Source organism: Arachis hypogaea, chromosome 19 (assembly GCF_003086295.3).
Source record: "Arachis hypogaea cultivar Tifrunner chromosome 19, arahy.Tifrunner.gnm2.J5K5, whole genome shotgun sequence".
Lineage (NCBI taxonomy): Eukaryota > Viridiplantae > Streptophyta > Magnoliopsida > Fabales > Fabaceae > Arachis > Arachis hypogaea.
Window position 1 is genome coordinate 124045318 of NC_092054.1, and position 72089 is coordinate 124117406.

Genomic DNA, 72089 nt, shown 5'->3' on the forward strand with positions numbered 1-72089 from the left:
CACACAGGAACACCACAGACACATATCTTAAGATCAAAACCATTGGTGCCTAGCCTTATTGCTTACTCTTTTTCTTTAGTTTTTCCACTTTCATTATTCTTTTCTCTTTCTCTTATTAGGATCTTGTCATATACTTAGTCTCATGAGTATATTCAAAGCAAAGTATTCAGGCCAGATAGTTGTCATCCCACCTTATGGTTGAACCAACTTAGCTAACTTATGATCATACCACAAACTCATGAATGTACTCCATAGTGTGAACTCCACTCTGGTCTTTTGAAACATAAACATTCTCTCTTCATTTGATTAAAAGGGACAAGCATACAAGTAAGTAAAGTAAGGATGCAGTGACATAAAGACTAGCACACAGAGACTTTCTTCAATACCAAAAACTTAAAAGACATAATTGAAAAAGGTTTAAACATAACATGGAAGCAAGTTCTATTTCATACAAGATCTTCCTTATTTAAAGCATAGAAAACATGGACCAAAAAGAACTCCACCACCTGTCATTCATGTGGATGCCCATGCTCCCATCCTTACTTGTCCTCATTGTGTCTCTCTTGAGTGCTTGTACTTCCACTTCCCTTGCCTTTTCCAAGCAGCTTCTTCCAGAAACCACCATCTTCCATCTTCTTCTTGAGTGTCTCCTTTTGCTGTTTCACTTTCCTCTCTTCTTGTTCTACAAAATCTTTTTGGACCTCATGATATGTAGGGATGGCATAGTGTAGCTGATGCATATTACTGGTCATGTAGTTCAACTTGGCTTGAGTGTTCACATAGAACTCCTCCTTATGTAGTTGCCTTCCTTCATTGAGTACACTGAACTCATTGAAAGTTTTCATTTGGGCTATCTGCCGCTGGTTGAGTTCTTGCAAGTGCTTCTCTTGAAGCTCTTGCCTCTCATTCACTTGGTTGATGGCTTGAGTGAGCCGGGAGTAGTGTTCCTGCTGCTGCTCCTTTTGTTGTTTTTGCCATGCTTCCTGTTGGCTCAGCCAGTTGGTTTGAAGGTTCAGTATTTGCTCTTGTCCTTCCATATGTCTCATCCCCAGATCCTCAATGGCTCTTAGAAGGTGATTCATGTTCAGGTTAGCTGGATCATAATACTCTCCTTGTTGATATTCCTCCTGATGAGGTTCCTCTTGGTGAACTCTTTCTTTTGCTTTTGGTTTCCCTATTTGTGGCCTTCTTTGTTGCTGAGCAGGTGTAGTATAAACCAATCGCTCGAGTGTAACTGGCCTCCCTGGGTTCACCCAGTCTGGGTTGCTGTCCTCAAATACTACCTTGGCCTTGTTGCATAAGCGGAGAATGGTGCTGGGGTACTAAAGCCTGGCACCTGAATCAACCTTCTCAGCCGAATCTTGAATCCCCTCGGCGATGAGCTCATTCACATTGATTTCCCCACCTTGTATTAAGCAATGCACCATAGTAGCTCGATTGATGTTTACCTCTGAATTATTTGCAGCTGGTAGAATGGACCTCCTTACGAGTTCAAACCACCCCTTGGCTTCAGGGCTCAGGTCTCCCCTCTTGATGAACTTGGGTCTCCCATCTGTGTACCTCTCCCAGTCAGCTGCTATAACACAGATGTCTGACACTATCTCTGAGAGCTCATCATTATCAGGGCTTCTATTTATCCTTGCCTGATAACTGTCCTCATCAAAATGAGGTGATTTCAGGTGAAGAACTCTTGTTATGGCATTTGGGCTGAAGTCTACCTCCTTTCCTCTCACGTAACTTTTGAAGATTGGGGCCTTGGTTTTATCTTCTCTTACTACATTTGCATAAAATTCTTTGATGAGGTTTCCATTGATCTTCCCCTCTGGACTTGTGAGCAATTGCCACCCCCTCTGTTCGATTTTCTCCAGAATTTGTGGTGACTCATTTGCATTGATTTGGAAGATTAACTCTGGCAATATCTTTCTGGCCCTTATCCGTTCGAATTCACGTTCATGAAAGGCAGTTTTGAATTTCTTCTCATCGAAAGGAACACTCTCCATGGGTTCCTTCCTCTTTTGCCTCTTTGAGCTTGATGATGCCATAAATTGAGTTGCTGTTTTGAGGGGGGGTTGGAGGATACAGATAGATGAGGAATAGGTTGGCTAGGACAGAGTGTGATGAAGGGGGTTGAGCAAGCTGAAAGTATGAAGTGTGGAGAGTGGGAGTTTGAGTGTGAGGAATGATCATGCACTAAGGTTCACTTATATAGGGAGATCATGAGTGGATGGAAGGTGTGGATTGCAAGGATTTTTGCTTGATGGACGGTCGGTGTTGTGTATGAAGGAAGGACAAGGATCATCACTTAATGAGAGTGTTTGGTTCGGTCTTCAAGGATCTTCCTTCTCCAATGTTGCATGGCAACGTTTCCCCATGCGTTCCCTCTTGAGACATGTGTGTAGTGCTCTTCATTAAGTGGCGGAATCTCCCCCCATTTAATTGTCCAATCAATCCCTTTTTATGCTTCTTTTCTTTTCCTATAAAGATTTAAAATAAGGAAATTAATATCATAAAAATCAAACTCTACGGCTAGAATAATAAAGAGAAGAAAAAGAGTTTGTTTATTTATGAATTTCAACTAACTAACTACTTGTGTATCCTTATGCATTTTGGTGGCACCATGGGGTGACACCAAACTTAGTTTGAAGCAATGTGATGAAAAGTTTTGTTCAAAGCTCCCAAGACTAGCATGCATCTTGGTTTGCTTTGAACACCAAACTTGTTCTTCACTGTATACTGCATGATAAAGATTTCACCAAGTGTTTGTCAAGTTTGGGTTGAAATTCATAAACATTGATTTATTCATTATTTTAAAAACATATAAAACATAGGTTGCCTCCCATGAAGCGCTTCTTTAGCATTACTAGCTTGACGTTTTTCCCTCATCAGGGTGGTTGGTAGTGCTTAAAGTCCTCCCCTCTTGCTGTGGACTTATATCCATTGATTGGATCAATGATCTCCACATGTTCCAGGGAAAGAACTCTGTTCATAGTGAAGACCTTGGGTAACTGAGATGGTACAGTAGGGAGATTAGGGGGAATATCTGGGAAGTAAGCTGAGACAACTCTATCCCCTGGAGAGAAGTCTTCCGTAGGAATCTTCTTGTTCCTCCACCTCCTTGGTACCTTCTTCTTTGTTTCTTTTGAGGTTGCCTTCCCCTTGGTGACCTCTTTTTCTAAAGGGGTTGTGATGCTCTCTTTACCTGCCTCTAGAGGTTTAGGTTCCTCCAATTTTTCCTTGAGCTGTGGCAATTGCTGTTTTTCTTGTTTATCAATTAAGGGAATCTCAGAATGAACTGGCTGTGCTTCAGTGCTTGTCTCCTCCTTCAGTGTCTCATTATCATTTGTACTTAGTTCCTTGTCCTCTTGATCTGTTTCTTGTGATAGTTTGAAAACATTGAAGCTGAGTCGTTCATCATGGATTCTCAATATTAGCTTCCCTTTCTCTACATCGATAAGTGCTCTGGCCGTAGCTAGGAATGGTCTTCCCAATATGATTGGGTGAGTGTGACTCTCTTCCATGTCCAGGATGACAAAGTCTGTTGGGAGGAAGTATTTCCCAACCTTTAGCAACACATTTTCCACCACTCCTATTGCTTGCTTTTGAGTTTTGTCAGCCAGTCTGATGATTACATCTGTGGGCATTATCTCATTGATCTGCAGCCTCTTAACCAGGGATAAGGGCAGTAAGTTGATGCTGACCCCCAAATCACATAGTGCTCTATCGAACATAGTTTCACCTATGGCACAAGGGATGTGAAAACTCCCTGGGTCTCTTCTTTTTGTAGGCAACTCAGGTTGAATAAGGGCACTACATTCCTTGTTCATCACTATAGTCTGGCCTCCTTTGAGTGAGCTTTTCCTGGGAAGAAGTTCCTTCATATACTTGATGAATGCAGGCATTTGTTGAATTGCCTTGATGAATGGTATGTTTACATGCAGAGATGCAAACAAGTCTAGGAACCTTGAGTATATTCTCTTTCCCACAGCACCATTGAGCAGTTGAGGGAAGGGTGCATAGAGCTTCAGCAGCTCTTGTTGTGAGATTTCTGGTTCTTGGTGATCTCTATCCTCCTCCTTTGTTGAGTTATCTTCAGGTTGTTCGAAAAGTTTACCTTGCTTGTCTTCAGTCTCTTGATCACTTGTAGTGACCATTTTGCAATCTTCCCATCTTACTTTCTTTGCTTCTCCTTTGGGGTTTTTCTCCGTGTCACTTGGGAAGCTGTCAGTAGGTTTGGGAATCTTCTCAGATAAATATCCCACCTGGAATTCCAGCTTCCTAATGGTCTCTCCTTGGTTCTTAATATTGGCTCGCACCTCCTCTTTGAACACCTTATTTTCTTGAATCTCTTGGCATATTCCTTCAAGTAAGGCTTCAATCTTAGAGAGCTTGTCATCAATTGATGGGTGATTCGGAGCAGATGTGCTGTTTTGGTTTTGATAAGCGTGTGGAAAAGTGTTGTTGTGGGGGTGTTGAGATGTCCTCTGTGTGAATTGCTAGTGAGCTGCATTATTGTTGGAGTTGTAATGTCTCTGGTCTTGGTTTTGATCTTGCTCACTTCCCCCACCCAAAGTTTGGGTGGTTTCTCCACCCAGGGTTGTAGGTCTTGGAGTATGGATCATAGTTTTTCCTTGGTGAATTCCCAATGTAGTTGGCTTGCTCCTGACTACCCTCTGCTTCTTCATTCACTCCTTCTTGGGTTGTTGATGAAGTTGAGATTGCTGCTACTTAGTTCATCTCCATCTTCTTGGTGAGGTCAGCCAGCTGCTGGGTAATGAGCTTGTTTTGGGCCAACAGAGCATCTACATTGTTTAGCTCCATTACTCCTCTTGTGTTCCCTCTTTCGGAAGCATAGAAGTAGTCGTTCTCTACTACTGTTTCAATAACATCTATGGCTTCCTCAATAGTCTTCTTCTTGTTCAAAGATCCTCCGGATGAATGGTCTACGGCCTTCTTTGACTTATAAGAGAGCCCTTCATAGAAAATGTGCAGCTGCACCCATTCGTTGAACATATCTGGTGGGCACCTCCTTGTTGGGTCTTTAAACCTCTCCCGTGCTTCATATAGAGTCTCACCATCTTGTTGCCTGAAAGTTTGGACCTCAGCTCTCAGCCTATTGATTCGTTGAGGAAGGTAGAATCTTGCTAAGAATTTGTTCACCACGTCTTCCCAAGTTGTCAAGCTTTCCCTTGGGAAAGATTCCAGCCACTTGGCTGTTTTGTCCCTAAGTGAGAATGGAAACAAGAGCAGTCTATAGGTGTCAGGATGAACACCATTAGACTTCACTGTGTCACATATTCTCAGGAAGGTGGTCAAATGTTGATTGGGGTCTTCTTGAACACCTCCTCCAAACGAACAGTTGTTCTGAACAAGGGTGATGAGCTGTGGTTTAAGTTCAAAGTTGTTGGCATGGATTGTTGGCTTTTGGATGCTACTTCCACAATTGCCTGGGTTTGGATTGATGTAAGAGCCCAAAATGCTTCTATCCTCCCCAGCATGATTTGCTCTACCTCCTCCCCCATGGTTGTGATCCTCTTCTTCATGATGGTTTTCCATGTTGTCTTCCATGTTTGGTTCAAAGAATTCCTCTTCTTCCTCAGCACCAACCACTTTCTTTCCTCTTGCCTCCCTCCTTAATCTAAGGAAGGTCCTCTCAGGTTCAGAATCGAAGGAAGTTGAAGCCCCGCTTCTTCTCCCTGTCATACAACCATCAAGTGCAAGCAAGAAAAGATAGGTGCAGAAAGTATTTGTGTCAGAATTACTGTTAGTTGTGGGTGATGCAATATATCAAACAGTTAGTGGGTTAGCAAACAAAATTGAAAATAACAAAGAAAAACAAAAGAGTAGACGGGGAAGGGAAGAAGTTTAGCTAAAACAGAAAGTAAATCACTCAAACTAAAAATGAAATTCACAAAATAAAAATGCTCAATCTAGTGATCTTCCAATTTGATCATTGTTGATGCACAATAAATCCCCGGCAACGGTGCCATAAACTTGATGCGGGTGGAAACTGTCTCTCAACAAATTTCCTTCGGCAAGTGTACCGATTTTGTCGTCAAGTAAAAACTCACAATAGAGTGAGGTCGAATCCCATAGGGATTGATTGATCAAACAACTTTAATTAGAAGAATGTTTTAGTTGAGCGAATCCAGAATTTGGGTTGAAAATTGCAGAAAATAAAATAGCGGGAATGTAAATAACAGAAAAGTAAATGCTAGAATTAAAGGACTGGAAGTAAATGACTGAAAATAAATTGCAGAATTGTAAATGGGAATGGGGGATTTGCTCATAAAAGTAAATGGCAGAAATTAAAGAGAATGGGAAAGATCAGAGATGGGGAGTTCATTGGGCTTAGGAGATGTTGCAATTCTCCGGATCAAGTTCATTTTCATCTCTTCCTCAATCAATGCACTTATTGATCTCCTTGGCAATCTTAATTGATTGAATTACAATTTCTTGCAATTCAATCTCTCAAATCTTGATCAATAGCCAATTCCTTGTTCAATTGCTCATGAGAAGAGATGAAGTATGGTCACTGATTATACCACATGCATTTCCCAAATCAAGTATTGAAAGGGTTATAGTCACATACCCATCCAAACCCAATTTGGTCCAGCATGAGAAAGCATTTCTAGCTTGATCTCTTCATTCCTCTTTCAAGGTTCAGAAGAGATCCAAGTTTGAATAGCTTCTTTTCCAAGATAACTACTCAATTGGATGAAGATCGAAAGCTTTCAAGTAAAATCAAGAGAAAAGATAGAAGAAGAATAATGAAAATTAGTATTGATCCATCAAATTACAACAGAGCTCCCTAACCCAATGAAAGGGGTTTAGTTGTTCATAGCTCTAGAAAATGAAAACAAAGATGGAGAATACATCATAGAACTAGAAATTACAGAGAATACAGAGAGTAGTTCTCTTTTTCCCCCTCTTTTTCAGAACTCCTCAACAATTCAAAGCTACTCCTATATATACTACTTCTCTCAGCTTCTAGTTGGCTCTTCAAGTCTTGGGCCTTTGGATCTTGAGTTTGAAGCAGTTCTCTTCTTCATTTGGGCTTGGCTTTACTTGCAGAGAGAAAATGTGAAGTGGGCAGAGACTTTAGCTCAGGACGTTAGGGGTGTTAACGTTTAGTGAAAATATAAGTTCGAGAACGTTAGTGACAATCAACTTTCTCACTAACGTTACTAAGTAAAAGCCACGTTAACTTCAACATTAGTGGCATAAACGTTGCCACTAACGTTGCCTCTAAGTCCTTCGAGAACGTTAGTGACACTCAACATTGTCACTAACGTTCCAAGGTGCCCCTATGCCTCACGTTAGAGTCCACGTTAACTAGGTTAACGTGGCTTCTAACGTGGCCATGCTTAGCCATCCCCAACGTTAGTGACAATGTTGAGTGTCACTAACGTTGGCCATTCTTTCACTCATCAACATTAGCTTCCACGTTAACTAAGTTAACGTGGAAGTTAACGTGGCTCCTTGGGGGGTTGTGTGGTTGCTTACAACGTTAGTGACAATGTTGGGTGTCACTAACGTTGTCGACCATGCTTGCTTCTTACGTTAGCTCCCACGTTAACCAAGTTAACGTGGGAGTTAACGTGGTATGTTGCTCCTTAGGCCAACGTTAGTGACAATGTTGAATGTCACTAACGCTGGCGTTTCTCCCCCTTTCTAACGTTAGAGGCCACGTTAACTAGTTAACGTGGACTCTAACGTGGCCACTTATGAGCATTTGCCAACGTTAGTGACAATGTTAAGCGTCACTAACGTTGGCTCAACTTCCCCTCTCCACGTTAGAGTTCATATTAACTTAGTTAACGTGACTCTTAACGTGGTCAATGATGGCTTTGAGAGCGTTATTGGCAATCACTTTTCTCATTAACTTTGCAAGTTACCTCCAATTCCTTGCTTCCTTTGGTCCTGAAATCAAGCAATAGAGCGCATCAAAGTTCTAGTCCAAGTCATGGGCAATGCAACATACAATTTTGTCACTAAACTTATGCAAAATCCTCATGAAATAATGTAAAATGCATAATGTATGCTTGAATCAAGGTGTAAGTGAATATCTACCCAAAACTAGCTTATTTCCTAAGGAAATGCATGAAACTAACCTAAAAACAGTAAAGAAAAGGTCAGTGAAACTGGCCAAGATGCCCTGGCATCACCACAGCAAAAGCTGTGCTTGATGTTGACAGAGGAGAGTTGGTCTTTCAAGTGAATGAGGACTACCTTGTGTTTAATGCTCAAGGATCTCCCTCTGTAACCATGGAGAGGAAGCATGAAAAGCTTCTCTCAAAGCAGAGTCAAATAGAGCCCCCACATTCAAACTCTAAGTTTGGTGTTGGGAGCCCATCATCATGCTCTGAGTATCTGTGAGGCTCCATGAGAGCCCACTGTCAAGCTATTGACATTAAAGAAGCGCTTATTGGGAGGCAACCCAATTTTATTCAATTATATCTATTTATTTTGCATTGTTATTTTATATTTTCTTTAGGTTGATGATCATATGAAGTTACAAAAACAACTGAAAAAGTAAAAATATAATGAAAAATAGCATTAAAAATAGCACACCCTGTAGGAGGAGCTTACTGGCGTTTAAACGCCAGTAAGGGTAGCAGAATGGGCGTTAAACGCCCAGTCTGGCACCATTCTGGGCGTTTAATGCCAGAAAAGGGCACCAGACTGGCGTTTAATGCCAGAGAAGGGCAACAAGTTGGCGTTTAACGCCAGAAAGGGAAGAAAAGCTGGCGTTAAACGCCAGAAATGGGCAGCAACGTGGCATTTAACGCCAGGATTGGCACTCAAAGGGGCGTTTACACGCCAACATGGTGCAGGGATGAGAAATTCTTGACACCTCAGGATCTGTAGACCCCACAGGATCTCCACCTACCTCAACTCTCTCCATCTCTTCTTCAAACCTTTCCATAACACCCTTTTTCAAATATCCGTCACCAATCACCTCCACCCACTCTTCCCCAAAAAAAAAAAAAAACCCACCAACCTCATAATTCAAATTCAAATACTTTCCCCGCCCACCACCTTCATTTTCACACATCATACACACTTCTCTCCAACTTGGCCAAACCTACACCAATCCTCCATCTCCTCCATTTTCTTCTTCTTCTACTCAATTCTTTCCTCTTTTGCTCGAGGACGAGCAAACCTTTTAAGTTTGGTGTGGTAAAAGTGTCGCTTTTTGTTTTTCCATAACCATTTATGGCACATAAGGCCAGAGAAACCTCTAGAAAGAGGAAAGAGAAGGCAAAAGCTTCCACCTCTGAGTCATGGAAGATGGAGAGATTCATCTCAAAGGTCCATCAAGACCACTTCTATGAAGTTGTGGTCAAGAAGGTGATCCCTGAAGTCCCTTTCAAGCTCAAAAAGAGTGAATATCTGGAGATCCGACATGAGATTCGAAGAAGAGGTTGGGAAATTCTCACCAACCCCTTTCAACAAGTCGGGATCTTAATGGTTCAAGAGTTCTATGCTAATGCATGGATCACCAAAAACCATGATCAAAGAGTGAACCCAGATCCAAAGAATTGGCTTACAATGGTCCAGGGGAAATACTTGGATTTCAGTATGGAAAATGTAAGATTGGCATTCAACTTGCCAATGATGCAAGGAGATGCACGGCCCTACACTAGAAGGGTCAACTTTGATCAGAGGTTGGACCAAGTCCTTATGGACATTTGTGTGGAAGGCGCTCATTGGAAGAGAGATTCAAGAGGGAAGCCGGTTCAACTAAGAAGGCTTGACCTCAAGCCAGTGGCTAGGGGATGGTTGGAGTTCATCCAACGTTCAATCATTCCCACTAGCAACCGGTCTGAAGTTACTATAGACCGGGCTATCATGATCCATAGTATCATGAATGGAGATGAAGTAGAAGTTCATGAGGTTATATCCCTAGAACACTACAAGGTGGCGGACAAGTCCTCTACTTTGGCAAGGTTAGCCTTCCCTCATCTAATTTGTCACCTCTGCAATTCAGCTGGAATTGACATAGAGGAAGACATCCTCATTGATGAGGACAAGCCCATCACTAAGAAAAAGATGGAGCAAGCAAGAGAGCCCACTCATGGACCTCAACAAGAGCATGAGGAAATTCTTCATCATGAAATCCCTAAGATGCCTCAAGGGATGCACTCTCCTCCACAAAACTATTGGGAGCAAATCAATACCTTCCTAGGAGAATTGAGTTCCAACATGGGACAACTAAGGATGGAAGACCAAGAGCATTCCATCCTCCTTCATGAAATTAGAGAAGACCAAAGAGCCATGAGGAAGGAGCAACAAAGGCAAGGAAGAGACATAGAGGAGCTCAAGTGTTCCATTGGATCTTCAAGAGGAAGAACTAGCTGCCATCACTAAGGTGGACCCGTTCTTTAATCTCCTTGCTCTTATTTTTCTATTTTTCGAAAATTATGCTTTATGTTCTATCTATGTTTGTGTCTTTATTACATGATCATTAGTGTCTAGTGTCTATGCCTTAAAGCTATGAATGTCTAATGAATCCATCACCTTTCTTAAACGAAAAATGTTTTTAATTGCAAAAGAAAAAGAAGTACATGAATTTCGAATTTTAAAATAGTTTAATTATTTTGATGTGGTGGCAATACTTTTTGTTTTTCTGAATGAATGCTTGAACAATGCATATTTTTGATATTGTTGTTTATGAATGTTAAAATTGTTGGCTCTTGAAAGAATGATGGAAAAGGAGAAATGTTATTGATAATCTGAAAAATCATAAAATTGATTCTTGAAGCAAGAAAAAGCAGTGAAAAGCTTGTGAAAAAAATGGCGAAAAATAAAAGAAAAAGAAAGAAAAAGAAAAAGCAAGCAGAAAAAGCCAATAGCCCTTTAAACCAAAAGGCAAGGGTAAAATAAAAAGGATCCAAGGCTTTGAGCATCAGTGGATAGGAGGGCCCAAAGAAATAAAAATCTGGCCTAAGCGGCTAAACCAAGTTGTCCCTAACCATGTGCTTGTGGCGTGAAGGTGTCAAGTGAAAAGCTTGAGACTGAGCGGTTAAAGTCATGGTCCAAAGCAAAAGAGTGTGCTTAAGAGCTCTAGACACCTCTAATTGGGGACTCTAGCAAATTTGAGTCACAATCTGAAAAGGTTCACCCAGTTATGTGTCTGTGGCATTTATGTATCCGGTGGTAATACTGGAAAACAAAATGCTTAGGGTCACGGCCAAGACTCATAATGTAACTGTGTTCAAGAATCAACATACTGAACTAGGAGAATCAATAACACTATCTGAATTCTGAGTTCCTATAGAAGCCAATCATTCTGAACTTCAAAGGATAAAGTGAGATGCCAAACTATTCAGAAGCAAAAAGCTAAGAGCCCCACTCATCTAATTAAGACTGATCTTCAGAGATGTTTTCGGAATTTATTATATATTCTCTTCTTTTTATCCTACTTTGTTTTTAGTTCCTTGGGGACAAGCAACAATTTAAGTTTGGTGTTGTGATGAGCGGATAATTTATACGCTTTTTGGCATTGTTTTTAGGTAGTTTTCAGTATGTTTTAGTTACTTTTTATTATATTTTTATTAGTTTTTAAATAAAAATCACATTTCTGGACTTTACTATGAGTTTGTGTGTTTTTCTATGATTATAGGTATTTTCTGGCTAAAATTGAGGGACCTGAGCAAAAATCTGATTCAGAGGCTGAAAAAGGACTGCAGATGCTGTTGGATTCTGACTTCCCTACACTCGAAGTGGATTTTCTGGAGCTACAGAAACCCAATTGGCACGCTCTCAATTGCGTTGGAAAGTAGACATCCTGGGCTTTCCAGAAATATATAATAGTCCATACTTTGCCCGAGATTTGATAACGCAAACTGGCGTTTAAACGCCAACTTTCTACCCTATTCTGGCATTAAACGCCAGAACTGGCATAAAAGCTGGAGTTAAACGCCCAAACTGGCACCAAAGCTGGTGTTTAACTCCAAGAAAAGTCTCTACATGTCAAAGCTTCAATGCTCAGCCCAAGCACATACCAAGTGGGCCCGGAAGTGGATTTTTGCATTAATTACTTATTTCTGTAAACCCTAGGTTACTAGTTTATTATAAATAGGACCTATTCACTATTGAATTTTCATCTTCGAATTATCTCTGGAACACGTTATGTAGTTTTTATGTTCTGAGACCTCCATGGGAGGCTGGCCACTCGGCTATGTCTACCCTATTTTCACTTATGTATTTTCAACGGTGGAGTTTCTATACCCCATAGATTAAGGTGTGGAGCTCTGCTGTTCTTCATGAATTAATGCAATTACTATTGTTTTTCTATTCAATTCATGCCTACTTCTTCTCTAAGATATCCATTCGCACTTCAACATGATGAATGTGATGAACTAGTGACACTTATTACCATTCTCACCTATGAACGCGTGCCTGACAATCACTTCCGTTCTACCTAAAAATGAGCTTGAATGCATATCTCTTGGGTTTCTAATCTAAGATTAAAACCTTCGTGGTATAGGCTAGAATTATTGGCGGCCATTCCTAAGATCCGGAAAGTCTAAACCTTGTCTGTGGTATTCTAAGTAGGATTTGGAAAGGGATGACTATGACGAGCTTCAAACTCGCGAGTGTTGGGTGTAGTGACAGACGCAAAAGGATCAATGGATCTTATTCCAATATGAGTGAGAACCGACAGATGATTAGTCGTGCGGTGACAGTGCATTTGGACTATCTTCACTGAGAGGACGGACGGTAGCCATTGACAACGGTGATCCCCCAACATACAACTTGCCATGGAAGGGAGTATGAATGATTAGATGAAGGCAAAAGGAAAGCAGAGGTTCAGAAGGAACAAAGCATCTTCATACGCTTATCTGAAATCCCACCAATGAATTACATAAGTGCTTCTATCTTATTTTCTGTTTTAATTATATTTCAATTATCAAAATCCCATAACCATTTGAATATGCCTGACTGAGATTTACAAGGATGACCATAGCTTGCTTCAAGCCGACAATCTCCATGGGATCGACCCTTACTCACTTAAGGTTTTACTTGGACGACCCAGTGCACTTGCTAGTCAGCTGCACGGAGTTGTGTGAAAAGTGTGCGATCACGATTCCATGTACCAGGCACCAAAAACTTAATGAGTGGACTATTGTCGATCTAGAATTAATCAATATATATATATATATATATATATATATATATATATATATATAGGTTCGTTGCAAGTATAGCCTAGACCAACAAAGAATCCTCTCAATCAAAGTTTAGTATTTTCACATTCAAAGCATATAAACCGAGAGTAGTTAAACCTCGGGTCGTTCTCCCTAGGATGCAATTGGAAGTGTTACGCTTTCGGTTGTGGAGGAAAAAAGGGTTTTGCAATCAAAGAACAAAAGATTAAAAGAACTAAGAAATCAAAGAACTAAGCAATGATCAAAATTGGGAATTAATGCAAGTAAAGAGAAAACAAGATCAAAACTAGTGAAAATGCTATAAATGCAATGAAATCCTTGACTTGGGAATGAGAGTCTAAGAATCCTATCATTGCCATAACCACAACTATGGTAATTATGATGAGTCAATCTCGCCTGGTTAACCCCAAACATCGAGGAGTAAGTCAAGCAAGCATAATTGACCTTAATCCATAAGTCCTAGCCAACTTACCAAACTAGTTGATAAAAGGCTAGCGTCAATGGAAACAAGAGTCAATTTACTACCCAAGAATTACCACTAAATGTCAAACATTATGACTCTAGTATCCTAGGAACTCAAATCCCAAGCCAAGGTGTGAAAATCTACTTAAAATCTAAAGTTGGCATTTTCACAAACACCTTGTGTGCATAAAAGTAAAACATGGAAAATTACAAAGTAAAATGGAAAACTACAACCAACTATCAACACAACCAAACATAAACAAGCAATCAAACATAAAGGAAGCATGAAACATAAAATTCATCAACCAAAACTTCAAGAAACTCAAAATTGCAAATATGAACAAAGTAACTTGAACCAAAGGAAATTGAAAATAAAGACATTGTAATTAAAGAGGAATTAAAGAGTAATTACAATTAAAGAAGCAAAATCCAAAATCAAAGCTTGCTATAAAATGCTACATTGAAGATGAAGTAAACCCTAAGAGAGAATTGTACTATCTACACTACTCATACTCCTAATTACTATGCTAAAAAAATGTAAAAATGTGGCCTCTACTCTAATGCCTTCATATGGCTTCAATCCCCCTTGATATAGCACTCCAATTCATCATTCAAGCCTTCCAAAATGGGCCAAGAGGCCTCAAAATTCGAGAAGCATGTGCTTCATTAATGAAATCACGTGCAAGGACCTGTGCGGACGCACAGATGTATGCGTCCGCACACTTGGCTGAATGTTGACCTCTGTGTACGCACAAGTACTTGTGCGCACGCACACTTTGCTGTGTGTGCTTTTCCTTGTTTTCTTCATATTTTTTCCCTTGTACATGCTTTCTTCCACTTTTGTCTATCCATTCTTGCCTCCAAAGTCTGAAATCACTTAGCAAATATGTCATGGCATCAAATGGGATAAAATTGGAATTAAATTGCTAATTTCAAGCACAAAATTGCATGTTTTCACATTTAGGATCAATTTGAGGACAAAACACAAAAGTATGCTATTTTTGTGCTTAAGTGTGAGTTCATGTGCTAGAATCCATCCAAATTGAGTCAAATATACCATCAAATATGGACTCATCAGTATCTGTGTTCTTATGCGGCGTTCTGTCCTCCAAACCAGAGTTATGATCATTGTCAAGGTTGTCCTCCATGATGATGGGATGACTTCCAGGTTCCCCGGCAACGACGCCAATGTTCCAAGTGTTACTTGAAACTGAAGGTCGATCTCGGAGGAGATCTGCTGTTGTGGCTAGAGCTGTCATGTCCGACTTGCTAAACCTTGAGATGTTGCTGATCCTTGATGACCAAAGGGTAGTGGTCCGATGCTTAAGTTAGCACCGGCTTTGAGTAGGTTTTTTGTGTAGAATTAGAGTATGAATTATACCTGGGTGCTCCAGTGTATTTATAGTAGTAGGGAGTGACCTTCCTTGAGATAAGTTTGTTATCTTATCTAATCTTTTTGTGGAGGATGTCTTTATCTTTTGCCAGCCGCCTTTAGGTGGGCTGTTGTCTTCTGCTTTGGGCCTATTTGGGCCCTTATAGCAATTTGGCCGAGCTCTTTGGGAGAGGTCGGTGTCAACCAATATTTATAAGAGGTCGTTCGTTTTGGTCTTTGTCTAACCCGGGTCGCTGATGAACGGATTTTTGCTAGTAAAGAATTCACAATAAATTCTCGTTGTTAGTATAGTTTCTAAACCAACAAAGAATCCTTTCATACAAAAACTTGTTTGTCACTAAAGCAAACCCAATAAAATAGACCGAAGTATTTAAACCTTGGGTCGTCTCTCAAGGAATTGCAAGGAGGTATGCTACTTATAATTGGTTATAGAAAAGTATCTTTTTGGGTTTTTGAAAGATTGAACAAGGAATGTAAATGACAAGAAAAATAAACTAACAATTAAGAAAAGTCTTAACAAGTATTGAGAATTGGAATTCCTATCCTTATTATCATCATCAATTATGATAATAATTGTCTTTTGCTCCCACTTAGTCAACCTCTAACTATGAAGGAAAGTCAAGTGGATAAATCAATTTGATTCCTCAAGTCCTAGTCAACTCTCAAGGGAAGACTAGAGTTAGTGGAATTCAAATCAACTAGCAAGTCTCAAATACCAATCAATAAAAGACCTTTGATAATTCAAGAGTCTCCAATTAATCAATCCAAGTTAAGAATAGAAAAATCTAACTTAAAATCCTCCCAAGCATTTTATCAAACACTTGGAAGGTACAACATAAACGCATAGAAAAGCAATAAGAGATAATAAATCTAAAACCAATAATTGCAAGCATCAATGATTAACAAATAAAGGAAGAAGCAATAAATATGAAATACCTCAACTTGCATTAATAAGGGAAATCAAATCTAACATGTGAATTCATGAACCAAATTATCAACATAAAGTAATCAACAAGGAAAATAAATAAACTAGAATTATAGAAAAAATAAAAGTAGAAGAGAACTAAATTAAAGGAACATTACAACTGGAATTGAGAAGAAATAAAGCTAAAACTAAGAGAAATCCTAAAACCTAGAGAGAGGAGAGAGCCTCTCTCTCTAGAAACTACATCTAAAACCTAAAATTTTGAATGAATATTGTATGAATGAATGGATGCACTCCCCCATTCTGTAGCCTCTAATCTGTATTTTCTGGGCCGAAAATTGGGTCTAAACTCAGCCCAAAATTGCTGATGAGCGGATAACTTATACGCTTTTTGGCATTATTTTTACATAGTTTTTAGTATGATTTAGTTAGTTTTTAATATATTTTTATTAGTTTTTAAATAAAAATCACATTTCTAGACTTTACTATTAGTTTTTAAATAAAAATCACATTTCTGACCCCCTGCACTCAAAGTGGATTTTCTGGAGCTACAGAAACCCAATTGGCGCGCTCTCAATTGCGTTGGAAAGTAGACATCCAGGGCTTTCCAGAAATATATAATAGTCCATACTTTGATCGAGTTTTAATGATGCAAACTGGCATTCAAATGCTAACTCCCTGCCCTATTCTGGAGTTAAATGCCAGAAATAGGTTGCAAATCAGAGTTAAACGCCAGAAACAGGCTACAACCTGGCGTTTAACTCCAAAAAGAATCTCTAAACATGAAAGCTCAATGCTCAGCCCAAGCACACACCAAGTGGGCCCGGAAGTGGATTTCTGCATCATTTACTTAATTCTGTAACCCTAGTAACTAGTTTAGTATAAATAGAACTTTTTACTATTGTACTAGGGGTCTTTTTCCCTATTTTCGAATTCATATGCCATTTGGGGAGGCTGGCCATTCGGCCATGTCTAGACCTTGTTCTTATATATTTTCAATGGTAGAGTTTCTCCACACCATAGATTAAGGTGTGGAGCTCTACTGTTCCTCATGAATTAATGCAAAGTACTATTATTTTTCTATTCAACTCAAGCCTATTTCTTCTCTAAGATATTCATTTGCACAGAAGAACATGATGAATGTGATGATTATGTGATGCTCATCACCATTTTCACTTATGAACGCATGCCTGACAAACACGTCCGCTCTACATGAAAGCAAGCTTGAATGCATATCTCATAGCCTCCTGATTTACGATCAGAGTCTTCGTGGTATAGGCTAGAATTATTGGCGGCCATTCTTGAGATCCGAAAAGTCTAAACCTTGTCTGTGGTATTCCGAGTAGGATCTGGGAAGGGATGGCTATGACGAGCTTCAAACTCGCGAGTGCTGGGCGTAGTGACAGACGCAAAAAGATCACTGGATCCTATTCCAACATGATCGAGAACTGACAGATGATTAGCCGTGCGGTGACAGCGCATTTGGACCATTTTCACTGAGAGGATGGAATGTAGCCATTGACAACGGTGATGCCCAACATACAGCTTGCCATGGAAAGGAGTATGAATGATTGGATGAAGACAGTAGGAAAGCAGAGGTTCAGAAGGAACAAAAGCATCTCCATACGCTTATCTGAAATTCTCACCAATGAATTGCATAAGTATCTCTATCCCATTTTATATTTAAATTATATTTTAACTATCAATTCACCATAACCATTTGAATCCGCCTGACTGAGATTTGCAAGATAACCATAGCTTGCTGCAAGCCGACAATCTCCGTGGGATCGACCCTTACTCACTAAGGTTTATTACTTGGACGACCTAGTGCACTTGCTGGTTAGTTGTGCAAAGTTGTGAAAAAAAAACTAAGATTATGAACGTGCGTATTAAGTTTTTGGCGCCGTTACCAAGGAATGAACAATCACGATTTCGTGCACCAATTGTCCTCAACGTTTTCTGCATTTTCTACACGTGGCGCATGTCACGTGTACGATCGGTCACGCGTGCGCGTCATTTGGCAAAATTCCTTGTCACGCGTACGCGTCAGTCACGCGCACGCGTCGATGGTCCTTTTCGCGTTCCACGCGTACGCGTCAGGTACGTGCACGCATCGTTCCTCGCTGGTTAGCTCCTTAGTTTCTTACGTTCCTTCCATTTTTTCAAGCTTCCTTTTCATCTTTTAAGCCATTCCTACCCTATGAAGCCTGAAAATACTTAACACATGGATCACGGCATTGAATGGTATAAAAGAGAGGACTAAACATAGCAAATTTAAGGCCAAAGAAGCATGTTTTCAATCAAAGCACAAAATTAGGAAGGAAAATATAAAACATGCGAATTCTATGAATAAGTGTGAGAATATTCGATAAAATCCACTCAATTAAGCACAAGATGTACCATGAAATAGTGGTGCATCAAATCTCCCCACATTTAAATATTAGCATGTCCTCATGCTAAACTCAAGGAGATCAAAAGAATAAATGGGAAAAAGTAAGACTCATGAAATGCAACCTATATATGAATGCAACTATTTGCTAAGATGTTTCTACCTACTTGGTTAAAAGTAAATAAGTTCTTCAAGACAAGCATAAATCTGATTTTATTAATTCAAATTACAAAATAAAAGACAAGTAAACTTGTAAAAAGATAGCTCATGAAAGCAGGGAACAAAGAATCAAGCATTGAACCCTCACTGGTAGTATATATGCACTCTAATATCTCAAGTGTCTAGGGTTAATCACTCTACTCTTCTCTAGTCATGCTTTCTAAAACTTTGTTCTTCATCTAACCAATCAACAAATATTTAGTATACCAATGCAAACATCATGAGGTCTTTTCAAGGTTGTAATGGGGCTAAGGTAAGGGTGAGGATACATGTATGGCTAAGTGAGCTACAATATGAATCTTCGACTAACTTAAGCTCTCACCTAACACAAACACACTCTATGTAATTCTAAAACCATGCCTAGCTACCCAAAATTCCCACTTTTACAACACATACTCATGTATCAAATTTTTCTTTAATTCCACCACATATGCATTGACCTTCTATTAAACTTAACATTGGGGTGATTTTGTCCCCTATTTATTTATTTATTTATGCTGTAAAATAACTTCTTTTAGTTTTTTTTTTGAAAGCAAATATAACATATCAATGCACATAGGTATTTGATTTTTTTGGTTTCACATGAGTAGGTGTCCAAATTCCCAATATTCACATAAAGTAGAAACATAACACATTCCCATTAACCCAGATTTCCACAGTTCCCTACACTTAATTAATACACAATCTCTATCTTAAGCTAACCAAAGATTCAATTGGGGTAATTAATTATTTTTTCGCTTAAGGCTAGTGATGTGGTAAAATATAGAACAAAGGGGATAAAAAGGCTCAAAGTGGCTAACAAAGGTAAATGGAATGGTAGGCTATTTGGGATAAGTGAGCTAATAACAATTGATGGCCTCAATCTTATGCATGCATGCAAATACACTAAACAGTAGACATATAGAATGGAACAAAATATAGATTACAATCATAGAGAAGGAAACACACAAGAATAAAATATTATGGTTAAATAATGTAACCATGTAATTAAGCTCAAAATCTCACAAGTTGTGTGTTCTTAGCTATAAACCATGTTCCAAATTACAATCTTCAATCAAGTTTAACACAAAAGTTTTAATTTAAATTAGTAAAATGCTATAAAACATGGACTTGAAAAGAATTTATCACTCCAACCAAGTAGTGGTAAAATATGCACAAAATCAAGCAACATGCAATCAAACATGCAAATGCAACAACTAATTTAACAAGGAAAATTAAACATTGGTGTTGAAATAGGAAATGACTAACCCACGGAAGCCGGTATCGACCTCCCCACACTTAAAGATTGCACCATCCTCGGTGCATACTAAGATGTGCAAGTGGACGGATTGCTACAACTGATGCTTTTCCCTAGAGATTGTGCAGATGGACTTGTCCGTTGCCTCATGTAACGTCTTCTAGTTCCCTTCCTGGTGGCCATCCTGAAAGAAGAAAAAAGGAAAGAAAAGTAACCCAACAACAAAGATAGAAAACAATTAAAATATGGTTGGGTTAATGCCAAATAATGATGGTCTCAATTACATGGTAGCTACAACATGTAAGTGAGAGAACAGTAGAAGCAAATGGCATATCAATAGTGCAAAAAGTGCAACAATGGGGAAAGAGATAGTGGGTAATGAAAGACAATATAAATTCATGTCAATGCAAAAGGAGTACAAGTATCGTAAGAGATTAGCATTGACTTAAATAATATAACCCAAAAATGTAAAACAAATCATGAAGCGCTAAAATAATGCAAGAAAAGATACAACAGTTGAATAAGAACATTTAACACCAACGAAGAAAATAGGAAACGTAGAAAAGAATATAAAAACATGAGCAAAATTAAAACGCAAGGAAGAATAGTATGAAAATGGAATAAGGAAAATAGAATAAAAGAGAATAAGGATGAGAAGTTAAAGAAATGAAGAAGAAGAATGTAAGAAAGGATGAAGAAAGAAGGATAAAGGAGAGAAGAAAGAAGGAAGAATTTGAAAAACAGGGCACGACGCGCGCACGTGTATCATGCGTACGCGTGAAAACTGAGTTAGCCAATCGACGCGTAAGCGTCGCCCATGCGTACGCGTGGGTGGTCTGAAAGCGAAATTATGCGCACGCATCAGGGACGCATACACGTGGGGTGATTTTGTGCCTCTAGCATAGTTCTAGCGCGAAGGCAGCACAACTCTCGGGTCAAACACCCATTTACGCTAATTGCCATGTCCACACGTGCGCATGCTTGACGCGTACACGTGGATTTCCCAAGTTTCATGTGACGCGCACGCGTCCTAGACGCGTATGTGTGGGTCGAAGTGTGCGCAGAGCACACCAACTGCACGATTCCATCAAAACTTTCTGTTCGTTGGATGGGATAGCAAAATTGGGAATTGACGCCCACGCGTGGCCTACGCGCGCGCGTGGGTTGCCCCTTTTTTTAATGCAAAATGCAGAATGCAGATGATTATGCAGAAATAATGAATGAACACTAACAAAAATAAAATAAAATAAAACTAAGAATAAAAATGAAAGATTATACCAAGGTGGGTTGTCTCCCACCTAGCACTTTTAGTTAAAGTCCTTAAGTTGGACATTTGGTGAGAACCTTGTCATGGTGGCTTGTGCTTGAACTCATCTAGGAATCTCCACCAATGTTTGCAATTCCAATAGCCTCCGGGGTCCCAGACTAGTGATGAGCGGATAATTTATACGCTTTTTGACATGGTTTTTAGTATGTTTTTAGTAGGATCTAGTTACTTTTAGGGATGTTTTCATTAGTTTTTATGTTAAATTCACATTTCTGGACTTTACTACGAGTTTGTGTGTTTTTCTGTGATTTCAGGTATTTTCTGGTTGAAATTGAGGGACTTGAGCAAAAATCAGATTCAGAGGTTGAAGAAGGACTGCTGATGTTGTTGGATTCTGACCTCCCTGCACTCAAAGTAGAGTTTCTGGAATGGCGCGCTTCCAATTGCGTTGGAAAGTAGACATCTAGAGCTTTCCAGCAATGTATAATTGTCTATACTTTGCCTAAGTTTAGATGACGCAAACTGGCGTTCAACGCCAGCTCTCTGCCCAATTCTGGAGTTCAGCGCCAGAAAGGGATAAAAAACCAGAGTTGAACGCCAGAAATGGATCAAAACCTGGCGTTCAACTCCACAAATGGCCTCTGCACGTGGAAAGTTAAAGCTCAGCCCAAGCACACACCAAGTGGGCCCCGGAAGTGGATTTATGCATCAATTACTTACTTCTGTAAACCCTAGTAGCTAGTTTACTATAAATAGAACCTTTTACTATTGTATTAGACATCTTTGAATCTTTGGATTATCTTTTGATCCTTTGATCATCTTTGGACGCCTAGTTCTTAGATCAGAGGGGCTGGCCATTCGGCCATGCCTGGACCTTTCACTTATGTATTTTTAACGGTAGAGTTTCTACACTCCATAAATTAAGGTGTGGAGCTCTGCTGTTCCTCAAAGATTAATGCAAAGTACTACTGTTTTTTATTCAATTCATCTTATTTCGCTTCCAAGTTATTCATTCGCACTTCAACCTGAATGTGATGAACGTGACAATCATCATCATTCCCCACGAACGCGTGCCTGACAACCACTTCCGTTCTACTTTCGATTGAATGAGTGTCTCTTAGATCTCTTAATCAGAATCTTCGTGGTGTAAGCTAGAATGATGGCGGCATTCAAGAGAATCCGGAAGGTCTAAACCTTGTCTGTGGTATTCCGAGTAGGATTCAATGATTGAATGATTGTGACGAGCTTCAAACTCGCAATTGCCGGGCCTAGTGACAGACGCAAAAGGATAGTAAATGCTATTCCAGCATGATCGAGAACCGACAGATGAATAGCCGTGACGTGACAGGGTGCGTTGACCATTTTCACTGAGAGGATAGGATGAAACCATTGACAAGGGTGATGCCTCCAGACGATTAGCCGTGCCGTGATAGGGCATTTGGATCATTTTCCCGAGAAAAGACCGAAAGTAGCCATTGACAGTGGTGATGTATCACATAAAGCCAGCCATGGAAAGGAGTAAGACTGATTGGATGAAGATACCAGGAAAGCAGAGGTTCAGAGGAACGAAAGCATCTCTATTCGCTTATCTGAAATTCTCACCAATGATTTACATAAGTATTTCTATCCTTCTTTTATTAATTAATTTTGAAAACCACATTACTATTTTATATCCGCTTGACTGAGATTTACAAGGTGACCATAGCTTGCTTCAGACCAACAATCTCCGTGGGATTCGACCCTTACTCACGTAAGGTATTACTTGGACGACCCAGTGCAATTGCTGGTTAGTTGTGCGAAGTTGTGAACCATGGTATTGGCATCATGTGTTTGGCGCCATTACCAGGGAAAGAAAGAGCAATGAATTTTACATAATCAAAGTGTAATCACAATTTCTGTGCACCAAGTTTTTGGCACCGTTGCCGGGGATTGTTCGAGTTTGGACAACTGACGGTTCATCCTGTTGCTCAGATTAGGTAATTTTCTTTTTGTTTTGTTTTCAAAAAGTTTTCAAAAAAACTCTTTCAAAAATTTTTCTTTTGTTTTCGAAAAAATAAAAATGTTTTCAAAAAAAAATTTTTAGATTCAAAATTCTTAAGAATGAATTCTAGTGTTTCATGAAGCATGTGAAGCCTGGCTGGCTGCAAAGCCATGTCTAAATTCTTTTGGACTGAGGCTTCCAAACCATTAGCATAGAGGCAAGTTACATATTTGACAAGTAATGAGCAGTATATTCTGATATCTTGCTGAAGCTTGGCTGGCCATTGGCCATGTCTAGTGTTTTGGACCGGAGCTTTCATTGAAAGCTTGGCTGGCTAGTGAGCCATGTCTAATTCCTGGACTGAAGCTTTAGACTAAGAATGCAAGATTCCTGGAATTCATATTAAAAATTTTGGAATCCTTATTTTTCTTTTTCAATTAATTTTTCGAAAAATCCAAAAAAAAATTTTAGAAAATCATAAAAATCAAAAATATTTTTCTGTTTCTTGTTTGAGTCATGTGTCATGTTATAAGTTTGGTGTCAATTGCATATGCATCTTGCATTTTTTCGAAAATTCTCATGCATTCATAGTGTTCTTCATGATCTTCAAGTTGTTCTTGGTAAGTCTTCTTGTTTGATCTTTGCATTTGCATGTTTTGTGTCTTTTCTTGTTTTTCATATGCATTCTTGAATTCTTAGTGTCTAAGCATTAAAGAATTCTAAGTTTGGTGTCTTGCATGTTTTCTCTGCATTAAAAATTTTTCAAAAATATGTTCTTGATGTTCATCATGATCTTCATAGTGTTCTTGGTGTTCATGTTGACATTCATAGCATTCTTGCATGCATCACATGTTTTGATCTAAAATTCTCATGCATTGCATAATTTTCATATTTTTCTCTCTCATCATTAAAAATTCAAAAAAATCAAAAAAATATCTCTCCCTTTTTCTCTCTCATCAAATTCGAAAATTTGGATTGACTTTTTCAAAAATTTTTAAAATCAAGTTGTTTCTTATGAGTCAAATCAAATTTTCAATTTGAAAATCTTATCTTTTTCAAAATCTTTTTCAAAAATCAAATCTTTTTCAAATTTCTTAGTTATTTTCGAAAATTCCAAAAATATTTTTCAAAAATCTTTTTCTTATTTTTATATCAAATTTTCGAAAATAACAATAACAATTAATGTTTTGATTCAAAAATTTCAAGTTTGTTACTTGCTTGTTAAGAAAGATTCAAACTTTAAGTTTTAGAATCATATCTTGTGATTTCTTGTGAATCAAGTCATTAATTGTATTTTTAAAAATCAAATCTTTTTTTCAAAAACTAATTTCTATCATATCTTTTCAAAAATATCTTCTTATCTCACCTTTTCCAAAAAATTTGATTTCAAAATATCTTTTCTAACTTCCTACCTTCTTATCTTTTCAAAATTTTTTTTTTCAACTAACTAACTAACTTTTTGTTTGTTTCTTATCTTTTTCAAAACCACCTAACTAACTCTCTCTCTCTAATTTTCGAAAATATCTTCCCCCTTTTTCAAAAATTTCTTTTTAATTAACTAAAATTTTAATTTTTTCATTTTAATTTTCGAAAAACCACTAACCTTTTTCAAAAACTATTTTCAAAAATCAACTAACTCTTTTTCAAAAAAATTATTTTCGAAAATCCTCTCTCTCTCTCATCTTATTCTATTTATTTATTCATCTACTAACATCTCTTCCTCACATCACTCACCAAATTCGAACCCCCTCTTCTATCTGTGTTCGAATTTCTTCTTCTTTTCTTCTACTCACATAAGGGAACATCTATACTGTGGTAAAAAGGATCCCTATTATTATTATTTTTCTGTGCCCTCTTCTTTGTCATATGAGCAGGAGCAAGGACAAGAACATTCTTGTGGAAGCAGATCCAGAACCTGAAAGGACTCTGAAAAGGAAACTAAGAGAAGCTAAAATACAACAATCCAGAGATAACCTTTCAGAAATTTTCGAACAGGAAGAGGAGATGGCAGCTGAAAATAATAATAATGAAAGGAGGATGCTTGGTGACTTTACTGCACCTAATTCCAATTTACATGGAAGAAGCATCTCCATTCCTACCATTGGAGCAAACAACTTTGAGCTGAAACCTCAATTAGTTTCTCTGATGCAGCAAAACTGCAAGTTTCATGGACTTCCATCTGAAGATCCTTTTCAGTTCTTAACTGAATTCTTGCAGATATGTGATACTGTTAAGACTAATGGAGTAGATCCTGAAGTCTACAGGATCATGCTTTTCCCTTTCGCTGTAAAAGACAGAGCTAGAATATGGTTGGATTCTCAACCTAAAGACAGCCTGAACTCTTGGGATAAGCTGGTCAAGGCTTTCTTAGCCAAGTTCTTTCCTCCTCAAAATCTGATTAAGCTTAGAGTGGATGTTCAAAACTTCAGATAGAAGGAAGGTGAATCCCTCTATGAAGTTTGGGAGAGATACAAAGGACTGACCAAAAAGTGTCCTTCTGATATGCTTTCAGAATGGACCATCCTGAACATATTCTATGATGGTCTGTCTGACTTAGCTAAGATGTCATTGGATACCTCTGCAGGTGGATCCATTCACCTAAAGAAAATGCTTGCAGAAGCTCAAGAACTCATTGACATGGTTGCTAATAACTAGTTCATGTACACTTCTGAAAGGAATCCTGTGAATAGTGGGACGCCTATGAAGAAGGGAGTTCTTGAAGTTGATACTCTGAATGCCATATTGGCTCAGAATAAAATATTGACTCAGCAAGTCAATATGATTTCTCAGAGTCTGAATGGAATGCAAGCTGCATCCAACAGTACTCAAGAGGCTTCTCCTGAAGAAGAAGCTTATGATCCTGAGAACCCTGCAATAGCAAAGGTAAATTACATGGGTGAACCTTATGGAAACACCTATAATCCATCATGGAGAAATCATCCAAATTTCTCATGGAAGGATCAAAAGCCTCAACAAGGCTTTAATAATGGTGGAAGAAACAGGTTTAGCAATAGCAAGCCTTTTCCATCATCCACTCAGCAACAGACAGAGAATTTTGAGCAGAATCCATCTAGCTTAGCAAATCTAGTCTCTGATCTATCTAAGGCCACTGTGAGTTTCATGAATGAAACAAGATCCTCCATTAGAAATTTGGAAGTACAAGTGGGCCAGCTGAGTAAAAGGATCACTGAAATCCCTCTTAGTACTCTCACAAGCAATACAGAAGAAAATCCAAAAGGAGAGTGCAAGGCCATTGACATAACCAAAATGGCCGAACCCAAAGAGGGAGAGGAGGACGTGAATCCCAAGGAGGAAGACCTCCTGGGACGTCCAGTGATCAATAAGGAGCTTCCCTATGAGGAACCAAAGGACTCTGAGGCTCATCTAGAGACCATAGAGATTCCATTGAACCTCCTTATGCCCTTCATGAGCTCTGATGAGTATTCCTCTTCTGAAGAGAATGAGGATGTTACTGAAGAGCAAACTGCCAAGTTTCTTGGTGCAATCATGAAGCTGAATGCCAAATTATTTGGTATTGAGACTTGGGAAGATGAACCTCCCTTGTTCACCAATAAACTAAGTGATCTGGATCAACTGACATTGCCTCAGAAGAAACAGGATCCTGGAAAGTTCATAATACCTTGTACCATAGGCACCATGATCTTTAAGGCTCTGTGTAACCTTGGTTCAGGAATAAACCTCATGCCACTCTCTGTAATAGAGAAATTGGGAATCTATGGGGTGCATGCTGCTAAAATCTCATTAGAGATGGCAGATAATTCAAGAAAACAGGCTTATGGACAAGTAGAGGACGTGTTAGTAAAGGTTGAAGGCCTTTACATCCCTGCTGATTTCATAGTCCTGGATACTGGAAAGGAAGAGGATGAATCCATCATCCTAGGAAGACCTTTCCTAGCCACAGCAAGAGCTGTGATTGATGTGGAAAAATGAGAATTAATCCTTCAATTGAATGAGGACAACCTTGTGTTTACAACTCAAGGATCTCTTTTTGCATCCATGGAGAGGAAGCATAAAAAGCTTCTCTCAAAGCAAAGTCAAACAAAGCCCCCACAGTCAAACTCTAAGTTTGGTGTTGGGAGGCCACAACCAAACTCTAAGTTTGGTGGTGAACTCCCATATCCAAACTCTAAGTTTGGTGTTGGAGAGTTTCAACAATGCTCTGAACATCTGTGAGGCTCCATGAGAGCCCACTGTCAAGCTATTGACATTAAAGAAGCGCTTGTTGGGAGGCAACCCAATTTTTATTTATCTAACTATATTTTTCTTAGTTATATGTCTTTATAGGTTCATGATCATGTGGAGTCACAAAATAAACAAAAAAATTAAAAATGGAATAAAAAACAGCAGAAGAAAAATCACACCCTGGAGGAGCATCTGTCTGGCATTCAACGCCAGAACAGAGCATGGTTCTGGCGCTGAACGCCCAAAATGGGCAGTATCTGGGCGCTGAACGCCCAGAACAAGCATGGTTCTGGCGTTCAACGCCAGAAATGGCCAGTAAATGGGCGTTGAATGCCCAAAATGGGCACCAACCTGGCGCTGAACGCCCAGAGTTGCGTGCAAGGGCATTTTGCATGCCTAAATTGGTGCAAGGGTGTAAATCCTTGAACACCTCAGGATCTGTGGACCCCACAGGATCATCTCAGGATCTGTGGACCCCACAGGATCATCTCAGGATCTGTGGACCCCACACGATCATCTCAGGATCTGTGGACCCCACAGGATCCCCACCTACCTCCACTCACTTCTTCTCACCTCTCTTTCATACAATCCCATAAACACCCTTCCCCAAAAATCCTTCACCAATCACCTCAATCTCTCTTCCCCATCACCTCTTCACCACTCACATCCATTCACTCTTCCCCATAAACCTACCTCATAAACTCCACCTACCTTCAAAATTCAAAACCAATTTTCCACCCAAACCCACCCATATAGCCGAAACCTTCCCCCCCTCCCTCCCCTATATATAGCCCTCCATTCTTCCTCATTTTCACACAACACAACCCTCTCCTCTCTACTTGGCCGAAACACACTTTACCCCTCTTCTCCATATTTTTTTCTTCTTCTTCCTCTATTCTTTCTTTTATTGCTCGAGGGCGAGCAATATTCTAAGTTTGGTGTGGTAAAAGCATAAGCTTTTTGTTTTTCCATTACCATTGATGGCACCTAAGACCGGAGAATCCTCTAAGAAAGGAAAAGGGAAGACAAAAGCTTCCACCTCCGAGTCATGGGAGACGGAAAGGTTCATCTCTAAAGCCCATCAAGACCACTTCTATGATGTTGTGGCCAAGAAGAAGGTGATCCCTGAGGTCCCTTTCAAACTCAAAAGAAATGAGTATCCAGAGATCCAACATGAAATTCAAAGAAGAGGTTGGGAAGTTCTAACAAATCCCATCCAACAAGTCGGCATCCTAATGGTTCAAGAATTCTATGCTAATGCATGGATCACCAAGAACCATGATCAAAGTAAGAACCCGGATCCAAAGAACTACGTTACAATGGTTCGGGGGAAATACTTAGATTTTAGTCCGGAGAATGTGAGGTTGGCGTTCAACTTGCCCATGATGCAAGGAGATGAATGCCCCTACACTAGAAGGGTCAACTTTAATCAAAGGTTGGATCAAGTCCTTATGGACATATGTGTGGAAGGAGCTCAATGGAAGATTGACTCCAAGGGCAAGCCGGTTCAACTAAGAAGATTGGACCTCAAGCCTGTGGCTAGAGGATGGTTGGAGTTCATTCAATGCTCCATTATTCCCACTAGCAACCGATCTGAAGTTACTGTGGATCGGGCCATCATGATTCATAGCATCATGATTGGAGACGAAATAGAAGTTCATGAAGTCATCTCTAATGAACTCTACAAAATAGCCGAAAAGTCATCCCCCATGGCAAGGCTAGCTTTTTCTCATCTTATTTGCCATCTATGTTACTCAGCTGGAGCTTTCATAGAAGGAGACATTCCCATTAAGGAAGAGAAGCCCATCACTAAGAAGAAGATGGAGTAAGCAAGAGAGTCCATTCATGGAGCTCAAGAGGTGCAAGAAGCTCATCACCATGAGATCCCGGAGATGCCTCAAATGCAATTTCCTCCACAAAACTATTGGGAGTAAATCAGCACCTCCCTAGGAGAATTAAGTGCCAACATGGGACAATTAAGGGTGGAACATCAAGAGCACTCCATCATGCTTCATGAAATAAGAGAAGATCAAAAAGCAAGGAGGGAGGAGCAACAAAGACAAGGAAGAGACATAGAAGAGCTCAAGGACATCATTGGTTCCTCAAGAAGGAAACGCCACCATCACTAAGGTGGATTCATTCCTTGTTCTTATTTCTTCTGTTTTTCGTTTTCTATGTTATGTGCTTATCTGTGTTTGTGTCTTCATTACATGATCATTAGTAGTTAGTAACTTTGTCTTAAAGTTATGAATGTCCTATGAATCCATCACCTCTCTTAAATGAAAAATGTTTTTAATTCAAAAGAACAAGAAGTACATGAGTTTCGAATTTATCCTTGAACTTAGCTTAATTATATTGATGTGGTGACAATGCTTCTTGTTTTCTGAATGAATGCTTGAACAGTGCATATGTCTTTTGAAGTTGTTGTTTTAAGAATGTTAAATATGTTAGCTCTTGAAAGAATGATGACTAGGAAACATGTTATTTGATAATCTGAAAAATCATAAAAATGATTCTTGAAGCAAGAAAAAGCAGCAAAGAACAAAGCTTGCAGAAAAAAAAATATAGGCGAAAAAAAATAGAAAGAAAAAGAAAAAGCAAGCAGAAAAAGCCAAAAGCTCTTAAAACCAAGAGGCAAGAGCAAAAAGCCAATAACCCTTAAAACCAAAAGGAAAGGGAAATAAAAAGGATCCCAAGGCTTTGAGCATCAGTGGATAGGAGGGCCTAAAGGAATAAAATCCTGGTCTATGCGGCTAAACCAAGCTGTCCCTAACCATGTGCTTGTGGCGTGTAGGTGTCAAGTGAAAACTTGAGACTGAGCGGTTAAAGTCAAGGTCCAAAGCAAAAGAAGAGTGTGCTTAAGAACCCTGGACACCTCTAATTGGGGACTTTAGCAAAGCTGAATCACAATCTGAAAAGGTTCACCCAATTATGTGTCTGTGGCATTTATGTATCCGGTGGTAATACTGGAAAACAAAGTGCTTAGGGCCACGGCCAAGACTCATAAAGAAGTTGTGTTCAAGAATCCTCATACTGAACTAGGAGAATCAATAACACTATCTGAACTCTGAGTTCCTATAGATGCCAATCATTCTGAACCTCAATGGATAAAGTGAGATGCCAAAACTATTCAAGAGGCAAAAAGCTATAAGTCCCGCTCATGTGATTGGAGTTATGTTTCATTGATAGTTTGGAATTTATAGTATATTCTCTTCTTTTTATCCTATTTGATTTTCAGTTGCTTGGGGACAAGCAACAATTTAAGTTTGGTGTTGTGATGAGCGGATAATTTATACACTTTTTGACATGGTTTTTAGTATGTTTTTAGTAGGATCTAGTTACTTTTAGGGATGTTTTCATTAGTTTTTATGTTAAATTCACATTTCTGGACTTTACTATGAGTTTGTGTGTTTTTCTGTGATTTCAAGTATTTTCTGGCTGAAATTGAGGGACTTGAGCAAAAATCAGATTCAGAGGTTGAAGAAGGACTGCTGATGCTATTGGATTCTGACCTCCCTGCACTCAAAGTGGATTTTCTGGAGATACAGAACTCAAAATGGCACGCTTCCAATTGCGTTGGAAATTAGACATCCAGGGATTTCCAGCAATGTATAATAGTCCATACTTTGCCCAAATTTAGACGACGCAAACTGGCGTTCAACACCAGCCCTTTGCCCAATTCTGGAGTTCAGCGCCAGAAAGGGATCAAAAACCAGAGTTGAACGCCAGAAATGGATCAAAACCTGGCGTTCAACTCCACAAATGGCCTCTGCACGTGGAAAGTTAAAGCTCAGCCCAAGCACACACCAAGTGGGCCCCGGAAGTGGATTTATGCATCAATTACTTACTTCTGTAAACCCTAGTAGCTAGTTTACTATAAATAGGACCTTTTACTATTGTATTAGACATCTTTGAATCTTTGGACGCCTGGTTCTTAGATCAGAGGGGCTGGCCATTCGGCCATGCCTGGACCTTTCACTTATATATTTTTAACGGTAGAGTTTCTACACTCCATAGATTAAGGTGTGGAGCTCTGCTGTTCCTCAAAGATTAATGCAAAGTACTACTGTTTTCTATTCAATTCATCTTATTTCGCTTCCAAGTTATTCATTCGCACTTCAACCTGAATGTGATGAACGTGACAATCATCATCATTCCCCATGAACGCGTGCTTGACACCCACTTCTATTCTACTTTCGATTGAATGAGTGTCTCTTAGATCTCTTAATCAGAATCTTCGTGGTGTAAGATAGAATGATGGCGGCATTCAAGAGAATCTGGAAGGTCTAAACCTTGTCTGTGGTATTCCGAGTAGGATTCAATAATTGAATGACTGTGACGAGCTTCAAACTCGCGATTGCCGGGCGTAGTGACAGACGTAAAAGGATAGTAAATCCTATTCCAGCATGATCGAGAACCGACAGATGAATAGCCATGCCGTGACAGGGTGCGTTGACCATTTTCACTGAGAGGATAGGATGAAACCATTGACAAGGGTGATGCCTCCAGACGATTAGCCGTGCCGTGACAGGGCATTTGGATCATTTTCCCGAGAGAAGACCGAAAGTAGCCATTGACAATGGTGATGTATCACATAAAGCCAGCCATGGAAAGGAGTAAGACTGATTGGATGAAGATACCAGGAAAGCAGAGGTTCAGAGGAACGAAAGCATCTCTATTCTCTTATCTGAAATTCTCACCAATGATTTACATAAGTATTTCTATCCTTCTTTTATTAATTAATTTCGAAAACCACATTACTATTTTATATCCGCCTGACTGAGATTTACAAGGTGACCATAGCTTGCTTCATACCAACAATCTCCGTGGGATTCGACCCTTACTCACGTAAGGTATTACTTGGACGACCCAGTGCACTTGCTGGTTAGTTGTGCGAAGTTGTGAACCATGGTATTGGCATCATGTGTTTGGCGCCATTACCAGGGAAAGAAAGAGCAATGAATTTTACATAATCAAAGTGTAATCACAATTTCTGCGCACCAACTAGGCACATAAAGCCTTCGAGTAAGTTAAAGCAAGTGACAAGGCCCCAAGAGTGTTGATTGCTAGATCGAATTCCGGGGTCCCAAACCTTGCTTTTGCACCCGTCTTCTTGTTGGTTATCATTTTTTCAACCAGGTGGCAAGCAATCTGAATTCTCAATGAAGTACCCAAACGACTTCCTAGACCCATTCAATCGAGCTCTACACCAATCCTTGCAGGACAACTCCTACCACTAACCATCTCCCTCTTACTCTTAAAGCCACAGAGAGCACTAAGTTGACCATCCGTCTCGAGTAGACCATATTCAAGTGGGGGAGTAAAGGTTAAGGATAAGAATTTTACCCACTTAAAAGTTGTATTGGATGATAATGGCTTTGGGAGAGGTGTTTCCAATGGGCTTGCAAGCTCAACTCCCTTGTGCTCTTCTTTGAATTCTTCTACCTCTTTGCAAACTTTCTTAGTTTCAATCATTTGTTCATCAAATTCATCTAACTCTTTTCCATCACTTAAGTCATAAATGGGAGGATGAAAGAGATCTACCTCTGCATCACTTTCTATCTCATCAGGAGAGGATTCTTCAAGGTCAAAGGATTCACCACCGAAAAGGTTTGATGCATGATCTTCATCACCAAGGGGGCTTGGTGTGCGAAATCGTGATCTTTACTTCCTTGGTAACGGTGCTAAAAACTACATGCGCACGTTCATGTTCTTAATTCTGTTTCACAACTTCGTACAACTAACCAGCAAGTGCACTGGGTCGTCCAAGTAATAAACCTTACGTGAGTAAGGGTCGATCCCACGGAGATTGTCGGTATGAAGCAAGCTATGGTCACCTTGTAAATCTCAGTCAGGCGGATTCAACTGATTTTATGAACTGATAAGTAAAAGATAAATAAAATATAAAATAGGATAGTGGTACTTATGTAATTCATTGGTGAGAATTTCAGATAAGCGTAGAAAGATGCTTTCGTTCCTCTGAACCTCTGCTTTCCTGCTGTCTTTATCCAATCAATCCTACTCCTTTCCATGGCAAGCAGTATATTGGGCATCACCGTTGTCAGTGGCTACATCCCGTCCTCTCTGTGAAAATGGTCCGATGCGCTGTCACTGCATGGCTAATCATCTGGAGGTTATCGATCATACTGGAATAGGATTCACCATCCTTTTGCGTCTGTCACTACGCCCAGCACTCGCGAGTTTGAAGCTCGTCACAGCCATCCCTTCCCGGATCCTACTCTGAATACCACAGATAAGGTTTAGACTTTCTGGATCTCAAGAATGGCCATCCATGGGTTCTAACTTATACCACGAAGATTCTGATTAAGAAATCCAAGAGATACTCATTCAATCGAAGGTAGAACGAAAGTGGTTGTCAGGCACATGTTCATAGGGAATGATGATGAGTGTCACGATCATCACATTCATGTTGAAGTGCGAATGAATATCTTAGAAGCGGAATAAGTTGAATTGAATAGAAAAATAGTAGTACTTTGTATTAATTCGTGAGGAACAGTAGAGCTCCACACCTTAATCTATGGTGTGTAAAAACTCTACCGTTGAAAATACATAAGTGATGAGGGTCAGGCATGGCCGAATGGCCAGCCCCCAAACGTGATCTAAAGATGAAACTAAAGATGTAAATACAATAGTAAAAAGTCCTATTTATACTAAACTAGTTACTAGGGTTTACAGAAATCCACTTCTAGGGCCCACTTGGTGTGTGCTTGGGCTGAGTTTAAAGTTTACAGGTGGAGAGGTCATTCTTGGAGTTGAACGCCAGTTTGTGACGTGTTTTTGGCATTGAACTCCACTTTGCAACTTGTTTCTGGCGCTGAACGCCAGACTACAACATGGAACTGGCATTCAACGCCAGTTTGCGTTATCTAAACTCGGAAAAGTATAAAGTATTATATATTGCTGGAAAGCCCTGAATGTCTACTTTCCAACGCAATTAGAAGCGCGCCATTTGGATTTCTGTAGCTCCAGAAAATCTACTTTGAGTGCAGGGAGGTCAGAATCCAACAGCATCTGCAATCCTTCTTCAACCTCTGAATCTGATTTTTGCTCAGGTCCCTCAATTTCAGCCAGAAAATACCGAAAATCACAGAAAAACACACAAACTCATAGTAAAGTTCAGAAATGTGATTTTTAATTAAAAACTAATAAAAATATACTAAAAACTAACTAAATCATACTGAAAACTATGTAAAAACAATGCCAAAAAGCGTATAAATTATCCGCTCATCACAACACCAAACTTAAATTGTTGCTTGTTCCCAAGCAACTGAAAATCAAATAGGATAAAAAGAAGAGAATATACTATAAATTCTAAACTATCAATGAAACATAGCTCCAATCAGATGAGCGGGACTTGTAGCTTTTTGCCTCTTGAATAGTTTTGGCATCTCACTTTATCCATTGAAGTTCAGAATGATTGGCATCTATAGGAACTCAGAGTTCAGATAGTGTTATTGATTCTCCTAGTTCAGTATGTTGATTCTTGAACACAGCTACTTTATGAGTCTTGGCCGTGGCCCTAAGCACGTTGTTTTCCAGTATTACCACCGGATACATAAATGCCACAGACATATAACTGGGTGAACCTTTTCAGATTGTGACTCAGCTTTGCTAAAGTCCCCAATTAGAGGTGTCCAGGGTTCTTAAGCACACTCTGCTTTTGCTTTGGACCTTGACTTTAACCGCTCAGTCTCAAGTTTTCACTTGACACCTTCACGCCATAAGCACATGGTTAGGGACAACTTAGTTTAGCCGCTTAGGCCAGGATTTTATTCCTTTAGGCCCTCCTATCCACTGATGCTCAAAGCTTTGGATCCTTTTTATTTACCCTTGCTTTTTGGTTTTAAGGGCTACTGGCTTTTTGCTCTTGCCTTTTGGTTTTAAGAGCTTTTTGCTTTTTCTGCTTGCTTGTTCTTTTTCTCTTTTTTTTTCGCTATATTTTTTTCAGCTTTTTTTTTTCTGCAAGCTTTGTATTCACTGCTTTTTCTTGCTTCAAGAATCATTTTTATGATTTTTCAGATTATCAAATAACATGTCTCCTTGTCATCATTCTTTCAAGAGCCAACATATTTAACATTCTTAAACATCAAATTCAAAAGGCATATGCACTATTCAAGGATTCATTCAGAAAACAAAAAGTATTATCACCACCTCAAAATAATTAAACTAGTTTCAAGGATGAATTCGAAACCATGTACTTCTTGTTCTTTTGTTTTTAAAACCTTTTTCATTTAAGAGAGGTGATGGATTCATATTCACTACTTTAAGGCATAGACAATTAGATACTAATGATCATGTAATAAGACACAAACATAATTAAACATTTAACATAAAATAAATGAAAAATAGAAAATTTAAGAACAAGGAATGAGTCCACCTTAGTGATGGTGGCGTTTCCTTCTTGAGGAACCAATGATGTCCTTGAGCTCTTCTATGTCTCTTCCTTGTCTTTGTTGCTCCTCCCTCATTGCTCTTTGATCTTCTCTAATTTCATGAAGGATGATGAAGTGCCCTTGATGTTTCACCCTTAGTTGTCCCATGTTGGAACTTAGTTTTCCTAGGGAGGTGTTGATTTGCTCCCAAAAATTCTGTGGAGGAAAGTGCATCCCTTGAGGCATTAGTGGTTATGGAAAAAAAAGCAAAGCAATGCTTTTTCCACACTAAACTTAAAATTTTTGCTCGTCCTCGATTAAAAGAAGAAAGAAAGGATGAGAAGAAGAAGAAATTGATGTGAGTGGTGAAGAGGTAATGGGAAAGAGAGATTGAGGTGATTGGTGAAGGGTTCTTGGGAAAGGGTGATATAGGATTATGAGGAGGGAAGGTGAGTGGAGGTATGTGGGGATCCTGTGGGGTCCATAGATCCTGAGGTGTCAATGATTTACATCCCTGCACCAATTAGGCGTGTAAAACGCCTTTGCATGCATTTCTAGCGTTTAAACGCCGAAGTGATGCTTGTTCTGGGCGTTCAACACCCATATGCAACATATTTCTGGCGTTGAACGCCATTTTTATGCTTGTTTCTGGCGTTCAGCGCCAGCTCCATGCTCTGTTCTGGCGTTGAACGCCAGCCAGATGCTCCTTACTGGCGTTTAAACGCCAGTAAGTCCTTTCTCCAGGGTGTGATTTTTCTTCTGTTGTTTTTTATTCTATTTTTAATTTTTGTATTTATTTTGTGACTCCACATGATCATGAACCTAATAAAACATGAAAGAACAATAAAAAATAAAAATAAAATTAGATAAATAAAAATTGGGTTGCCTCCCAACAAGCGCTTCTTTAATGTCAATAGCTTGACAGTGGGCTCTCATGGAGCCACACAGGTGATCAGGTCAATTTTATAGACTTCCAACACCAAACTTAGAGTTTGGATATGGGAGTTCAATACCAAACTTAGAGTTTGGCTGAGGCTTCCCAACACCAAACTTAGAGTTTGACTGTGGGGGCTTTAGTTGACTCTGTACTGAGAGAAGCTTTTCATGCTTCCTCTCCATTGTTATAGAAGGAGATCCTTGAGTTTTAAACACAAGGTTGTCCTCATTCAGTTGAAGGACCAACTCTCCTCTGTCCACATCAATCACAGCTCTTGCTGTGGCTAGGAAGGGTCTTCCAAGGATGATGGATTCATCCTTATCCTTTCCAGTGTCAAGGATTATGAAATCAGCAGGGATGTAAAGGCCTTCAACCTTTACTAGCACGTCCTCTACTAGTCCATAAGCCTGTTTTCTTGAGTTGTCTGCCATCTCTAATGAGATTCTGGCAGCTTGCACCTCAAAGATTCCCAGTTTCTCCATTACGGAGAGGGGCATGAGGTTTATCCCTGATCCAAGGTCACATAGAGCCTTCTCAAAGGTCATGGTGCCTATGGTACAAGGTATTAAGAACTTTCCAAGATCCTGTTTCTTCTGAGGCAATTTCAGTTGATCCAGATCACTCAGTTCATCGGTGAGCAAGGGAGGTTCATCTTCCCAAGTCTCATTACCAAATAATTTGGCATTCAGCTTCATGATTGCACCAAGGTACTTGGCAACTTGCTCTTCAGTAACATCTTCATTCTCTTCAGAAGAAGAATATTCATCAGAGCCTATGAATGGCATAAGGATGTTTAATGAAATCTCTATGGTCTCCAGATGAGCCTCAGAGTCCTTTGATTCCTCAGAGGGAAACTCCTTATTGATCTCTGGACGTCCCAGGAGGTCTTCCTCACTAGGGTTCACGTCCTCTCCCTCCCTTATAGGTTCGGCCATGATGATCAATTTAATGGCCTTGCACTCTCCTTTTGGATTTTCTTCTGTATTATTTGGGAGAGTACTAGGAGGGGTTTCAGTGATTCTTTTACTCAGCTGGCCGACTTGTGCCTCAAGATTTCTAATGGAGAACCTTGTTTCATTCATGAAACTTAAAGTGGCTTTAGATAGATCAGAGACTATATTTGCCAAGCTAGATAGATTCTGCTCAGAACTCTCTGTCTGTTGTTGAGTGGATGATGAAAAAGGCTTGCTATTGCTAAACCTGTTTCTTCCACCATTATTAAAGCCTTGTTGAGGCTTTTGATCCTCCCATGAGAGATTTGGATGATTTCTCCATGAGGAATTATAGGTGTTTCCATAGGGTTCACCCATTTAATTCACCTCTGCTATTGCAAGGTTCTCAGGATCATAAGCTTCTTCTTCAGAAGATGCCTCTTGAGTACTATTGGAAGCAGCTTGCATTCCATTCAGACTCTGAGAAATCATATTGACTTGCTGAGTCAATATTTTGTTCTGAGCCAATATGGCATTCAGAGTATCAATTTCAAGAACTCCCTTCTTCTGAGGCGTCCCATTACTTACAGGATTCCTCTCAGAAGTGTACATGAACTGGTTATTAGCAACCATGTCAATGAGTTCTTGAGCTTCTACAGGCGTTTTCTTTAGGTGAATGGATCCACCTGCAGAAGTATCCAACGACATCTTTGATAACTCAGACAGACCATCATAGAATATAACCAAAATGGTCCGTTCTAAAAGCATGTCAGAAGGACACTTTTTGGTCAGTCCCTTGTATCTCTCGCAAGCTTCATAGAGGGATTCACCTTCTTTCTGTCTGAAGGTTTGAACATCCACTCTAAGCTTACTAAGCTTTTGAGGAGGAAAGAACTTGGCTAAGAAAGCCGTGACCAGCTTATCCCAAGAGTTCAGGCTATCTTTAGGTTGAGAATCCAACCATACTCTAGCTCTGTCTCTTACAGCAAAGGGGAAAAGCATAAGCCTGTAGACCTTGGGATCAACCCCATTGGTCTTAACAGTATCACAGATCTGCAAGAATTCAGTCAAGAGCTGAAAAGGATCTTCAGATGGAAGTCCATGAAACTTGCAGTTCTGTTGCATTAGAGAAACTAATTGAGGTTTAAGCTCAAAGTTGTTTGCTCCAATGGCAGGAATTAAGATGCTTCTTCCATGTAAATTGGAATTAGGTGCAGCGAAGTCACCAAGCATCCTCCTTGCATTATTATTATTTTCGGCCATATTGTCTTCTTCTTTTTCGAAAATTTTTGTCAGATTTTTTCCAGAGAGTTGTGCTTTAGCTTCCCTTAGCTTCCTCTTCAGAGTCCTTTCAGGTTTAGGATCAGCTTCAACAAGAATTTTCTTATCCTTGTTCCTGCTCATATGAAAAAGAAGAAGAAAGCAGAAAATACGAAATCCTCTATGTCACAGTATAGAGATTCCTTTATGTGAGTAGAAGAAGAGAAGAATGTAATGTAAGGAAGAGATGAGGAAAAACTCGAACACAGAGAGGAGGATGGGGTTTGAATTTTTGGGTGGAAGAGAAGTGTTAGTAGATGAATAAATAAATAGAAGGAGATGAGAGGTGAGAGAATTTCGAAAATTAATTAAAATAAAAATTAAATTTAAAGTTAAATTTCGAAAATTAAAGTTTGAAATTAAATTAAAAATTAAAATTTAAAATAATTAGTTAATTAAAAAAGGAATTTAAAAAAAAAAGAGGGAGGGATTTTCGAAAATTAAAGGTAAAAAGTTAGTTGGGCAGTTTTGAAAAAGATAAGAATCAAACAAAAAGTTAAGTGGTTAAGAGATTTTGAAAATCAAATTTTGGAAAGATAAGATTGAAATTTGAAAAAGATGTGATTAAAACAAAAAGATAAGATTGATTGAAAAAGATTTGAAAGTCAAATTTTGAAAAGATAGGAAGTTAGAAAAGAAGTTAGAAAAGATTTTAAATTTGATTTCGAAAAAGATATGATTGAAATTGAAAAAGATATGATTGAAAATTATTTTGAAAAAGGTTTGAAAAAGAAATTTAAAAAGATTTGATTTTGAAAATTAAAGTTGATTACTTGACTAACAAGAAACAAATATTTGATTTTAAAATTTAAAGATTGAACCTTTCTTATTAGGCAAGTAACACTTTACATTTTTGAATCAATCAAATTATTTGTTAGTAATATTTTCGAAAATAAATAAGAAAAAATGAAAAAGATTTGATTTTTGAAAAAGATTTTGAAAAAGATAGGATTTTTAAATTGAAAATTTGTTTTGACTCATAAGAAACAACTAAATTTTAAAAAGTTTTGAAAAAGTCAACTCAACTTTTCGAAAATTTATGAGTGAAAAAGGGAAAGATATTTTTTTTATTTTTGAATTTTTAATGATGAAAGAGAAAAACACAAAATTGACTCAATGCATGAAAATTTTGGATCAAAACATGTGATGCATGCAAGAACACTATGAATGTCAAGATGAACAGCAAGAACACTTTGAATGTCAAGATGAACACCAAGAACTTATTTTTTAAAAATTTTCAAGAAAAGAGAACATGCCAGACACCAAACTTAAAAATTTTTAATTTTTAGACATTAACAAATTGAAAATGCATATGAAAAACAAGAAAAGACACAAAACAAGAAAATATGAAGATCAAACAAGAAGACTGGCTAAGAACAACTTGAAGATCATGAAGAATGCAATGCATGAAATTTTCGAAAATAATTTTTAGAAAATTAAAAAGATGCAATTGACACCAAACTTAAAACTTGACTCTAGACTCAAACACGAAATACAAAATATTTTTGGTTTTATTATTTTATTAAACTTTTTTTGATTTTTTTTCGAAATTTAATTGGGAAAAATGAAAAAAAAGAAGAAAAGTTTTTTTGTATTTTTCGAAAATAAGAAATAAAAAGCTTAAAATTAAAATAAAATTAAAATAAAATTACCTAATCTGAGCAACAAGATGAACCGTCAGTTGTCCAAACTCAAACAATCTCTGGCAACGGCGCCAAAAACTTGGTGTGCGAAATCGTGATCTTTACTTCCTTGGTAACGGCGCTAAAAACTACATACGCATGTTCATGTTCTTAATTCTGTTTCACAACTTCGTACAACTAACCAGCAAGTGCACTGGGTCGTCCAAGTAATAAACCTTACGTGAGTAAGGGTCGATCCCACGGAGATTGTCGGTATGAAGCAAGCTATGGTCACCTTGTAAATCTCAGTCAGGCAGATTCAACTGATTTTATGAACTGATAAGTAAAAGATAAATAAAATATAAAATAGGATAGTGGTACTTATGTAATTCATTGGTGAGAATTTCAGATAAGCGTATAGAGATGCTTTCATTCCTCTGAACCTCTACTTTTCTGCTGTCTTTATCCAATCAATCCTACTCCTTTCCATGGCAAGCTGTATATTGGGCATCACCGTTGTCAGTGGCCACATCCCGTCCTCTCTGTGAAAATGGTCTGATGCGCTGTCACTGCATGGCTAATCATCTGGAGGTTCTCGATCATACTGGAATAGGATTCACCATCCTTTTGCGTCTGTCACTACGCCCAGCACTCGCGAGTTTGAAGCTCGTCACAGCCATCCCTTCCCAGATCCTACGCGAAATACCACAGACAAGGTTTAGACTTTCCGGATCTCAAGAATGGCCATCCATGGGTTCTAACTTATACCACGAAGATTCTGATTAAGAAATCCAAGAGATACTCATTCAATTGAAGGTAGAACGAAAGTGGTTGTCAGGCACACGTTCATAGGGAATGATGATGAGTGTCACGATCATCACATTCATGTTGAAGTGTAAATGAATATCTTAGAAGCGGAATAAGTTGAATTGAATAGAAAAACAGTAGTACTTTGTATTAATTCGTGAGGAACAGCAGAGCTCCACACCTTAATCTATGGTGTGTAGAAACTCTACCGTTGAAAATACATAAGTGATGAAGTTCAGGCATGGCCAAATGGCCAGCCCCCAAATGTGATCTAAAGATGAAACTAAAGATGTAAATACAATAGTAAAAAGTCCTATTTATACTAAACTAGTTACTAGGGTTTACAGAAATGAGTAAATGATGCAAAAAACAACATCCGGGGCCCACTTTGTGTGTGCTTGGGCTGAGTTTGAAGTTTACATGTGGAGAGGTCATTCTTGGAGTTGAACGCCAGTTTGTGACGTGTTTCTGGCATTGAACTCCACTTTGCAACTTGTTTCTGGCGCTGAACGCCAGACTACAACATGGAACTGGCGTTCAACACCAGTTTGCGTTATCTAAACTCGAGAAAAAGTATGAACTATTATATATATTGCTGGAAAGCCCTGGATGTCTACTCTCCAACGCAATTGGAAGCGCGCAATTTGGAGTTCTGTAGCTCTTGAGAATCCACTTTGAGTGTAGGGAGGTCAGATTCCAACAGCATCTGCAGTCCTTCTTCAACCTCTGAATCTGATTTTTGCTCAGGTCCCTCAATTTCAGCCAGAAAATACCTGAAATCACAGAAAAACACACAAACTCATAGTAAAGTTCAGAAATGTGATTTTTAATTAAAAACTAATAAAAATATACTAAAAACTAACTAAATCATACTGAAAACTATGTAAAAACAATGACAAAAAGCGTATAAATTATCCGCTCATCAGGGCTCAACTCTTGCTTCATTCCTTCCAAGTCTTCATTCAACAATTGTTTTGGAGGTTGTGCACTCTCCTCCTCAACATCAAATTCAATATTCTCGGGGGGATTTTCTTCCGCTCTAGATTCCCATGGAGGTTTTGCATCTCCTAAGTCTTCAACCACTTCTTCTGCTTCTTCTACAAATTCGACTTTCTCCACTTGCTCTAATACAAAATCGAACTCCTCCTTGATGTCTTCCGCCTTTTGACAACTTTCTTTAAGGGTCTCAACTACTTCCACCTTTTGGGCTTCTAAAAAACCCATATTTTATGATATATATTGTGCTCAAATTGAGTGATTTATTTAATCCTTCACCCACTTATTCATATTAATTACATGGTTTTACTTTCCCTTCCTTATTATGTGATGTATGTGAAAAACATGTTTCCTATGCTTAAACATAATTATTTTGATTACCCTTTATTTCCATTCGATGCCGTGATTCGTGTGTTGAGTAGTTTCAGATCTTCTAAGGCAGGAATGACTTAAAGGATGGAAATGAAACATACAAAAATGGAAGGAAAGCACAAAACGGAGTTTTTGAAGAAACTAGCAACGACGCGGCCGCATGCCAGCGCGAATTAACAGCGACGCGACCGCATGATTGACGCGATCGTTCACCTTGAGCGAAACACATATGACGCGGACGCATGACTGACACGACCGCGTGATAAGGAAAACTCCAAATGACGCGACCGCGTGACCCACGCGGACGCGTGACAGAGGCCACGCACCAGAAATTGCAGAAAACGCTCCCAGCGATTTCTGAAGCCCTTTTGACCTAAATCCAAGTCCAGAAGGCATAGATCAGAGGTTTTGAAGTGGGGGAATGCATCCGTTCAAGAGAGTCTCTAATTAGTTACTTTTCATGATTTAGATTTAGTTTTGAGAGGGAGATTCTCCCCTCTCGCTTTAGAATTAGGATTTAGATTAGGATTTTATTCGTTTTCGGGATTATCTCTTTTTACCAGGTTCAATATTCTTTTTTATTATTTTCTCAATTTTATTTATGAATTCTTCTATGTTACAGATTACTCTTTTGAATTAATGTTATTTGAGGTATTTTAGTTTATTATTGCTTTCTTTTATTTATGTTATTGTTATTCCCAATCTGAAGACATTTTTATTCCAGTAGATTTATTTTTCTCCTTTTCGTCTTGGTTAAGAAATCAGTAACTCAGGAGTTATCAAACTCAACATGATTGATAATCGTTATCTTTGCTAATTGAATTGAACTTCAATAATCCCAATCTTTCCTTAGGGATTAACTAGGATTTGAGGATCTAACTAATTAGTCACTTGACCTTCCCTTGCTCTAGCAAAGGTTAACTAAGTGGAATTAAGATTCAATTTTCATCATCATTGATAAGGATAACTAGGATAGGACTTCTAATTTCTCATACCTTGCCAAAAGTGCGTTTTTTTTACAGTCATTTATTTATTTTATAGTCTTTTACTTATTTTAATTGAAATTTAAATTACTTGCTCCATACCTTCAAAACCCTAATTTACAATCTTCATAACCAATAATAAGAACATACTTCCCTGTGGTTCCTTGAGAAGACGACCCGAGGTTTAAATACTCGGTTATCAATTTTAAAGGGGTTTGTTACTTGTGATAACCAAAACATTTGTACGAAGGGATTTCTATTGGTTTAGAAACTATACCTACAACGCGACTGTTTTTATAAAATTCTTTACTGGCAAAAATCCTAACGTCAAAATGGCGCCGTTGCTGGGGAACTGCAATTGTGTGCCTTATTATTGGTTATTGTAAATATTTTTCTTTTACTTGTTTATTTGTCTTTATTTTCCCCTTTTATTTCCATTAGCTACTATGAATTCTCACCCCTCTCGCTTTGAGTTTGGTTCTAATATTGTTGAAAGGAGTAAAAGTTATAACAGGAACATGCATCAAGGTCAGAGCAATCAAAGATGGATGGAGCCAAGAGGATCTGATCAACCCTTTAGGCAATAATACCCTCCAAGATAGCATGGACAAAGACCATTCTACAGTGCATACCAAGGCAATAGACATGGTGGACAACCTTGTAGTTACCAACAAGCCCCACCCTGTGCTTATAGGCCATCCTCTCAACATAACTTCGAACCACCACACTCACAAGCTTCTTTTCACCATTCGCCACTATATGATCCTCATTTACCCTGATTCCAATCCAATTACTCCCAAACACCACCACTTCCCCATGTACCACGTCCAAATCTATCACCCCGAGAATCAGAGGTTCGCCTCAAGGAAACAGTAGATCAACTCCAAACAACCCTTCATCAACTGGAGCAGGCTGTAAGTCAATTATCTTCTAGACGTTCGAACATTCAAGGACCTCCCCACAGCCCCATTTGGTCAATCTAAAGAAGAGCGTAGCATGAAGGAGATACTAGAAACTCTAGTGGACAGAACAAGGCATAACTTCGTATTAGAACAAGTAGAGGAAGCTGTCATTGTACACGAAGAAGAGTTGGTTGAAGACTTAGGAGACGCTGAACTTCCATGGAAATCCAGAGTTATGGAGAATTCTGTCAAAAACATTCCAATTGATGCTAAGGAGGATAATGCACAACTCCCAAAGCAAGTCTTTTATGAAGAACTAGACGGAATAATCCAAGAAGCAAGTTTCCTTGACGATGATAATCTCAAGTCAAGTTCTCCCAGTAGTGAACTTGCATCAGCAAGTGAATTCTCTGAGATCGAAGACTCTTTCCCAAGTGATTACGAAGATGATGCGGAGGTAGATTTCTCTCAACCTCCCATTTATGACATAAGCGACGAGGAAGACATAGAAGGCTTTGATCAGGACATGGATGCAATTGAAGAAGTTTGCAAGGAAGTGAAGAAATTCACCAAAGAGCACAAGGGAGTAGAACTCACAGAATCACTGGAAACACCTATCCCAAGGCCATTACCACCCAATACAAGCTTCAAGTGGGTACAATCCTTAACCTTTATCTTTACTTTTCCACTTGAATATGGTTTGCTTGAAACAGATGGCCAGCTTAGAGCTCTTTGTGACTTTAAGAGTAAGAGGGAAATAGCTCACACCCAGAGCTGGTGTACAAGGTTCAATAAGGTTCCACACTTCAACTCGAAGTGCACGGATTGGCATCATGATCAATCGAATGGATCTAGGAAAACGTTTGGTCATCTTGGTGAAACTCTACTTTCTAAACTGCCTGGATGGAAAAATATAGATCAAGACGGAGGTGGATTTAAAAGCAAAGTTTGGGATCTTGGAATCTTGATGCCAAGGCATTTTGGCTAGTTTCACTGACCCTTTTCTTTATGGTTTTAGGGTAGTTTCATGCACTTTCTTAGGAAATAAGCAAGTTTTGGGTAAATAATCATTTACATCTTGATTCAAGCAAACATTGTGAATTTTATATGATTTCATGAGAATTATGCATGAATTGAATGATAAATTGAATGATGCATGATCTCATGGGTTAGAACCTAGCTTTGATGCACTTTATTTGCTTGATTTCAGGAGAAAGGAAGCAAGGAAGATGCCACGTTAATAGTCACGTTAGTCCAACTAACGTGACCATTAACGTGGAAAGGAGGCTAGCTTACAACGTTAACAAGAAAAGTGAACACCAATAACACTTTCGTGAGCCATCATAGCCCACGTTAGTGTCCACGTTAATTACGTTAACGTGGAAGAGAAGTAAAGCTCCAACGTTAGTGGTAAAAGTGAATGCCACTAACGTTGGGGAGAGGGGCACACTTAGCCACGTTAAGAGTCACGTTAACTACATTAACGTGAACTCTAACGTGGGAGAAGCAATGAAGAGCCAATGTTAGTGACACTCACCTTTGTCACTAACGTTGGACTAAGCCTCTATTAGCCACGTTAGTTGCCACGTTAATTGCATTAATATGGAAGCTAACGCGGAGGAAAGGAATGATGAGCCAACGTTAGTGACACTCACCTTTGTCACTAACGTTGGAGATGGCTATCACTACCACGTTAGAAGTCACGTTAACCCAAGTAACGTGAACTCTAACGTGGGAAGAAGGGTGTTTGGAGCGTTAGTGACAAAGGTAAGAGTCACTAACGCTCTCGAAGTTGAGGCATACACACGTTAAGAGTCACGTTAGCTACACTAATGTGGACTCTAACGTAGGGAAGAAGGGGCCAAGGGCAACGTTATTGGCAAAGGTAAATGCCAATAACGCTCATGATGGATCAAGAGGCAACGTTAGTGTCACGTTAGTGCCACTAACGTTGAAGTTAACGTAACTCATCTTGGGCTAGGAACGTTAGTGCAAAAGGTGATTGTCACTAACGTTCTCGAACCCACAATTTCACTTAACGTTAACGCCACTAACGTCCTAGCCAAAGTCCATGCCTACTTTACACTTTCTCTGCAAGTAAAGCTGAGCCCACTGAAGATTCCAAACTGCTTTAACTCAAGATCCAAAGGCCCATATCCAAGACTTGAAGAGCCAACTGGAAGATCAGAAGAGTAGTATATATAGGGGTAGTTTTGAACAAGAAAAAAGCTTGGGGATTGAGAGGACTACTCTCTGTATAATTTTACTTTCTCTGCAACTTCTAGTTTTACTTCAGAATGTACTCTCCATCTTTGCTTTTCATTCCCAGAGCCATGAACAACTAAACCCCTTTCATTGGGTTAGGGAGCTCTGTTGTAATTTGATGGATTAATAATAGTTTTCATTATTCTTCTTCTTTCTTTTCTCTTGATTTTACTTGAAAGCTTTCAATCTTCATCCAATTGGATAGTTGTCTTGGAAAAGAAACTATTCATACTTGGATCTCTTCTGAACCTTGGAAGAGGAATGAAGAGATCATGCTAGAAATGCTTTCTCATGTTGGACTAAATTGGGGTTTGGGCGGATATGGTGACATATAATTCTCCCAATACTTTGATTTGGAAATACATGTGGTATAATCAGTGATCGCACCTCATCTCTTCTCATGAGCAATTAGACCAAGGAATTGGCTATTGATCAAGATTTGAGAGATTGAGTTACCAAGGAATTGGAATTCAATCACTTAAGATTGCCAAGGAGATCAATGAATGCATTGATGGAGGAAGAGATGAAAATGAACTTGATCCGGAGAATGCAACATCTCCTAAGCCCAATGAATTCCCCATTTCTGATCTTACCCATTCTCTTTAGTTTCTGCCATTTACTTTCATGATAAATTCCCCATTCCCCATTTAAGATTCTGCAATTTACTTTCCGTCATTTATATTTAGCTCTTTATTTCCAGCATTTACATTTTCTGCCATTTACTTTCCCGCCATTTAATTTCCTGCAATTCTCATATCAAATTCTACTTAGCTCAACTAGAACATTCCTCTAATTAAAGTTGCTTGACCAATCAATCCCTATGGGATTCGACCTCACTCTATTGTGAGTTTTTACTTGACGACAATTCGGTATACTTGCTGAGAGAGATTTGTTAAGAGACAAGTTTCCGTGCATCAAATCTATTCTGACATTTGTCACTCTGGGAGCCTGAGAATCTGTTTGAAGCTGCTCAGAAGCTTTACATGCCTAGTTTGGGACCCCGGAGGCTATTGGAATTCCAAGCATTGATGGAGATTTCTGGATGAATTTAAGCATAAGCCCCCATAAAAGGAAGCTCATCCAATGTCCAACTTAAGGACTTTAACTAAAAGTGCTAGGTGGGAGACAACCCACCATGGTATGGTCGTTTCTTTTTTAGTTTTATTTTGTGTTATTTATTTTTGTTTTCCTTTTCAATTGAACCTGAACGTTATTCATTCACATTGCATACTGCATAACTGCATACCTGCATACCTGCATAAAAAAAAATGGGTGCGCGACGCGACCGCATCACCCATGCGATCGCGTCAGTTGCGAAAAACACTTCCCACGCGTCTGCGTCATTCACACGGCCGCGTGATCTGGAGATCGGCGTAAATCCCCAACGTCCAGAGAGTTAGGCTGGAATCATGCGGCCGTTGTGCATTTCGCACAAAACGACCCAAGCGGTCGCGTCCCTGACGCGATCGCGTCACTTGCACAATACCAATCCCACGCGACAGCGTGAGCGACGCGATCGCGTCGCGTGGATTGCACACCACCCCAAAGGAGACAGAGAGTTGCGCTGAAACGGCGCTGGAATTGTGCGTTCAGCATAATTTCCAGCGACGCGGTCACGTGCCTCATGCGACTGCGTCATTCACTCTTTTAACCATTCCATGCGATCGCGCCACCCACGTGATCGCGTCGACCCCCATTTCACCCCAGCCACGCGACCGCGTGCCCCACACGATCGCGTGGATTCAAATTTACTAACTCCCCCAGTCACGCAAACCCTACCCATTTCCGCCCCTCAGCCCCCTCTCCTTCCTCTCTTATCTCCATAACCACCATCCACAACTTCCAGCCACCACCACCGCCCACCGCAACCCCCGACGACCACCTAGAAGCCGCTGCCATGCCGCCCCCCTTCCCCCTCGACCTCCTCCTTCTTCCTTTTCTTTCCTCTTCTTCCCTCCACCACCACTGCCCCTCTCTGCGATCACCACCCCACCGTGCCGTCGTCACCACCGCGCCTCCAGCCGCCGCGTCCACACCCCCCTTCCCTTCCTTCCCCTTTTCCCCTACCCCATTACACTTCCCACCCCCTACCTCCGAACAGCCACACCGTTGTCCACCGCCGCTTCAGCAGCCATCGCCACCATCTCCCAGCCACCCCTCTGCCCCACCTTCTTTCATTCGCCTTCCAGGTTCCGCTGAACGTCACCCTTTTTTCCATTCATCGTTAATTTCCTATTTTTTTCTGTTTATGTTCATATTTAGGCTAGTTAGTTATGCATGTTGTAGTGGATTCTAGGTTGTTAGGTAGCCTAGGATGTGGTTAGTGGATTTAGGCCTGTTTAATTGCGCTGTTCATGTTTCTTGTTTTCTAATTTTCACAATTCTGCTGTTGCTGTGATGTTCGTATTGTTTATATGCTGTAATTTCTTGTTTCATGCTGCTTTCTACACTGCTTTTCCATGATTCATATTCCCTTTATGTAATTGCAGCTATATTTTTTAATTCATATGAGCTATTCTGATTGTTATTTATTTTCCGGAAACATCCAATTTTAGCCGGGATGCTGCCCAAATTTTTGTAAACTGTTTTGACTTTCATTCATATTTTGGTTCTGGGCACTTTGAACTCTGCTTTACTCAGCTTTTACCAAACCAATTCATGAATGCCAGGGCAAGCTTTCTTATTCTTTTCAATTTCCTGGTTTATAAATTGCAACTTGGATGATTCCATTCCACTTTTTGTCATTCCCATATGAATCATCATTAACTTCCTTGCTTGATTATGAGTTATTTGTTGCTTATATTTGTGAATTTTCGTTACTTAGGGAATGATCATCATGCCACTTATTCTAATCCACTTTTTACTAACTCACTAATTTTAACTCCCTAAACTCTTTTTCATTCCTAACCAACCTAACTTTCAAAATTTACCTTCTTGGTTTTTCACTATTCTCTTTAACCTTCTAACCAAGGCATGACGATAATTTTTCCTAAATAACATGAATTCTATTACATTTTGGATTGTGGATTTCTCTTCTCAGTTTTCTAACTCCTATACAATCCTTAATGCACATTTACTAACTCCTTTTCATTATTCTACTGCTCCTTTGCCATTATGTGCTTCTTTTGCTTAATTGCATATTTGTTTTTCCTGTTTTTATTATATCTTGGTTTTCTGTTTTTCAGGATGTCTGACACCTAGAGAAAGGGAAAAGGAAAGGCAACAACTGGCAAACAGAAAAGAGGAGAATCCTCTATGTCCATACTGGACATCATGCACGATGACTCCTGGCGGGAGAAACACTTTACCTCGCAGGAGAAGGCTGACCAGCTACTCCCTGCTACTGATCCCATTAGATTTGCAAACCGATACTGCGAGCTGAAGTATCCGGTGTTTGCAACCTCCAGGAACCTGTACCTGGAGAGGACTTTGAAAATCCCAGAAGAACTCTAGCAATACACCTCTGATCAGATCAAACAAAGAGGCTGGTTCTTCCTGGAGAGAAACCTGAATGAGGTCAATATATCTTGGGTAAGGGAATTTTACTGCAATTACTTCAAAACTTCTCTAGATGCAGTGAACCTAAGAGGGAAGCAGATACTGGTCACTGAAGAGGCCATAGAGGATGTTCTGAAGCTTCTGCCTAAATCCGATCAGCTGGATGGTTATCAAAAAGTTGAGGAGGATGTGCGCTTCATGAAGTTTGATTGGGATGCAGTCAAGGCTAGGATAGCCCTTGACCCGACCATTCCATGGATCATGGGTCAGAACACCACCATGCCAAAGGGAATCAAGTGGATTTACTTAAATGATGAGGCTCGGCTATGGCATCAGATACTTAGCAACTTTGTTATGCCGAATACCCATAAGACTGAGATATTTGCCGCTATGATCACCCTCCTATGGTGTGTGCTGGAGGGCAAGGACCTGTACCTGCCATGCTTCATCCAGTACTATATGGCCAGGGTCCACGTCCGAGGCACTCTCCCCTTTCCTTATCTAATTACACAGCTAGGCCGTCGAGCTGACGTGCCGTGGGAGGATGCTGATGAGAAGCCACCTGCTGCAGAATGCAAGAAGATTATCCCTCACAGCAGGAACTTTCTGGCTTTGGGCTATAGACCTCCATTCCTCACTGCTACTGCTGAGACAGCCACACCATCTGCCGGCCCCTCTTCCTCTACAGCTACCCCAGCTACCCCTGTTACCACCACTGCACCTCCACCTGCCTCAGAGCTAGTTTATCACCTAGTGCACCGCCTGTTTTGACAGCTAGACCAGATGGAGCGCCGTAACCAGCGCCGATATGAGCGAGCTGAGCGTCGCAGCAAGCGACGCTATGAGCACCTGAAGCTGATGATACGATCTGGCGATATCCCCTCCGAGCCTGACACACCATCAGAGCCATCTGAGGAGGAGGCGGATGATCACGTGGCAGAGACCCATCCACAGAGTAAGGCTGCACAGGCAGGCCCAGAGCAGGCTGCTTCACAACAGGAGACACCGCATCATATCCAGGCTGCAGACCCAGAGGTTCCTATTCAGTCAACACCTCCTCTGCAACAGGCAGATCCTCAGACCACCACCACAGAGACTCCAGCTACCCACCCTTCAAGTGATGACACCCCTTCACACCCTGCTTAAGTGAGCATCAGGGACGATGCTTCATTTTAAGTGTGGTGAGGTTGCCATCTCTGGTGTATTTTTTGGTGAACCACTACAGACTCTTTCATTTTATTTTGCTATTTTTCTGTATTTTTTCTCTTTTTTTTATTTTTATTTTCTCAGTACTTATACATTGCTATTTTCATCTATTTTTACTCTATTTCTGCATGTTGCACTCTTAGTTCATATTTTAGCCATTTAGTTTAGTTGCAATTCTAACTTATTAGTTATAGAAATTGTGGATTAATTAGTATAGTTTACCCTTTTTAGCATAAGATAGCTTAGTTTAAATTGAAAATATAAAAAGGAAGTAAACTAGAGACTTGAACATAAGCAATCCACACACCTTGTATATATAGCATTACATGTTAGTTAGTTAACAACATTTCATCAAGGAGAAACACTAGAACTTTAAAGCCACCTTAAGAACTACATTGAGAATAATGGGAACTCTTAATTTTTACTTGCATGACATATATAACTGATATATGATGTTTGAGTTAGAGAACACACAGCCTGTGAGTTTTGAGCTTAATTGTATGGTTACATTTAAACATATTTTATTCCTGTGTGTTCCGCCCTTCTTTTTTATTCTAGTGTTCTTTACTTTGTTTTAATCTATATGTCCGATTATAGAATAGAAATACATACCAAGAGAGTGATTGAGGCCATTGTTTGATTTTAGCTCACTTATCCTAAATTAGCCTACCTTTTGCATCACCCTTATTAGCCCCCTTGAGCCTTTAAATCCCCTCTTATTCTACAAACCACATTACTAGCCTTAAGCGGAAAAACAAAATAAAAATTCCAAGTTGAATCCTTGGTTAGCTTAAGATAGAAATTGTGTAATTGTTTAAGTGTGGGAAACCTATTGGGAACATGGATGATAAAAACAAAGGGTAGAAAGTTGAAAAGAATAAAATTATTTCAAAATAAAAAATTTTTTTGGGAAGCATGCTCATGTGAAATCAAAATAATTGAATTACCATGTGCATTTAAAAATAAATAAATAAATATTTATTTTTCAGTATTTGAATAAAGGGGATACAAAAGAATTCTCCAAATGCAAAATAAAGCAATGCACATGGGACAAAATTAAGACTAATGCATGAGCATGTAACATCAAAAGTGGGAAAGTATGGGTAAAATAGGTAAAGAAGCTTTGCTTTACAAAGTATGTATGTTAGGTGAGATCTTAGACTAATCAAGGATTCGCTTAATTAGCTCACTTAGCCTTATACATATACCCTTACCTTTACCTTGGCCCCATTACAACCTTAATTAAAGACCTCATGACTTTTGTATGCCTATATTCTATAATTGTTGATTGGTTAGATGAAGAACAAAGTTATAGAAAGTAAGGATAAAAAGAAGAATAGAGTGATTAACCCAATAAACACTGAGTGACTAGAGAGTAAACACAAAATCCAGTGAGGGTTTAATAGCTCATTAACATATATCTCTGCTTGAATTATTAATTGTCTTGCAAGTCTATAAAATATTTTTCTTTCCCATCTCAATTGTAAAAGTGCTTTAGCATTATCTAAGGTTTGGCTATATATGATTCCTTGAGAATGTGAATTAATTCAACTAAATGTAAGCTTTATACACAAGTGAATAAAAACAATTAGAATTGCATGATGCATTTAGGTAGTTGCATTTAGAATAGATTGCATTGCATGAGATTCCACCACTTCAACCTTACCTTACTCTTTATCTTGGATTTAGCATGAGGACATGCTATTGCTTAAGTGTGGGGAGGTTGAAAAACCCATATTTTATGATATATATTGTGCTCAAATTGAGTGATTTATTCAATCCTTCACCCACTTATTCATATTAATTGCATGGTTTTACTTTCCCTTCCTTATTATGTGATGTATGTGAAAAATATGTTTCATATGCTTAAAAATAATTATTTTGATTACCCTTTATTTCCATTCGATACCGTGATTCATGTGTTGAGTAGTTTCAGATCTTCTAAGGCAGGAATGACTTAAAGGATGGAAATGAAACATACAAAAATAGAAGGAAAGCACAAAATGGAGTTTTTGAAGAAACTGGCAACGATGCGATCGCATGGACGACGCAGCCGCATGCCAGCGCGAATTAACAGTGACGCGACCGCGTGATTGACGCGATCGCGCACCTTGAGCGAAACTCATATGACGCAGACGCATGACTGACGCGACCGCGTGACAAGGAAAACTCCAAATGACGCGACCGCATGACCCACGCAGACGCGTGACAGAGGCCACGCACCAGAAATTGTAGAAAATGCTCCCAGCAATTTTTGAAGCCTTTTTTTGGCCCAAATCCAAGTCCAGAAGGCATAGATCAGAGGTTATGAAGTGGGAGAATGCATCCGTTCAAAAGAGTCTCCAATTAGTTACTTTTCATGATTTAGATTTAGTTTTGAGAGGGAGATTCTCCCCTCTCTCTTTAGGATTAGGATTTAGATTAGGATTTTATTCGCTTTTGGGATTATCTCTTTTTACTAGGTTCAATATTCTTTTTTATTATTTTCTCAATTTTAGTTATGAATTCTTCTATGTTACAGATTACTCTTTTGAATTAATGTTATTTGAGGTATTTCAGTTTATTATTGCTTTCTTTTATTTATGTTATTGTTATTACCAATCTGAAGACATTTTTATTCCAGTAGATTTATTTTTCTCCTTTTGGTCTTGGTTAAGAAATCAGTAACTCAGGAGTTATCAAACTCAACATGATTGATAATCGTTATCTTTGCTAATTGAATTGAACTTCAATAATCCTAATCTTTCCTTAGGGATTAACTAGGATTTGAGGATCTAACTAATTAGTCACTTGACCTTCCCTTGCTCTAGCAAAGGTTAACTAAGTGGAATTAAGATTCAATTTTTTCATCATCATTGATAAGGATAACTAGGATATGACTTCCAATTTCTCATACCTTGCCAAAAGTGCATTTTACAGTCATTTATTTATTTTACAGTCTTTTACTTATTTTAATTGCAATTTAAATTACTTGCTCCCTACCTTCAAAACCCCAATTTACAATCTTCATAACCAATAATAAGAATATACTTCCCTGCAGTTCCTTGAGAAGACGACCCAAGGTTTAAATACTCGGTTATCAATTTTAAAGGGGTTTGTTACTTGTGACAACTAAAACGTTTGTACGAAGGGATTTCTGTTGGTTTAGAAACTATACCTACAACGCGACTGTTTTTATAAAATTCTTTACTGGCAAAAATCCTAACGTCAGCTTCCTTGTGCTTCTCTTGTTCTGGGTCAATAGTATAATTGTGATTATGTTGCTCTTGTATTGAAGCATCCATACGGGATATAAGAGCTTGGATAGCAGAGGTTAGATCAGTGAAAACAGAGGTAAGTGTGGTTTGAAGCTCTATTTGCCTTTGGCGAATAATATTAAGGGTATTGTCATCCAGTAGAGGTTGGGGTGGATAGGAGGATATGGAGATGGTGAATATTGAGGTGGTGGTTCTTGGGGGTAATTATGTTGGAATTGGGGTGGGTCTATGTATGGTTCATATGGTTCATATGGTGGATGGTTAGGTGGATATGGACTGGGGTCATATGGAGGTGTTTGGTAGTAGGGGCCTTGTGAGTATGGTGGTTCAAAGCTCTGTTGAGAAGGTGGTTCATAAGCATATGGTGGGGTGATGCGTGGAAAACTTGTCTCTCAACAAATCTCCCTTCGGCAAGTGTACCGAAGTTATCGTCAAGTAAAAACTCACAATAGAGTGAGGTCGAATCCCACGGGGATTGATTGATCAAGCAACTTTAATTAGAAGAATGTTCTAGTTAAGCGAATCCAGAATTTGGGTTGAGAGTTGCAGAAAATAAAATGGCGGGAATGTAAATAACAGAAAAGTAAATGCTAGAATTAAAGGACTGGAAGTAAATGACTGAAAATAAATTGCAGAATTGTAAATGGGAATGGGGGATTTGCTCATAAAAGTAAATCGCAGAAATTAAAGAGAATGGGTAAGATTAGAGATGGGGAGTTCATTGGGCTTAGGAGATGTTGCAATTCTCCGGATCAAGTTCATTTTCATCTCTTCCTCAATCAATGCACTCATTGATCTCCTTGGCAATCTTAAGTGATTGAATTACAATCCCTTGCAATTTAATCTCTCAAATCTTGATCAATAGCCAATTCCTTGGTCAATTGCTCATGAGAAGAGATGAATTATGGTCACTGATTATACCACATGCATTTCCCAAACCAAGTATTGAGAGGGTTACAGTCACATACCCATCCAAACCCAATTTGGTCCAGCATGAGAAAGCATTTCTAGCTTGATCTTTTCATTCCTCTTCCAAGGTTAAAAAGAGATCCAAGTTTGAATAGCTTCTCTTCCAAGATAACTACTCAATTGGATGAAGATCGAAAGCTTTCAAGTAAAATCAAGAGGAAAGATAGAAGAAGAACAATAAAAATTAGTATTGATCTATCAAATTACAACAGAGCTCCCTAACCCAATGAAAGGGGTTTAGTTGTTCATAGCTCTTGAAAATGAAAACAAAGATGGAGAATACATTATAAAACCAGAAATTGCAAAGAAAGTAAATACAGAGAGTAATTCTTCAGCCTCCAGAACTCCTTTACAATTCAAAGCTACTCCTATATATACTACTCATCTCAGCTTCTAGTTTACCCTTCAAGTCTTGGGCCTTTGGATCTTGAGTTTGAAGCAGTTCCTTTCTTTATTTGGGCTTGGCTTTACTTGCAGAGAGAAAGTGCGGAGTGGGCAGAGACTTAAGCTCAGGGCGTAAGGAGTGTTAATCATTTAGTGAAAGTCCATGTTCGGGAACGTTAGTGACACTTAACATTGTCACTAACGTTCCAATGCACCCCTTTGCCTCACGTTAAAACCCACGTTAACTAGGTTAACGTGACTTTTAACGTTGCCTTGTCATCCTTCGAGAACGTTAGTGACACTCAACATTGTCACTAACGTTCCAGTGTGCCCCTTCTTGCTTCACGTTAAAGCTCACGTTAACTAGGTTAACGTGGCTTCTAACGTGGCCTTTGCCATCCTTCGAGAACGTTAGTGACATTCAACATTGTCACTAACGTTCCAATGTGCCCCTAGGTCTCACATTAGAGTCCATGTTAACTAGGTTAACGTGGCTTCTAACGTGGCCATCTTTTAGCCATCCCAACGTTAGTGACAATGTTGAGTGTCACTAACGTTGGCTCATCCTTCATTTCTCATCGTTAGCTTCCACGTTAACCAAGTTAACGTGACTCTTGGGGGTTGTGTGGTTGCTTCAACGTTAGTGACAATGTTGAGTGTCACTAACGTTGTCGACAACTCTTCATCCTCTATGTTAGTTCCCACGTTAACCAAGTTAACGTGGGAGTTAACGTGGTACTTAGCACCATAGGCCAACGTTAGTGACAATGTTGGGTGTCACTAACGTTGGCTTCTCTCCCTCCCCCTTAACGTTAGAGGCCACGTTAACTAGGTTAACGTGGCTTCTAACGTGGCCACTTATGAGTAATTGCCAACGTTAGTGACAATGTTGAGTGTCACTAACGTTGGCTCAACTTCTTTTCTCCACGTTAGAGTTCACGTTAACTTGGTTAACGTGACTCTCTAACGTGGGCATTGATGGCTTTTTTGAGAGTGTTATTGGCAATCACTTTTCTCATTAATCTTTGCAAGTTACCTCCCCTTTTCTTGCTCCTTTTTGGTCCTGAAATCAAGCAACAAAGTACATCAAAGCTCTAGTCCAAGTCATGAGTAATGCAACATAATATTTGTCACTAAACTTATGCAAAATCCTCATGAAATCATATAAAATGCACAATGTATGCTTGAGTCAAGGCATAAGTGAATATTTACCCAAAACTAGCTTATTTCCTAAAGAAATGCATGAAACTAACCTAAAAACAGTAAAGAAAAGGTCAGTCAAACTGGCCAAGATGCCCTGGCATCATGGGGCTTGTTGGTAACTACAAGGGGGTCCACCATATTCATTGTCTTGGTACGCACCTTGGAATGGCTCTTGCTCATAGTAATTTGGTGGAGGTTGGTTGTCACGAAAAGGTCCACCAAAACTATTGTCTTGGGATGCATCATAGAATGGTCATTGCTCATGGTACATTGGAGGAAGTTGTTGCTAAGAGGGTTGATCAAATCCTCGTGGCTCCTCCCATCTTTGATTGTTCTGACCTCGATGTATGCTCTCATTGTAATCTCGACTTCTAGCAACATAATTTGAACCAAACTCATAGCCAAAGGGGTGAGAATTCATAGTAGCAAGTAAAAACAAAAACTAATAAGAATTAATGAAAGTAAAATCCTAAAACTAGAAACACTAATAAAGAAACTAAAAAGCAAAATTATTCACAATATTCACAATAACCAATAATAAGGCACACGTTTGCAATTCTCCGGCAACGGCGCCATTTTGATGAACGAATTTTGGCTAGTAAAGAATTCACAATAAATTCTCGTTGCTAGTATAGTTTCTAAACCAACAAAGAATCCTTTCATACAAAAACTTGTTTGTCACTAAAGCAAACCCAATAAAATAACCGCAGTATTTAAACCTCGGGTCGTCTCTCAAGGAATTGCAGGGAGGTATGCTACTTATAATTGGTTATGGAAAAGTATATTTTTGGGTTTTGAAAGATTGAACAAGGAATGTAAATGACAAGAAAAATAAACTAACAATTACAAAAAGTCTTAACAAGTATTGAGAATTGGAATTCCTATCCTTATTATCATCATCAATTATGATAGTAATTGTCTTTTGCTCCCACTTAGTCAACCTCTAACTATGAAGGAAAGTCAAGTGGATAAATCAATTTGATTCCTCAAGTCCTAGTCAACTCTCAAGGGAAGACTAGAGTTAGTGGAATTCAAATCAACTTGCAAGTCTCAAATACCAATCAATAAAAGACCTTTGATAATTCAAGAGTCTCTAATTAATCAATCCAAGTTAAGAATAGGAAAATCTAACTTAAAATCCTCTCAAGCATTTTATCAAACACTTGGAAGGTACAACATAAAATCATAGAAAATCAATAAGAGATAATAAATCTAAAACCAACAATTGCAATCATCAATGATTAACAAATAAAGGAAGAAGCAATAAATATGAAATACCTCAACTTGCATTAATAAGGGAAATCAAATCTAACATGGGAATTCATGAACCAAATTATCAACATAAAGTAATCAACAAGGAAAATAAATAAACTAGAATGCTAGAACAAATAAAAGTAGAAGAGAACTAAATTAAAGGAACATTGAACCTGGAATTAAGAAGAAATAAACCAAAAACTACAAGAAATCCTAAAACCTAGAGAGAGGAGAGAGCCTCTCTCTCTAGAAGATACATCTAAAACCTAAAATTGTGAATGAATGTTGTATGAATGAATGGATGCATTCCCCCATTCTGTAGCCTCTAATCTATGTTTTCTGGGCCGAAAGCTGGGTCCAAACTCAGCCCAAAATCGCCCCCAGCGTTTTCTGTGTTTTCTGCACGTGGCGCATGTCACGCGTACGCGTCGATCACGTGTGCACGTCATTTGGTAAAATTCCATGTCATGCGTACGCGTCAGTCACGCGCACGCATTGATGGTCCTTTTCGTGTTCCATGCGTACGTGTCAGGCACGCGCACGCGTCGCCATGCAAACTCGCTTTTCGCGCACACGCGTCAGGTACGCGCACGCGTCGTTCCTCGCTGGTCAGCTCCTTAGTTTCTTGCGTTCCTTCCATTTTTGCAAGCTTCCTTTCCATCCTCTAAGCCATTCCTGCCGTATAAAGCCTGAAAACACTTAACACACGGATCAGGGCATCGAATGGTATAAAAGAAAGGACTAAACATAGCAAATTTAAGGCCAAAGAAGCATGTTTTCAATCAAAGCATAGAATTAGGAAGGAAAATGTAAAACATGCGAATTCTATGAATAAGTGTGAGAATAGTGGATAAAGTCCACTCAATTAAGCATAAGATGTACCACGAAATAGTAGTGCATCAGTCACATAGCTCGACCTAAGGTATGAATACCTAGGCTAGTAACCCATAGGATAGGATTGAATTAAATTGGTTATTGGAATTATTGTATGATGATGTATGATGACTTGATGATTTGGGTTGTTGATGAATTGAAATGTTGATGTTGATAGTATGGTATTGAAGGTTGAGGTTGAAATTGATTATGATGATTGTTGGTAATGGTGGAATGATATTTAATTAATGTGTTGGTTGAAATATGAATGTATTATTATGTATTTGATAATGGAAATTGATGATTGCATAAGGTGGAGTAGTGAATTGAGGTATGAAAAATGGTAAAATCTGATATGGGATGGAGTTAATATGGTTTTGGGTTGGTTTTGGTTGTGAAAATTGGAAATTTGAGAATCTTGTGAATTTTTGTAAGAACTGGATTTTTTTTGTGAACTTTGACGGATCATAACTTGAGCCTCGGTTTTCAAAATTTGTTAAAATTTGCTTTAAATTAAAGTTCATTGAAAAATCTTCAAATTGATATAAAGTTTGTAAAATTTGGATTTTTGTAGTGGAAGTTATGATCATTCAAAGTTTGGTGTCAAAATCTGAATTCTGCAATGTTGCAGAATTTTATGATTTCTGGTTTGTGTGCGCATGCACAGCCTTATGTGCACGCAGAACCCATGAATTTTCAAACCTGTGCACACACAGAGCCTTGTGCGTACACACACACGGGGATGTAGATACTGGTGAGAGCGCTAGCACACTCTGTGCACACACACAACCAACGAAGTTCTGCAAGCTGTGCGCACGCACACGTTGGAAGGTGCATTATATTGAGGGCGATCGCACGACTTGTGCGAGCGAACAGAATTGGAAAATTTTACACCTGTGCGTATGCACACATTTTGAAAACTCTCCTGGGCGTGCGCACGCACACCCCTGTGTGTACGCACATGCCCTGTTTTTCAAACTAAATTCTTGTTTTTTACTGTTTTACCTTCCTAACAAGCTGCTACCTTCTGTGACACCTATTTAAGACTTTTTGACTTATTTTCGGGTATCAAATTATGGGAAAAGGTCCTAGGAGATTTAATTGGATATACCTTGAAAAGTTAGAGAACGGAGGCATAGGTTTCTGGTGTACTGAGGTTGGGTTTGGTGGAGCAAGAAGGAAGAATGGTATAGGAATTGAGAAAGTGATGAACTAATGAGTTCAGAATGGAAATTTTGAATTGGCAGTGGTTGAGATGAGTCGAGGACTTGGAATTGCAATAATGAATCATTGATATACTGAAAATGTTTTCTGAAAACCACTATATCACTGTTTTATATTGAGATTGTTGAGACGCTATGCGCCCGGCAGGGACGGTGGTTGGATCCCGCTTGTCGAGGTAGCGGCGGCAGCGTAAGGGCGGTGGTTCATCCCGCTTGCGTTGAGATGTGAGGTCCGTGGCAAAATTTTCTTGCTCGCATCCCTTCGGATCACTAGAGTGTGTAGGCACAAAATCCTGGACGGTGTTCCGAGCACCATATCTCAGGGGTTCCCAATTATGATTCCAAAGGGCGACATCTCTATGGAGATGTGTCGGGTTGGCAGTTGAACTGACAATGTGATATCACAGCCAGTATGACAGGCATTCATCATGTGCATCTTCTATCTGTTTGTTTGCTTTGCCGACTTGAAATTGCTTTCCTATTTGTATAACATGTCTAATTGCCTACTTGAATTACTTGCCATATATGCCTATACTTGTGTTTTACTTGCATTGATATTAATTGTGTTTTCTACTGGGATTGAGGAGGCTCGGAAGGCGGTGGCGATGGGATCGAATGGAGGATAGGTTGGTGAAGGCTGTGGGACCGCAGAGAATTGTTAGATTAGAAAATCCTTTAAGATAGACTACCCCTTTTATTATGTTAAGGTTTTAAGTTATGCTTTAAGATGAATCTTGTGATGGATATGAAGTTCTACAATTGCCTCTGGCATCCCTGGGTCCTATATCTTACATCACTGGGCACTGTTACCTTATTAAGAACCTCCGTTTCTCATACCATATTCTGTTGTTATTTTTCAGAGCGGAGGATCCTAGATATATTTTGGAGTCTTTTTGCTTATTTTGTTCATATCTCTCATCTTTTGTATTTACTTTTTCCTAGAGGCTTACCTTGAGAGAAAAACTTGTATAAGCTATTTTTTTGAACTTTCAGAATTCTGTGTTGTATATATATAGCTAGCCGGCTTAAACTCCGGGAGCCGTGGCTAGATCTTTACACTATGATACTCTTATCTTTTGTTATATTTTATCTTTTTCTTATGCGTTAAGTTTGTAGCTTCGTGGGTATGTTTTGCGCTTTTCAAATCCTATTTTTGTGCTGTATCCTTCATTGGGCTTTTAGAATATATTACTTCTATATAATATGTATAAGCTTTATACTTGTCGTAACCTTTTTATTAACCTTCGTCTTACGACGCGAGGTAAGGCTTAGGGTAATTAGAGTGTTACATATATAATAATATATATGTGCATTATAATGAGTATATTGTTATTAAGAATGTGTTATAAAATCTCGATTATAATGAGATACATATATTAGAGAATATTAATAAAAATATTTTATTTTTATTTTATTTTTATATATACTTCTCTTCACTATTTATTTAGCTTACAACGCTTACGAGTTTTTTTAGGGTCTTATCATCTTACAAGCTTTATTTTTTTTTTTTTTGGTATTATTATCATCTTACAAGTTAAAACTTAAAAGTTTAAATCATGCTCGAACCAAAACATTATTAGCCCAAAAACAGGTGTGAAGCCAAGCTTTGTATTTTAGATAAATTCAACGGGAAGTCTTATATCCATGACCAAAAGTAAAAAAACATGAAGGCTTATATATAAACTTGTATGAATATACTAATAGTATAATTTTCGTGGCTCTTTCAGTCACGCGTTAGTCTCATATTCATTTGGAATAAAAAATAATAAATCAAAAGTAACATATACGTGTTTGATATCACCTCTTCTTCTCCTTATGTTCTTTTTCCTTCATTTCACGCATTCGCTTCCTCTGTCTCAATCTCAAAAAATCCTAACTCCCTTATTCTCTCCATTCCCTCTTTGATAGGTTACTCTCTCCCTCAGGCCTAGATCTTCTGTCTCTCAGTGTTGTGCTTTCGCTCTCTAGATTATAGCGTCTCTATGGGTCGTCTGCGATCTGCCTGTCTCTGGGTATCTCGATATGAAGGGATGTCGTGGTGTTAGGTTGGGATTTTTAGAGATGAGATTTGATTTCTGGGAGTGAATTATGAGAGAAGAGAACGGATGTCTAGTTTTCTGATTGTGGTGATTTCTCTGTTATTTCTAAAAATCCCTAGGTTCTTAACTCCGCGTTCGACAATCTGGTTCGCATTTATTTTCAGTCATCACTACTTCTTCTTCATTTTCGTTGTTTCATTCAATTTAATGCCAAGAAAACTAGCCTAATTTCTTTGGTTGCAGCTGATATTGCGAAAGTCGCAAATTGGAAAGGCGATTTGAACAGAACCGATCCGGGTAAGTAGTATTGGTTGTTGTTCTGTTGTAGGTTACTGCTGCTTTTTTTACCTCCCTCGTGTATTAGGGTAAAGTGAACGAAATAATTAGGGATTAGGGTTTCCAGCCCGGATATATAAAAAATGTGAAAATAACGAGTTATTTGAAATTTAAGTCATTAGATATTTGTATTTAGGTGTCTTGTGTGTTATTTGGTGATTTTTGTATGGTGTTGTCAGGCTTGCTGGAAATAAGAAAAGAATGGTGGTCTTTAAAGGCCACGGGGAAACAAAGAAGTGAAAAGGTGCCAAAAACTAATAAATATTGATTTTGGATCCCTGCTCATGTATAATAGTTTTGTGAATTTGAATTCTCAATTCTCATATGTGTTTCTTAATTGGTTATTTTTGAAATTTCTATATTCGTACATGTACAATAATTGTAATTATAATTTGGCATCCTCTGCATTTGCAATTTGGTCTGTAGACATTACAAAACCCACTTTTGATTCAACGAAGTCTAGGAGTTAGAATGGGTCTTTTCCATGAGTTTGATTTTAGCTTTGCTTTGCTTAAAGAGTTTATGTTTAAAATAAAAATATTTTACTGCTTGATTTTAAAAAAAAAAGGAAGAGTAATATTTTAGAATTCTAAACTTATTTAATGAATATTTTTGGATTAAATTTACTATTTTTTTTCAACTGTGATGTGTTAAACATGTATTTTTTGTTAGTGTGAATGTTATTATCCATTTGTTTTATTGGTGCCTTTTGATTTTTTTCTAAATCTATATGAATTTACTATTATTTTAGTTACAATCTTCTACTATATGGTTATGTTTATTGATCAATCTTGTTTTCTTAGGATTTTTTTTATGTGTTTCGAGTAAATACATACGAAGTAATTGTTCTTTGTTTTTTCTTTCATATTGGGTTCCGATTACACCAATCCTAAAGTGCCGCTCTTGGCGTAGTTGACGGAATTGGGGGAGTTGGCTAGCTTGGGAGAAGAAACTCAACCGGGAATTTAAGGTGAATCATTTTGCTCCTGCTTATGTCTATGTAAATATTTTTTTTATGGATATCGGTGGCTTAGAGAAAAAGAGGTTGAATCTAGGCCTCTTTCAACTTTACTTGTCTTTTCTTCAAACTAGATGGATCTTGTAGTATTTGTTGAGTCACCTCGAGTTAAAAGGCAGAAGATACTTTTAGTTTGTCTCTTGTCGATGGAGGAGCCAAAACAGAATTGTGAGAAGGGATAGATGATGTGAAGTATTTCTGATTATAAAAAGCAAGAAACAATTTTATTTTGTCTCTTAGAGAACAAAACCAGAATCAAAAAGAGAGAGAAGTAACACAGCGATATATCCTGGTTCAGCTACCTTGTGTAATGTAGCCTACATCCAGTCTCCATCACAACTTGATGGAATTTCACTATCTTTAACCAAGATTACATTCACCAATTTTCTTAGGATTCAACCTAATCCTATCTGGGACAAGCCCAGATTCTACCTACGCTAGATTTGACTAGGACCTCACCTTAGATTTACAACTACTAAGTGCTCACCCAACTTAACAAGAAAATTCCCTCAGGATCATGATAACAAAATAGAAATACATACAAAGGTTTTTTGAAATAAACATTTAGCTTTTCTCTAAGTCTAACTCTCTCTGCCATTTTTTCACTCAATGGCTTTTTCTTACATTCCTCATTGTAATGCCTTTTTCTGTAAGATCCCAGATTTTTAGAAATAAAATAATAAATTATTTATGATTTATTTTTATTTATTTAAGATATTATTTCAGAGGTTTTTGTATTAATTGAGTATTTTTTATTATTAGTTTAAAGATTTAGTAATTGAAAATAAATATGCTTTAATTCAAATATTTAGATTTTGAACTTTATTTATGATTTTAAAAGAAATTGATTTGATTATCTCTAATTCTTGAATTAGAGTATTTATTTGAAAACAATTTGTAAAGTTATAATTAAATAGTATTTTCTTTAAAGATAATTTTGTTGAATTAAAATTGATTTTCAATTACTCTATTACCCTTGATTTCATTAAAATTACCAAAACTACCCAAACCCTACTAACCCTAAAACTCAACACACACAATTCTAACCCTAATTTCCCTTCCCAGCAGCCACCCCTTCCTTTTCACACACACACGAAAATGAGAAAGAAAGAAAGGAAAAGATAGAAAACTAAATGGAATAGAAGGAGAGGAGGGGGAGACCTTGCCGCACGCGAGGAGCTTGTCCAACTTGCCACCGTCCCACGTGTCATCGCCAGTGCTGATGAAAAAGAGAGAGAGAGAGAGAGAGAGAGAGAGAGAGAGCTGCGTGAGGGAGCAAAGGCTGAGGAGAGGGAGAGCGCCGTCACGGGCTGGCCGTCGGGGGAGCTGCTGCTGTGAGCTCGCGTCGCCTGCGTCGTTGCACGTTATGTAACACCCTACTATACAAATCCTTATACTCGAATCATAAGTCAATGATATTAAGGTGGTACGACTCTCAAGGTGGATTATAATATGTAATTATATGTTGAAAGCAAATATTAAACGAGAAGCCTGAAAAGGAGTAAAATAAAATCGCGGAGTAATAACACTCATGTATCGAAGCATAACAAAATTCAACGCGTTCGGCTAATGGATGAAATAACTAAGGCATATAAGGAAGAAATAGAATAGACATAAATATAAGTATACTAGCCAATAGTCACGACCCGCGAAGTTTAGGTCGACTAAGGTTACAAAGTTAAAATAGTTGACAACAGGAAATTCCTATCTCTCCAAAAATACATCAAAGCCTCTATAGGCAAGTTTTAAAAGAATTCATACATACATCATAATTGGTTTTACAAAAATAAGGGTTGAGAACAAAAAGCACAAAACAAAATCATATAGACTCCGCCGTCATCCAGACGAATCCAGCTCACTGCTGAGCACCAGGACCTGCATCTAAAAAACAGAATATATATATATATATATGGAATAAGAACCCCAACCCATGGGTTCTTAGTATTGTAAAAGTGCCAAATAAATACAATGCACTATAATATAAATTCACTAAGCATCTTAAGCTTCTTATCTCGCCATATCCATCCTAAGTTCTCACTAATCTATAACTTGACAACTATCATAGGGGATTCTATTCTAATCCAATTCCCTTCATACTTTACCACTTCCCGATCCGACTAACCCATGATAGTATATTGATTGATGAGTTGTGGATAAATGAGGGGATGATATTATTACATATATATTGAGTAAGTGGGTGATAATGCTGTCGATGTAAAATGAAGAATTTAAGTTGAAATTGTGTACTGAGGACTTTGGTGCTGTGCTAGTATGCTTTGGTATATTGCTAAGTTGATTGTAGGTATAGAAGTTTGGTTTTGAGATTGGTTTTAATGAAATTGAGGTTTGATGGTTTTTATGAAAAATAGATTTTTGGCCGAACTTTGGTAAGCCATAACTCGGCTTTCGGACCCCAAATTATTTCAATCTTGTTTCATATGAAAATTGGATCCGTGAAGTTTACGCCGTTCAAAGAACGGATGAAAAATGTTTTAAAACAGAAAAGTTATGCGTATCGGAAGTTTGGTACTAAAAACTGAAATTCTGCAAATTAAGCTTTTTCTGGTTCTGCATAACTCATGTATGCAACCACCAAACGTGATGCGACCATTCCATTCAGGTTGAGGGTTTCGCGTACGCCGGGGGGGTGCATTCGTATGCGAGGAAAGGATTTTAAAGGGTTGCGTACATGACTACCTGCACGCGACGCCACCAATTCCTACGGGTTGGGCATTGACGTGGCGGAAATTGGCGAGTTAAGAAATTGTTATAAGAGATACGTTGCAAGTACAGTTCTTAACCAACCGAAAATCCACTTATCAATTTAGAAGGGTTGTCACAAAATTAAAATTAAAATAAAAATACTGGGAGTATGAATCCCAGGTCGTCTCCCAACGAGTTGCAGAAAGGTGTGCTATTTTATTAATCAGATGTTTTAAAAAATGGTTTGAGTTGATAAATAGGAAATTAAATTAGAGAATTTATGTAATTTTAAATAAAAACCTTGATTGGGAATAGATTAGTTGGAAGCCCTATTCTTGTTGAAGTACTCTCAAGATTAATTGATAATTGAAGGTTGTTCTGCTTAGTTATCCCTTACTAGGTAGAGGAAAGTCAAGCAAGTTGGAAAGCTATTTCTAGTCACAAGTCCTAATCCTCTCCCTTGGGAAGGACTAGTGTCAATGACTAGAGGGCGATCCAACAATAAACCCAATTACAATTTTCCTCTTGAGTAACCCAACTCAAGGTTTCCTTTCAATCATCTCCCAATCAAGTTATGGAACTACTCGCTCATTATGAATGTAAATTTCACAAAATAAGGAAGAGAAATACTGAAAGATATAATAAATAATAATCAAGAGGATCAATTAAAAATAAAAATAGTTCTTGTATAAATAAATTCTAGAAATAATCTAAGAGTAACTTTGAGTAAATAAAGGATATGAAAAAGTAAGTGACAAGTAAGGAAACAAACTAGAATGACGAAGTCTTGGCGGAGGTAATAACTCTTCTCAATATCCCAATCCAAAAAGCAATAAAATCAAATCCTAAGAACTATGAATGTGTAGAGAGAAAACCAAGAGGAGAGGTAAAATCATATCTAAAACTAAAAATTATGCGGAATGAAATGTTCTCCTCTGTCTTTGCATGTTCCCTGGCTCTAATATGATTTTCTGGGCCGAAAACTGGGTCAAACCAGGCCCAAAATCGCCCCTAGCAAATTCTGCAGATTCTGCAGATCGCGCACGTCACGCAATTGCGTCAACCAGGCGTTCGCGTCATCCAGCATTTTGCCTTGCCACGCGTGCACATCGTCCACACCTTCGCGTCACTGGTGCAGTTTCTAATCCGCGCGGTCGCGTGAGCCATGCGTCCGCGTCACTGCAATTTCCTCTATATCACGCGGTTGCGTGAGCCATGCGCCCGTGATAAACCCTTATTTCATGGTTTATCTTGTGCTCAATTGAGTGGTTTTTATCAACCCTTTATCCACTTATTCATACTATTTGCATGGTTTTACATTTTCCTTCCTAATTTTGTGCTATGATTGAAAACATGTTTCCTGGACCTTTAAATTGCTAATATTAATCCTCTCTTATTACCATTAGATGCCTTGATATGTGTGTTAAGTGATTTCAGAGTTTATAGGGCAGGAATGACTTAGAGGATGGAAAGGAAGCATGCAAAAGTGGAAGGAATACAAGAAGTTGGAGTAATTGCTAAGCTGTCCAGCCTGACCTCTTCGCACTCAAACGGCTATAACTTTAGCTACAGAGGTCCAAATGACGCGGTTCCAATGTCTGGGGCTTTGATTTGATATATAATATGCCATAGTTGCCCTGACTCTAGGCGACGCGAATGCGTGCTCCACGCGGACGCGTCGCAGTGGCGAAAATCAGCGTGGCAGATTTCTTCTCCAACGATTTCTGGGCTATTTTCGACCCAGTTTTCGGCCCAGAAAACACAGATTAGAGGCTATAAAGTGGGAGAATGCATCCATTCATAATCAGAAGCTCACAACATACAATTTTAGTTTTAGATGTAGTTTTTAGAGAGAGAGGTTCTCTCCTCTCTCTTAGGATTTAGTTTTAGGATTTAGGATTATTTCTTCTTCATCACAGGTTCAATGTTCCTTTTATTTATTTTTCCAATTTAATTTATGAACTTTTTCATGTTAGATTTGAATATTCTATTTAATATAATTTGAGGTATTTCAGTTATAAGATTGTTTTATTTATGCCATGAATGCTTTTGATTTATCCAAATTATTTTCATTCGAGTAGACTCTCTCCCCTTTTGGCTTTGGTTAGGTAATTGGTAACACTTGAGTTGTCAAACTCAGGAGTAGTTGAAATTGGCAGATTCTACTTGATCTAGATCTCTCTAAAGCTAGTCCTCCCACAGGGATTGACTAGGACTTGAGGATCAAGCTAATTAGTCCACTTGACTTAACTAAGTGGGATTAAAATCCAATTCTCATCACATCTGATAAGGATAACAAGGACAGGATTTCCAGTTCTAATACCTTGCCAAGAGTTTATTTTATTATTACTATTTTATTTTTCTTATCATTTAACATACTTCTTCCTTACTTTCAAAACCCCCAATTTACAAGACTCATAACCAATAATAAGAACACCTCCCTGCAATTCCTTGAGAAGACAACCTGAGGTTTAAATACTCGGTTATCAATTTTAAAGGGGTTTGTTACTTGTGACAACCAAAACGTTTGTAAGAAAGGTTGATTGATTGGTTTAGTAACTATACTTGCAACGAGAGTTTACTATAACTTCTAAACCATCAATCTTCAGTTCTTCAAAATGGCGCCGTTGCCGGGGAATTGCAAACATGTGCCTTATTGTTGGCTATTGTAAATATTTGCTTTTTGCTTGTTTATTTGTTTTTATTTTTGTTTTTAATTTTTACTTTTTCATAAATTAAGAGGTTATTGGTTTTTTATTTATTTATTAAAAATTTTTCAAAAAAAAAAATTGTTCTTTGTGTTCATCTTGATCTTCAAGTTGTTCTTCGTGTTCATCTTGACCTTCAAGTTGTTCTTAGCTGTTTTTTTCGTTTTGATCTAAAAATTTTAAGTTTGGTGTCATTTTATTGTTTTTCTCTTTCCTCATTAAATTCAAAAATTCAAAATTTTAAATTCAAATTTCAAAATTTCAAATTTCAATTTTCAAAAATTCAAATAAAAAAACAAAAAAAAACTTAAAATTCAAATTTCAAATTTTAAAATTTAAAATTTCAAAATTTAAATTTCAAAATTCAAATCTTTTTCAAAAAATCATATCTTTTTCAAAATCTTATCTTACCTTATTTCAAAAATCAAATTTCAAAATTCAATATTTAAATTTCAATTTTCAAATTTTAAATTTCAAAATTCAAATTTCAAAAATTTAGATTTCAATAACCTTTTAATTTAAAATTTGTTTTTATTTTCGTTTTTAATTTTTAATTGCTATTATGAATTCTCACCCCATCGCTTTGAGTTTGGTTCCAATGTTGTTGCAAGGAATGGAAATTATAACAGGAACATGCATCAAAGTCAAAACAATCAGAGATGGAAGGAGCCAAGAGGATCTGATCAACCCTTTAGGCAACAACACCTTCCAGGATACCATGAACAAAGACCATCCTACAATGCATGCCAAGACAATAGATATGGTAGACCCCCTTATAGTTACCAGCAAGCTCCATCATATGCCAATGAACCACCTCGTCAAAATAGCTTTAGACCACTATACTCACAAGCCCCTTACCACTAAACACTCTCATATGATCCTAACCCTTATCCACCATACCAACCACCTTATGAGCCATATGAACCATATCAAGAACCACCACTTCCCTATGTACCATGTCCATATCCATCACCTCAAGACTCAACAGAGCATTTCAAGGAAGCAATGGAAAGACTTAATGCAACCCTTCGCCAGCTGGACCAAGCAATAAATCAATTACCTTCCAAATGTTTGAACATTCAGGGAACCCCCATGGCTTCATGTGGGCAATCTAATGAAGAACGTAGCATGAAGGAGATACTAGAAACTCCAGTGGATAGTAAGGAGCATGACTTTGTACTGGAACAAGTGGAGAAATCCGAAATTATCGAAGAAGAAGAATTGGTTGCAGACTTAGGAGATGCTGAACCTCCATGGGAAAGTCAAGTTATAGAACCTCCTTCCAAGGCAATTGAAATTAATGTTGAGGATGGTGTACAACCTCCAAGGCATACCATGGTTGAAGACTTGGAAGAGGTTGATCAAGAAATGGAGACTAAAGAAGCAGAAGCACAGCCTCCCATGCCCTTGGTGAGCAATGAAGAAAAGATTGAACTGGAAGAAAGCTACCAAGAGGAAGAGGTTAAAATTGAAGAAGCTTGCAAAGAGGTGGAAGTTGTCAAAGAGCACAAGGGAGTGGAGCTTGGAATCACCTTGAAAAAGTTATTGGAGACCCCTCCCCCTAAGTTGCCATCATCCTTCACAACATTCAAGTGGGTAAAACTCATATCCCTTAGCTTTCTAATTCCACTTGAATATAGGCTACTGGAGATGGATGGTCAATTTAGAGCTCTTTGTGACATTAAGAGTAAGAGGAAGATGGTCACTAGTAAGAATTGTCCTGCAAGGTTCATTATGGTTGGAAGCTTTAAGTTTAAATGCAAAGGTTGGTGTAGAACTCGATTGAATGGGTCTAGGAAGATGTTTGGGTGCTTACGTGAGAATTCAGACTGCTTACCACCCGGATGGAACAATATTGGTCAACCAGAAGACGGGTGCAAAAGCAAGGTTTGGGATCCTGGGATCTGCTCTGACATTCAACACCCTGGAAGCCTGAGAACCTGTTTGAAACTACTCCAGGGCTTTACATGCCTTGTTTGGGACCCTGGAGGCTGTTGGAATTCCAAGCACTGGTGGAGATTCCTGGATGAATACAAGCATAAGCCACCATAACAGGGAGCTCACCAAATGTCCAAGTTAAGGACTTTAACTAAAAGTGCTAGGTGGGAGACAACGCACCATGGTAGGATCGTTCCTTTTTCAGTTTTAATTTTAGTCTGTTTTTGAGTTTTGATTGAACCTGGAATCATGCATAGCATTCATATTAGCACTGCATTCTGCATTTTGCATTAAAAAAAAGGAAGCACGCACGTGACGCGACAGCGTCACTGACGCGTCCGCGTCGCCAGTGCATTGGGAAGAAAAGAAAAGTGAACAGAGAGTCACGCGAGAGCGTGGCTGGAGGCATGCCTTTGGCACAAATACGCTCACGCGACCGCATACCTGACGCGTTTGCGTCGTTTTGCAAAATATCCTCCCTACGCGTCCGCGTCACCCACGCGAATGCGTGGCTCTATAAAATCGACGTAAAGGGGTGTATGGCAGTATGTTGGGCTGGAATGGGGCTGGAACCATGCTAGAAGCACAAGCCCTACCACACGAACGCGTGCCCCACGCGTCCGCGTCATTTTTAAAAGAAAGGCCATTCACGCGATCGTGTCACCCACGCGACCGCGCCACCCGAGAATTTGGCAAAAAG

The 72089-nt window shown here is 38.7% G+C and overlaps 2 non-coding genes across 2 annotated transcripts; one reads left to right on the forward strand and one right to left on the reverse strand.

Moving 5' to 3' along the window:
- Window positions 1–25448: 25448 nt before the first annotated feature.
- Window positions 25449–25556, reverse strand: LOC112782150 (small nucleolar RNA R71). The gene has a single exon (XR_003192887.1). It is a non-coding gene; the product is annotated as a small nucleolar RNA R71 (small nucleolar RNA).
- Window positions 25557–38275: 12719 nt separating this feature from the next.
- LOC112780251 (small nucleolar RNA R71) lies at window positions 38276–38383 on the forward strand. The gene has a single exon (XR_003191101.1). It is a non-coding gene; the product is annotated as a small nucleolar RNA R71 (small nucleolar RNA).
- The last annotated feature ends 33706 nt before the right edge of the window (window positions 38384–72089 follow it).